The sequence below is a fragment of the Cricetulus griseus genome, chromosome 5 (genome assembly GCF_003668045.3).
Source record: "Cricetulus griseus strain 17A/GY chromosome 5, alternate assembly CriGri-PICRH-1.0, whole genome shotgun sequence".
NCBI lineage: Eukaryota > Metazoa > Chordata > Mammalia > Rodentia > Cricetidae > Cricetulus > Cricetulus griseus.
Window position 1 is genome coordinate 119,149,319 of NC_048598.1, and position 60,948 is coordinate 119,210,266.

Below are 60,948 nucleotides of genomic sequence, written 5' to 3' on the forward strand. Positions count from 1 at the left end.
GCAAGCTAATCATCTCACCCTTCACTCTGGCCTACTACACATACCAGTGCTTCCAAAGGTGCAGCCTCTCCCGCCAGGAGCCCTCCTCCCCAGCCTGGTGTTTACCCAGAGCCTCCCACACAGAGGGCAGGGCAGGGTCCAGTCCAAGGGAGGCTCCTGGTTCCCACCTGCATGCACCTCAGGGAGTCTCCCAGCTCACATGCTCATGATCCCACCCCCTCTTGGCCCTGTGATATTTCACTGTCAGGGACTCTGGCTTTAACCAGGTGTCCGATGTCACAGTGACACAGAGCTCGCACAGGGGCTACCTGAGAGGGATGCAAGGGCTACCTGAGAGGGACGTGGCAGGAAGGAGGTTCACAGAGCTCTCTGTGTGGCATCCCACATCCTCTCTCTCGCCCTCCCTTTCTTTCTCCGTTTCAGCACAGGCTGGCTTGGACCTGTGAGCATCTTTGGATATTTCCTCCTGGGAACCATGGTGAACAAAACTTTGATGGGGCCCATCGTGACGAAGCTGGTGCAGCAGGAGAAGCTGGAGGGGGATTTTAGGTGTGTCTTCTTGGTTGAGGTTAAGGGACAGGGCAACTGCTGTGCCAGCTACCAGCCTTATGTAACCTCATGGGGGAAACGGGTGTTCCATGCCTCTTGAGATTTCTGTTCTCTCATCTTTGAAGTGAACCATGTACTTGCCAACCGAGAGAACTGAGACCTAAGGAGATCAAGCATGTGAAGCAGTGAGAAAGTGGGTTGGCAATCACCAGCATCTTCTGGGGACCTTTTCACAAGCTCATGGTCCAGTCGCCCTGTCGGTTGGGCCAGCATCTGGTCTACATCCCGCCCCTGCCCTGTGCTTCTTGCCTTGGTTAAGCTAGGCGAGAGGGAGGAGGTCCTGTAGACAAGAATACACCTGTCCCCTCCCAGAAAGCTGAAGTCAGCACAAAGCTGACAGCCCCTGCTGCCCCACCCAAGCCCTGGGGTTTTCACTCTTGTGACAGTCCAGGGAAAGGCAGTCACAGTGTTGAGGTGGAGCTGGACTCTGTTGTGTGGGAATGGGCTTCCTCTCCATCCAGGGCTCCAGCATCAGCAGTTCCCTTCTGTCTGCCCAGGTTTAAGCACATGCAGATTCGAGTGAACGCTGAGCCCGCCGCTTTCTACAGGTGAGTCTAGTGAAGAAGGTTCCCCAGTGTTAGCAAAGGAAAGATAAGGTCCTTAACCCTCTTGGCACTGTGGAGCTTGTCACACTTAGCTGTGACCCTCTCCCCAGCCTTCTCGCTGTCCTCAAGTACAGGGAGTGCTCCTGAAGCTGGTGGCTTCCTTAGTCTTAGTGGCCTAACATGGGTTCTAAAATGACCAAGGAATAAAATGAGCGGGTGGCTTCATCTTGATTGAGGTACTGCCTTTGTCTCTTTTCTTGTCTGTGGAATGTCCTTTTGTCTCTGCAGCAAGAGGGTGGGGATAGGCTCCTCACACTACTGGAGCTAAGGGCCTGGTGTCTTTCTGGGTGTTGTGAAGTTGCTTCCCTCCTAGACCAGGGCAGGTTCTGGTGTCGGTGTCTGGACTTGTGGCATAGGCTGTATTTAAGGAATCCAGTTATTCCCTGGATCATGCAGGGTGAATTTAATAGATCATGGGGGTGAATCATGGGGGTGAATTTAATAGATCCTTTGCTCTCTATCAGTCTCCACTGCAGTTAACAGTCATCTCCACTTGGGGACACCAGGAACACTAAGAATCTGAGATGAGCCAGGAGGGCATGGTGGTGCACACCTTTAATCCCAGTACTCAGGAGGCAGAAGCAAGCAGACCTCCAAGAGATGAGGGCCAGCCAGGGCTACATAGTGAGACTCTATTGATGATGATGATGATGGCAGCACAATTATAATAAAAGCTGGATTATGGTGGTGGGATGAGTCCATCGATGCATCTCCTTTGGAATCTACAGCTTCTGCTGGTGAGAATCTGGCAGGTTAGCGCTTACAACTGCAGCAGGTTCTTCTGCCAGCTCTGCAAAATTTAAAATATCCCCTTCTTCCCTCCAACTTTTTTTTTTTTTTTTTTTTTTTTTTTGGAGAATTTCTGCTTATGTTTGAAGCATTAAGTTGTTACCTCCCCTGGGGAGCTGTCCTACATTCCCTTAGTGGACATGCCTGTTGTTGCCATAGTCCTGAGGACATACTTGATATTCCATATTCCTAGTGATTAGTGAAGAATGTAGCAAGGCCACCTGCCTTCTACTACGAGTTTCTTTTTTTTTTAAAGATTTGTTTATCATGTATCATGTATACAGTGCAGGCCAGAAGAGGGCACCAGTTCCCATTACAGATGGCTGTGAGCCACCATGTGGCTGCTGGGAATTGAACTCAGGTCCTCTGTAAGAACAGTCAGTGCTCCTAACCCTGAGCCATCTCTCCAGCCCCTCTTTTTTTTTTTTTAAGATTTTATTTATTTATTATGTATACAGTCTTCTGCCTGCATGCCAGCAGAGGGCACCAGATCTCATTCAAGAGAGCCACCATGTGGTTGCTGGGAGTTTCTTAAAGATAGGAACCATTTGTCTTCTTCATTGCACTGGATGATTGCCAACACAGAGTCTGGTGCATGACTGCTCCATTTCATTTGCTTAATAGTAATAGCTCTTGGCCAGGTGTGGTGGTGCAGGCCTCTAATTCCAGCATGGGAGGCAGAAGCAGGCAGATCTCTGTGAGTTCAAGGCCAGCCTGGTCTTGAACTAGTTCCAGGACAGCTAGAGCTGTTACACAGAGAAACCCTGTCTCAATAAACTAAAAATAAGTAAGTGGATAAATAAATAAATGTAGCTCTTGAGGTTTGGGGTGCAGCTCAGTGGTAGAACACTTAGCAAGCATGCACACTCTCCTGAGCTCTAGCCCCAGCACTATAATAGTAACAACAACAATAATAACTTATTTATTCAGGGTCTCTCGTGTGCATGGTACTTTATATTCAGAAACTCTAGGGCTAGAGATGTAGTTCAGCTTGCCTAGCGTGCCTGAGTACCTGGGTTCGGCCCCCAGCACTTCATAGACCAGGTATGGTAGCACATGCCTGTAGTCCTACCACTTAGGACGTAGAGGCAGGCAGTGATTCAAGATTATTCTGGCCACGTATCAAATTAAGGGCTGGCCTGGATGTATATGAGACTCGAAAAAAAGAAAAAACAGAACTCCTCTTTTAAAAATTCAATTGCTTTTAATTTTTTTTAATTTTATTTATTTTTTAATTTTTATTTAGTGTGTGTGTGTGTGTGTGTGTGTGTGTGTGTGTGCGCGTGCACGCGCGCTGGTGTCTTCAGTGAGCATTGGATCCGCTGAAGCTGGAGTTACAGGCAGTTATGGGGCTGCCTGGTGTGGGTGCTGGAATTAGGACACCACCTCTGGAAAAGCAAGAGTTCTCTTAACCACTGAGCAAAGACCATGTGTGTGCCTGATGCCTGCTGAGGTCAGAAGAGGCAGTCAGATCTCCTGGAACTGGAGTTACAGGCTGTTGTGAGCTGCCATGTACATGCTGGGAATTGAACCTGGGTCCTCTATAAGAGCAACAAGCACTGAGCCTTCTCTTCAGCACCCCTCAACAGAACTCTGTTTGTTTGTTTTTGTTTTTCGAGACAAGGTTTCTCTATGTAGCAGTCCTGGCTGTCCTGAAACTCACTCTGTAGACCAGGCAGGCCTCAAACTCACAGAGATCCATCTGCCTCTGTCTTCTGATTGCTGGGATTAAAGGTGTGAGCTACCACTGCCCTGGCAAACAGAACTCTTTTTTTTTTTTTTTTAATTATTTACTTATTTTTATTTTATGTGCATTGGTATTTTGACTGCTTGTCTGTCTGTGTGAAGGTGATAGATCCTAGGGTTACAGACAGTTTGAGCTGCCATGTGGGTGCTGGGAATTGAACCTGGATCCTCTGGGAGAGCAGTCAGTGCTCTTAACAACTGAGCCATCTCTCCAGCCCCGCGAACAGAACTCTTAAATCACAAACTAAGTTACTATATAGTTGTCGCCAGTTCAGTTTTAAAGTAAGGAAAGGTGTTAGAAGCTTAAGTAACAGTTATCGTAGTAGAAACCAACCAGAGTTTTGGACCTGAACCAGGTCTGGCCAACTTCAGAGTTCATGACCACAGACTGGGTCATGGGCTCAAGCCTTGGATGGGTGTTCATGGAATAAGCTAAGGAAGAAGCTTAGCCTCATGTCTGAGGCTAAGATCATTTGCATGGAGGCTGTGGTGGGTGTGGGTGCCCCAGCCTTGCTGAGCCCCCGCAGGTCCTATAGACACCTCATCCTATTCCATCAGAGCTGGGCTCGTAGAGCACATGAGGACGGACCGCAGGCTGCAGAGACTCCTTCAAACCCAGAGAGAGCTGATGTCCAGAGAGCTCTGGCTCTACAGTAGGCAGAGGGGCCCTGGGAGTGGGACAGGATGGGGATGGTCCAATTAACACTTCACTTTCACACTGTATCATCACACACCCTACTGTCTGCCTGCCCCGTCAGGGTTCTGTTTACTAAAAGGATTAACCAGGGGCAGCCATTGCCCTTGCTGTGGGTATCCTAGGGGAATGAAGATCTGGAGGAAGTGTGACCTTCCTTGGCTTCCTGCTCCCCATCCTGAGGGTTATGTCCCCTGCAGATCACATGAGTGTCTCCTGGGTCTCACAATATCTGTTTTCTACAGTTGGCATCAACACCTTTGACTATCTGGGCGGCATTCTGAGTTATGTTGTCATCGCAATCCCCATTTTCAGTGGGATCCATGGAGACCTGAGCCCCACAGAGCTTAGCACCCTGGTCAGCAAGGTGAGGTCCCTTCTGATGAACGCTTATGCTGTGGCCCAGAGTCTGGGGCCTGCACTAACTGCTCTCTGTCCTGACCAGAATGCCTTTGTGTGTATCTACCTCATCAACTGCTTCACCCAGCTCATTGACCTGTCTACCACATTCTCAGATGTCGCTGGTTACACGCACAGGTGAGCGGAGTGTGTGTATCGCTCAAAAATGCTGAGTGGGAAAAGCACAGAATCCCACTGAGTGTTAATGGGTGTGAGACAGGAAGGAGTTCCCCTTCACCTGGCATCTAGACCCTGCCTTAGTTCTTACTTCTCGCCCAGGATTGGAGAGCTTCAGGAGGCCCTGCTGGACATGTCCCGAAAATCACAAGACTGTGAGAGCCTAGGCGAGAGTGAGTGGGATTTGAGCAAGTGAGTACCAAGCTATACTGTGGTTGGAAGAGTACAATAATCACCAGCTGGTTTTAACTTGGAGCCCCCTCCCAGCTAGGTAGCAGAGTAATAAGGAGTGGGTGGAAGCAAGCTCCATGTTCTAACAAGTATGCACTGTTGGCTGGCACCTTTGTTCTGGCACCCATTGGATAGTTTTACACCATTCTCCAGCCAGGGCAAGCAGATGCACACACCTTCTGCCTGGCACCACAACAAAACAAAAAGCCAAGCGTGGTGGCTTACACTATTAATCCCAGTACTTAGGAGGCCAAGGCAGAAGGATTGTTTTGAGTTTAAGGCTACCCTGAACTACATGATGAGATCCTCCCTAAATGAAATAAATATTTTAATTTACAATAAAAAATTTTTTGGCGGGGTGGGGTGGGGGGGGAGGGTTCAAGGCAGGGTTTCTCTGTGGCTTTCCAGCTTCTCTGGAAGCTGTTCTGGAACTAGCTCTTGTAGACCAGGCTGGTCTCAAACTCAGAGATCCACCTGCCTCTGCCTCCTGAGTGCCAGGATTAAAGCTGTGCACCACCACCACCCGGCCTATCAGTAAAAATTATATTAAATAAAACAGAAAGAAAAGAAGAGGGGTTGAGGAGATGGCTCAGTGGGTAAAGTGCTTGAGGATCTAAGTTCAAGTCCCTAGCAACCACACAGAAGCCAGGTGTGGCAGTGTGTGCCTATAATAAATACTAGTGCAGGATGGTAGGCACAGGCAGATATCAAGGGTTTGATACCTGGTCAGCCTTGGCAAACAGTGAGCTCCAGGTTTAGTGAGAGACCCTTTCTCAATGAAGGAACACATATGACATGGCCTCTGATATCGCGTGTGTATCCACACATGTGCACGCTTGCATGCACCACACAGGACAAAAATAATGTTTTGGTTTTTTTTTAAAGAATAAAAGTCTGAATGATCCCCTCTTTATGTCTTCTTCCTGCTGAGCCCACCACTGTCCCTTTCCTAGGGTGTCCCTTGTTTCCATGTGTCCCTCAGACCCTGAGATGTCTTTATTCATATGTCTCTGGGGCCTGAAATGTTTCTGGCTTCCCTGTTTCATCTTGTGGAAAATCACTTACCCCTTTTGAGCATCATCTCCTTCATCTCTAAAAAGGATAGGAAGGAAATCTTCCTCAGAAGTAAAGATTAGATAGCATCCTTGGAAAGTGCTTGGACAATGGCCACCTAGTAAGCTTTCAAAAATAGAAATATGGTGTGACCCATGCCTTTAGTCCTAGAACTCAGGAAACAGAGAATCTCTGAGTTAGAGGCCATCTTGATCCACATAGCAAGTGCCAGGATGGCCTAGGCTACACAAACAACAACAAAAAAGACGAACAAAAACCCCACTAATATCAGAATGAAGCTGTGTAGCCCTGGGCAAGTGACTTAGCCACCTGATCTGGTTTATCTGCCAAGCAGGGCAACATTTACCTCCCATGGGTGCCAAGACTAATTAAGATCAGTCATGGAGGGTGGGGCAGGTCACAATGGGTCACATGTGAGTGCTCCAGCTCCATATCCATGCTAATTTGTAGGCTGCTGTGACATTATACCACAGACTGGCTTAGACGACAACATTTCCCACAGTTCTGCCAACTAGAAATTCAAGGTCTAGATTAGAGTGGCTGCATTTGGTTTCTCCCAAGGCATCTTCCCTGGGCTTACAGATGGTCACTTTTACATTTGTCATCACTTGGCCTCTTCGAATGTCCTATTCCCAGGGTCACACTCTTTAACAGTCTCGTTTTAATATCACCCATCCTCAAATGCTTTTACACCCTGAGGCATGGGGATTGAAAGTCAGAGTAACAAAGGTAATGCCTCTAGGCCAAGCACCTCCATTGTACCATTCACATGGCCTGTATTTCCATGTCCCTTCTCTGCCCTAGGGCCTCAGGGTGGCCAATCGCAGAGCCATCAGACACAGCTTTTCTGCTGGATCGGGTTTCCATCGTTGCCCCCTCCTCTGATAAGCCACTGATCAAGGACCTGAGCCTGAAGGTCTGTGAAGGGCAGAGTCTGCTCATCACAGGCAACACAGGCACTGGCAAGACCTCCCTGCTGCGGGTGCTGGGAGGCCTGTGGGAGAGCATGAAAGGTGAGCCGGTCCTCCCAGCCTCCCATGCAGCCTTGACCCCTGGTGGGCAGTGGGGTGGAAAGTGGGTGAGATGAGAGAAAAGGTTACCTTCTCTGCGAGGTCTCCCAATGGAGGCTTCTGTGGGCTCTGCAGGCTCAGTGCAGATGCTGGCTGATTTTGGGCCCCACGGGGTGCTGTTCCTGCCACAGAAGCCATTCTTCACTGATGGGACACTTCGGGAGCAGGTCAGCAGGGCAAGCATCCCCTCCTCCAACCTCATGCCACCCACATATCTCTAGGACTTCTAAGAGTGTGACAGGCCTCAGGCCCCAGGAGTTTAGGGAGCTCTCGGTTTCTGAGAACATGCTATGCAGTATTTGTGGACTGAGCCCAGTCACTTCCTGTGGTATCTCACTAGCTACCCCTTTGTTTGTTGGGCTTTTGCCTTCAGGGGGCTCCAAGACTCTTGCCTCCAAACACACTTCTGAAGGCTTTTGTGTCCTCACTGGTTGCAAACATCTCTCCTGCTGAGCCCTCAGGCTGGTGTCCCATCTCCACTTAGGTGGGTGGGGTGTGAGGAGGCTGGCTTCTGTGGGTGGTTCCTAGGAATGCTAAGGTGTGAGTTAGCTGCAGCTGTTTCTCATCACCTGTCCTAGCCAGAGACATTCTTGTTTTCAGGTGATATATCCCCTGAAGGAGATCTACCCTGATTCAGGTGAGCTGTCCCTCCTCAGCTTTTATCTTCTCATCACAGTTGTCCCTGCTCTGCCTGACTGGCCTCCACTGTGCCTGGAGTGTGGAGCCAGGCTGTTGGTTTCAGGTTGGGTCTTGTCCTTTATCTGCTCACTATTTTGGGGTCCTCCTCTTGCCCTGTCTTCCTTTCCTGAGTGGAGACCCCCCTCTGGAAAAAGGAAGCGAGTATTCCTTTCATAGGCTCTTCTGCTATGAGGTTTGTCCTAGGGAGTCTTCCCCTGCTGGGATGTGTGCCCTCCACTCCAGCCAGCATGAGACCCAGTGTGCTGAGGAAGCCTCTGTTTCACAGGTTCTGCTGATGATGAGAGGATCATGAGGTTCTTGGAATTGGCAGGCCTGGTGAGTGGGACAGAGACCCTGGGGACTCTGCCCAACTGAGAGCAGTAGGCACAGGTAGTTGCTGGCCAGCAGAGCCATGGCCATTTCTGGGCCCAAGACTGGGGCAAACAGTGGGATTTCAAGTTAGCAGTGGGAACTGTGGGCAAGGTACAGACAGTAAGGAGCTGTGCTCTTGTTCTCCATAGAGATAGTGTTCTCATTGTGTGTGTGTGTGTGTGTGTGTGTGTGTGTGTGTGTGTGTGTGTGTGTGATACTGTGTTAAATGTGTGTGGGTATGCTTGCCACATTGTACACGTGGAGGTCAGAGGACAGCTTTGCCAGGGATAGGTTCAGGTTGCCAGGCAGGCTGGTGTGGCAAGCACTCAACCCACTGAGCTATTTCACCTCTGTGGAAAATTTTAAAACAATAAGAAAGCTGATGGGATCCGTCTGTTTTTTCTTGTCCCCATACTCCAGCCAGCCTAGAGTACAGGTGCCAACACCCACCTTGGTTTGCCAGTGCAGAGTCCATCTCACAGACACTTGTGGTGGGAAGCTAGGATTGCAGAAAACAGGGCTGGCTTTGTGTGGACTTTATGTCCTCTCTCTGTTACAGTCCAGCTTGGTGGCAAGGACAGGCGGTCTGGACCAGCAGGTGGATTGGAACTGGTAAGGATGAGCTCTTTCAGGCAGCTCCTCCATGAAGACAGTGGGTCCCAGGAGCCCTGTAAAAAGATAGACTGCTCTTGACCCCAACAACCAGGTGATGGGCTGGCCCACCAGTTTTGGATCTGTACCTCTGGTGTAGTTTGGGCCTCACCTATCTTGTGGCTAAGTAGGAAAGCCTCTGTCCTAGAGGCAACCTCTGCAGGAAACTTCCTTCTTTCAAGGCCTTTCCTTGGCAAAAGTGACCCTGTCACTTCCTGTAAGGATAAGGACTCACTGTCATTGCTTTTCCCAGGTATGATGTCCTGTCCCCAGGGGAGATGCAAAGACTGTCCTTCGCTCGCCTCTTCTACCTGCAGCCAAAGTATGCAGGTGAGGTGCACACCGTGGGGTCCTCACAGCATGTGTTCACTTCCACCTGTGCACACCTGTACATGGCTAGGCAGCCCTGTGTCCCCTCTCTGTGATGAGCAGTGCTTGGCACTTTGGCATAGCCTGAAAATGCAAATACCCATTATAAAGCTTCCTGCCATGGCAGCCTCAGTTAGAGGGGTTGTGATTATAGCTCTTTGGGTTCTGCCATAGATGAGTGGGCATCGCCCAAGCTGGCCTGGCAGGGGTGTGTGTGTGTGACAGGTGTGGACGTCCTGGATTGTATAGTCTTAGGGAACAGTGTTATTTATCTGTAGGCAGCTGAGAGACCTGGGTGACATTCATAGGTGTGTCCTCCATCCTGGTGTGGCTCTCTTGGACAGTCATCTCCCTGAGGCAGGGACCCTCTAAGCCAGGGTAGCTGTCAGTCCTCCACACCCCAGGGTGAATATGGATGGGCTGGAGGACTGACAGAGAGGGCAAGGACACCTCTGTGACCCCTTGCCACCACATGTTGCCTTCAGTGCTTGATGAAGCCACCAGTGCCCTGACAGAGGAAGTGGAGAGTGAACTCTACCGCATTGGCCAGCAACTGGGGATGACATTTATCAGCGTGGGACATCGGCCCAGCCTTGAGAAGGTACCGTGTTACAGGGATGGCCTGAGGAAGAGGAAGAACACAAGTTGGGCCTGGCCAAGACCAGAGGCCCCTCAAATGAGGCACTGGGTGGCAGAGAGTGGGATGACCACTGTGACAGCCGTCTGACCTCAGTGGCATAATGGTCTCTTGCAGTTTCACTCCTGGGTTCTGAAACTCTGTGGAGGAGGAAGGTGGGAACTGACTAGAATCAAAATGGAATGAAGCCAAACACGGATACACCAGGATGGCCAAGCTCTGGGTGGGCCTGCAGTGCCCAAGGCAGACAACGCAGACTGATGAGGCAGCAAGGAGCCTTGGGTCCTATGTGAGAACCCCAGCAGCCTTAGACCCAAGGGTGGCATACAGGAAACACCGAGGTCTCCATAGCACTGCTTTTATGATTCTTTACCAATTACTTGAGATGACGTTTGCTGAAGAAAACCTGAGCTAAGAAGTGAAGGGTCTCAGTGAGACAGCTATGGTTAAATTTCAGTGATAAGGTTTTTTAACTTTAATTAACCACTTAAATTTTATAAGTTTTTTAAAAAAGAATAAACATTAAAAATGTGAGTTTTACTGTAGCGTGGTCTTTTTGATTGAGCCTCCAAACTTGTCCTTCATGCTTGAAGGTACACTCTCCTGCCCTACACCTGCTGGGCGTTTCCAGTCAATCTGAGTCCCTCCCCTACCACCCAAAGAAAATTGCTTTTATTTGTGTGTGAGTGCATGTATGTATGTATGTATGTATGTATGTATGTATATATTGCATGTGCACTCGTGTGTGAACATGCTGTCCTCGTCAGTTGACAACGGGAGTCCATTCTCTCCTCGTGGAAGTCCCTAGGATTGAGCCTAGATAGTCAGGTGTGCCTTCACCCACCATCCATCTCACTGGCCCAGAGTTGGACCTAGAGGTGATTAGGTCCAGAGTGCATTGCCCTCCTGAATGCTCTGAGGCCGCACAGTATAACAATATAGAGGGGCTGATTGTAAATTGCGGGTGGGGAGGTGGGGGGCAACTCCCTTTCCCTCTCTGCCTCTTTCCCTCTCTCTGCTTCTGTGTCCTTTCTCTCTCATCTCTCCTTATGTCTGTCCTCTGCCTTGTTACTTGTTACCTCAAATACTGTGACCCAACAAGAAGCCCCTCTCCAGATGTACCTCTTCTGTTTTAGTTTGCCAGTCCCTGTGTGTCTGTGTGTGTGTGTATGTGTTGTGTGTGTGTGTGTGTCTCTCTGTGTGTGTATGTGTGTGTGACTGCCTATCTCTCTCTCGCTCTCTCTCTCTCTCTCTCTCTCTCTCTCTGCCTCCTCTTGTGGATCAGGTGTATACTCTCAGCTGCAAGGTAGGATTGGTGGGATATGGGGGAAAGAGACCCTTTGAAGAATGTGGGCCTTTGAACATACTCTGTCTATGGCTGCTCAGCTCAGCACCCGTCCTAACAATTTGTTTTGTCCATCTAATTCCTGTGGCCTTGCAGCTTCTATTAGCTGAACCACTTTTTTTTTGTTTGTTTGTTTTGTTTTGTTTTTTATTTTTCAAGACAGGCTTTCTCTGTATTGCTTTAGAGACTGTCCAGGAACTCGCTCTGTAGACCAGGCTGGCCTGGAACTCACAGATATCCACCTGCCTCTGACTCCTGAGTGCTGGGATTAAAGGCATGCGCCACCAACACCCAGCGCTGAGCCACTTTTTTAAAAGTGTGTGTGTGTGTGTGTTGATAAGTGTGCCATGTATATGTGATTCCCTTGGAGGCCAGATCCCCTGGAGCTGGAGTTACAGTGGTGTGCTAGGATTTAAACTCTGGTCCCCTGAAGGAACAACCAGTTCTCTTGATCACTGAGCCATCTCTCCAGGCCACTTTTCCTGAACCACTTCTGCTTCTGAGCAGGTTCCAGCCCTGAATTTGATCCCTAGCACTGCATACAAATCTGCTCTGCTTCACCCATCACAAGTGAGGGTAAGCTTCCCTTTAACCTTAGAGGCCACCAATACTACCTTGCTCAACCACCCCTTCCCAGGCTTCAAGAAGTCCTGAGCCATAGTGGAAGGGTATTTTAGTTTCCTTTCTGTTGCTGTGAAAGGACACCTTAACCAAAGCAACTTATAAAAGAAAGGATTTAGTTGGAGGTTTGTCTACAGTTGCAGAGGCTTATGGGGAGTTTCATGGTGAGGAGCACGGTAGCAGGCAGACATGGTGCTGGAACAGCAGCTGAGAGTTTACATCTGATCCACAAGCAGGAGACAGATAGACAGACAGACAGACAGACAGACACACACACACCTCATAGCCCACACCACCTAATGTTACGATAAATCTTTCCGCCAAAAGCCGCCAAGCCCCACCGCCATGTGTACCGTCTATGCCAGCCACCCACCTGAGTTAGGTCCCAAATTAATACACAGAGAAACTTTGTATTAGGTACAATGTTGCTTGACTAGTATTCTCATCTGCTAGCTCAGTCTTAATTATCATAAATCTATATATTTTATAAGACTTATCTTATTGGCGTCCCTCCTTGCCGGTAGATCACATTGCGCTGCTGGAGGAAGAGCTGAGGGGAAAAAGGGGACACTTCCTATTTCTCCTTGCTCAAATATGAGTCTCCTTGCTATGTCACTTCCTGCCTGGATCATCACTTATCTACTACAATTCCCAGAATCCTCTTTGACTCCTATTCCTGTCTAACTTGCTGTTTCATTGGCCAAACAGAACTTTATTAAACAATCAATAAGATAAGCATACACAGAAGTACTTCCCCATCAACCTAATCCAAAAAAAACCTCAAAAAAATGGCTTGACCAACTAGGGACCAAACATCCAAAATATGTGAGCCTATGGGGATCATTTTCACTCGAAATAACACAAAGGGTAATGTCCACCTGATGTGCTACAGGACAGCTTAGCACAAGGCCACCTACCTCACCATTCCTGACCCCTTTCCTGTGACAGAGACTCCCTGAGGTCCACACACAGCCTAGCTCAACCACACTGGAAGCAAAGCCATGGAGATTAATAGGAGGGGTCCTAGGCACAGCAGAGAGGAGTAGGGGGGTGGTGAGGCTGCCAATCCACAAGACCATTAGCACTGGAGGGACTGATCAGTACTGGGAAATTAATGGAGGGAGGCACTGCTGGTTCTGCTCAGCTGGGACTAAACAGTCTGTCCTGATGCCTAGGATGAGGAACAGCACAGGAGGGGACCACAGGGAGGCTCTCAGACAAAAGAGGCCATGGGCCTTTGACCAGAGGGTGCCAGGTGCCTAACTTGGCAGTCAGAGACCTAGGAATTAGGGACAGGGCAAGGGGCAGGTCTGGCACTTGTTCTATCCCAGTGATACCACCAGCTAAGTAAGGGCTGTGTTACAGGGGCTCTCCACACCTGGCTCTACAGAATTGAGAATTGAGGTCCAGCCTTCCCACCACCTCTCCCCCAGTTTCCCATTAACATCTGGCATTTTTATGCCTCCTTGGTAATAACTGATGGGCCAGATGCAGCAGCCAGGGATGTCTGGGAAGGCAGAGCCTTGCACCTCTCGTGGAGCATGAGAAAGACCCCAAGACCACAGTGGGCTGGGGGTGCAGGCTGGAGAGGCCAGCATGGAGTGGAGACCAGGTCCCAGTGGTTACACAGACCAAGTCTTTCCTGTTAGCCTTTTCTTCAAGCCACCGGCCCTGGCCTCAGGAACTCCCACTCACCCCCTCTCTACACACCACTCTCCCGCCCCAGCTGCTCTTCTCCTCATCTATCCCTGCCAGGCCAGTGGAGCAGCTCCTGGACAGCCCTCATCAATCAGTCCCTCCTGCCCTTTTTATCACTTTCTTGCACTTTCTATGGGCAGCCAGTGGGGCTGTGGCTCCAGTGCCTTAGCCCTTGCAAGGGTGGAGTTACAGGGTCTGCACCTGAGCAATGGTGCTCTGTGATTTGCACAGATTGGGCCTGGCCATCCGCCCTTCCTGCCCAGCTTTTCTGCCATTGATTGATTATCTGGAGAGCAGTAGCCAGCCCTGCCTCCTGTTGCTTGTTGGTAGCCAGCCCCCTGCTGTAGGGGACACTGTAATCACGCCTCCTAAAGGCTGACTACAGGTGTGCCTAACCACGCCCATCAGGGTGTGGTCAAGGTGATGTCAGGGTGACGCGGTAAAGGTTTAAACGGATACCCAAGGCACATGGTAGCTCTCTTTTGTCTGCTGCTTCTGCTCGCTGTGGTTTCCCTGTCGGTTGGCATTTACTTATTAAAGATATCCTGACCATTACTGGCTGCGTATTAGTTATTCATAGTAATAACTGGTATCAGGAGTGTGGTAAAAGCCCGCGGCCCGTTCTGCACTCACCGCAAGTCCCGCTGGTGAAAGGAAAGGCCGCCCAGCTCCGGGTCCCCGCGCAACCGATTGCACGACTTCTACCCGCTCGTGCACGGAGATCCTACACGCTTGCGCCTTGACCCGCCGCTACCAAAGTTCCAGCGAACACAGTGAGTTCAATTTTCTCGGCTTTCGGCCTCCCCTGCCACCTGTTGCGCTCGGTCCCGCCCCTCCACCCAGCCTAGAGAGTTTGTTTTTAATTAATTTATTTATTTATTTAGTTTCTCCAGACAGGGTTTCTCTGTGTAGCTTTGGAGCCTACCCTGGCACTCGTTCTGGAGAACGGGCTGGCCTCGAACTCACAGAGATCCGCCTGCCTCTGCCTCCCGAGTGCTGGGTTTAAAGGCGTGCGCCACCAACGCCTGGCCAGCCGGGAGTTTTAAATTTCCCGCAGGCTTCCCCGCGGTTTTTACTGCTGCAGGCAGGAAATAGCACCGCCTTTTGTAGCTGCGCGCTCTCATCCAGTCCAGAAGCTGCGTGTGCGCGCCAGGTGGTTAGTCTCATTTTGTCCTGCCTCGCCAAACCGAGAAAGTTTCCCTCTCTGTGCGGGCCTCCAAAGCCAAAAAAAGCGCTACCGCGGCAGCAGCGGCTGGCAGAAAACCCTCGGGTCCTCCGCCCCCGCTAACATTCCCTGCTCTGGGTCCCCGAAGCTGCGCCCCCCCACCCCCTACCGCGGAGGCCGCCCTCTCAGCCGCCAGCCGGTGTCCAGCTCCATCTGCCAAGCTAGGTTTCCGCCCGGTACTATTTACAGGTTTTTCGCAAATCCAGCACTCTACCCACCACCCCCCAATCGTTCTTAACTCCCTCTGCTAGGTTTTTCAGATCCAATTCAAACACCTGCTGAACACCTGCGCCACCTGCTGGTCCACAACAGTTACTGCGCCTGGAGTTTAAAACAACAGCTACCGGTAAAATGGCAGAGAACTTGTCTTTGCACACTATTGGTAATATTCTTTATTCTTATGTAAATTCGATGCTTGGAGAGAGTCCCGATTGGCCAAATTCATGTCTGTATGCCGTATTAGCAGTCAGCGTTATGGCACAAGTCATTTTTCTAGCTAGAGGCCTCAGGAACAGAGACAGAGACAACTTTGCAGACTGTTTGCAGGAAATAAGAGCTTTGCGTAAGGAGGTAGGGGATAATCAATGTAGCCATACCACTTTGTCTAAGCAGGCGGAACAGATCCATGGCAAAATAGAAACAAAGCTTTGTTCCATGTCTGATACAGTAGATACAAAGTTGTCTGTTACCCAGGACGATGTGGAGCAGATTTATGGTAAAATAAACACAAACATCTGCTCCGTGTCCCAGACGTTGGACGCTAGGCTGTCTGAGGACCATAACAAAGTGAAGCATATCTGTAGCCAACTAGAAACAAGAATCTGTTCTGTGTCTGAGACTTTAGATGCAAAGATAGCTTATAACCAGAACAAGATTGGCGACTTGGCTCAGACCATTTGCTCCATGTCTGACATATCTATTGCCACAGGTCAAAAGCTTGAGTCTAGGATTGGATATCTGGAAAGCAATTTACAGGCCATTCAGATACTATCTAAGGATGAGAATATTAAATGTTTAGAAACATACATAAATGAACAAAACAAAAAAATTACCGAGTCTATGAAAGCCTTAGAAACTCAAATGATCCAGGAAGTTCAGACAATCAGAGTAACAGTGGTAAACAGGTTACAGGCCTTAGATAACCTTCAATCTGATACTTCAGAATCCGATGCTTCTCAAATAAATAAAACAGGCCATCAAAGAGGGTTAGAATCACCTAGACCATTTAGGCATCAGGAAGACCTTCCTGAGGTTGTTAGGCCCTCTCCAGTGGTTTTCCCTGATCTACATACTCAGGCTGCATATGATGAGCACATATTGTCCTTGTGCAGGACAGCAGGCTTGAATGCCTGGGATAAAGTTCATGAACCAGGAGAGAGAGTGGAATTACTCTTTACCAAAGTAGAACAGGGACCGACAGAACAGTTCCAGGACTTTTTACAAAGGTTAACTACGGCAGTAGAATTACAGATAACAGATCTGGAAACAAGTAAATCAATCATATATAAAATAGCTTATGAAAATGCAAATCCAACATGCAAAAGAATACTTTTGCCTTTAAAGATCAGATCAGCTCCGCTGGAAGAATGGGTTTTGCATACAGCCAACCTCCACTATAACGTACAAGATACAGGAGCTTGGGTAAGAGAGGCGATCTCGAAAGGTTTAAAATGGCAACAGGAGATCAAAAGTTCCAGAGGTGATGCAGGGGCTTGGGAAAGAGAATCACCTTACAGAGGTCAACATAGGTACCAAGAGGCCAGAGTTTATCACTACTATGAACCAGAACCTTGGGTAGGAAGAGCCTTCCACAGGAGACCAAGAAGGCACCAGGAACCTAGATGTTTCAGCTGTGGCAGAATGGGACATATCAAGAGAAACTGTAGACATGGGAATTCTAACAATGCCTCATACAAAAGGCCACCGCCTTCTGGATTATGTAGGAGATGTGGTAAGGGCAGACACTGGACCAATGAATGTAGATCTACCAGAGACATACATGGAAACCCTTTATAATTGGCATCTAGAAGCCTCAGAATTTCATTAAAAAAAAAAAAAAAACACCATGTAAATAGCAAAGGTTCAAAAAAGGATTTTTCCATCACATGGCAACAAGTCAAGGAGATAGTAAGAAACTGCCCTACCTGTTCATTCTATAATCAAGTTCCATTACCAGCAGGCAGTAATCCCAAGGGTATACATAGAAATGAAATTTGGCAAATGGATGTGTTCACTTTCCAGAATTTGGAAATTTAAAATATGTACACCATACTATAGACACATTTTCAGGGTTTCAGTGGGACACTGCTCTTAGCTCTGAAAAGGCCGATTCTGTTATCATACGCCTATTAGAGGTAATGGCAATTATGGGTATACCTGCACAAATAGACTTGACAGTGCTCCAGCAAATTGGAACAGTTTTTCAAATATTGTAACATAAAGCATGTGACCAGTATATCACACAATCCTACAGGACAGGCAGTGATTGAGAGATCTAATAGAACACTAAAGGAGATGCTCCATAAACAGGCTGGGGGATATTAACACTAAACTTTCTTAATGAGAAAGGACACAAACAGCTGCGGAAAGACACTGGACTACAGAAAAAAACTGAACTGAATCAGCCGGTATACTTCATAGATGTACTGACCTCTTTATGGAAACCAGGACATGTGTTACGCTGGGGAAGGGGTTTTGCATTTGTTTCCACAGGAGAAGAAAACTTTGGATACCATCAAAGTTGTTCAAGATTCGAGTTGCAAAGGAAAAACCTCGACGAGGAGAAATGACAGGTACTCTACCAAGGTATATCTCATAAACTGGATAGAAATCTCACAAAGGAAAGGGAAGTGTTTTGTTTTTATCTTCACAGGAAAACTCATCTCCAGAAGTCAAAGGACACTGCATGGGTAGATACTTAAGAAGAGAAGGTAGCTATAACCATCAAACAAAAGGAATGTGCCATATGGTAAAATATGTATTAAATCTATTTCTCTTTACTTCCTAGTTCCCATTCAATTAAATCAATGCTGGATTTAGAGTTGGATTTGGCTTTCCTTCTCCAAAATCCAAGCACGTTGTTTAGCTAAACTTGAGAGTTTCTATATTATATCAAGAAGCCAATTGATGTAATACAGAATAAGAGAAGAATTTGGGGACTGTCTTTTGTTTTTTCTTGGCTCTTTCTCTCAAGGTGTACACCCTCTCATAATTGTTATTTTCCCATGGTTGCCTTTCCCAGAATGCATACATATACAAGCAAACATTTCTCTGCTAACACTTAATGTTTGAGTCCCACACAGCAAATGAAGACCCCCCTGACAGCAATCCCTGGATGCTCCGGAAAAGAAATTGGGCCACACCCCCTCGACAGCACTGGATCCAACTTGGAATACTGACTTCAATCAAGTTGAGGATTTCAACCTAGATCTTCAATCAAGCAAATCCCATCTAACATGGACTGGATATAATCCATTTGAGACTTTCACTATACTAATATTTTCTTCCTACAGGACCACGCGAGGCAATCATCGTCCCATTTCAGCAGGAAGTAACTTGGAGAATGCTACGCCCCCTTTCCCCCATCCTTGTCACTAAGGATAATGTACACCTAGTTAAGGATACTTTCCTGTTGTTTGGGTTGGGATTGGAAGGAGGTGTTCAGTCTTGGACACCTTTCTGATGACTTTAGGGTTTAGCTGAAATAGACATGGTTAGGATGTGACATAGCAGATTATTGTATCTTCTTGTATTTCACCTTTATGATTGTTAATTTTGGATACTTTACACTGTTAAGTTTTAATCCTTTTATACTAAAAGGAAAATTGTAGGGAGACACCATAACCACGCCTCTTTAAGGGCAGGGTCCAGGTGTTTCCGGCCACGCCCATCAGGGGGTGGTCCAGGTGACATGGTAAAGGTTTAAAGGGATAGCCAAGGCTCTCTTTTGTCTGCTGCTTCGGATCGCTCTGGTTTCCTGTCCGTTAGCATTTACTTATTAAAGATATCCTGACCACTACTTGCTACGTATTAGTTATTCATCATAATACCTGAGTCTGAAGATCTGTGAAGAGCAGAGTCTGCTCATCACAGGCACTGGCAAGTCCTCCCTGCCTCCCATGCAGCCTTGACCCCTGGTGGGCAGTGAGGTGGGAAGTGGGTGAGATGAGAGAAAAGGTTACCTTCTCTGCGAGGTCTCCCAATGGGCTTCTGTGGGCTCTGCAGGCTCAGTGCAGATGCTGGCTGATTTTGGGCCCCATGGGGTGCTGTTCCTGCCACAGAAGCCATTCTTCACTGAGGTCAGCATCCCCTCCTCCAACCTCATGCCACCCACATATCTCTAGGACTTCTAAGAGTGTGACAGGCCTCAGGCCCCAGGAGTTTAGGGAGCTCTCAGTTTCTGAGAACATGCTATGCAGTATTTGTGGACTGAGCCCAGTCACTTCCTGTGGTATCTCACTAGCTACCCCTTTGTTTGTTGGGCATTAGCTTTTGCCTTCAGGGGGCTCCAAGACTCTTGCCTCCAAACACACTTCTGAAGGCTTTTGTGTCCTCACTGGTTGCAAACATCTCTCCTGCTGAGCCCTCAGGCTGGTGTCCCACCTCCACTTAGGTGGGTGGGGTGTGAGGAGGCTGGCTTCTGTGGGTGGTTCCTAGGAATGCTCAGGTGTGAGTTAGCTGCAGCTGTTTCTCATCACCTGTCCTAGCCAGAGACATTCTTGTTTTCAGGTGATATATCCCCTGAAGGAGATCTACCCTGACTCGGGTGAGCTGTCCCTCCTCAGCTTTTATCTTCTCATCACAGTTGTCCCTGCTCTGCCTGACTGGCCTCCACTGTGCCTGGAGTGTGGAGCCAGGCTGTTGGTTTCAGGTTGGGTCTTGTCCTTTATCTGCTCGCTATTTTGGGGTCCTCCTCTTGCCCTGTCTTCCTTTCCTGAGTGGAGACCCTCTCTGGAAAAAGGAAGCGAGTATTCCTTTCATAGGCTCTTCTGCTATGAGGTTTGTCCTAGGGAGTCTTCCCCTGCTGGGATGTGTGCCCTTCATCCAGCCAGCATGAGACCCCAGTGTGCTGAGGAAGCCTCTGTTTCACAGGTCCTGCTGATGATGAGAGGATCATGAGGTTCTTGGAATTGGCAGGCCTGGTGAGTGGGACAGGGACCCTGGGGACTCTGCCCAACTGAGAGCAGTAGGCACAGGTAGTTGCTGGCCAGCAGAGCCATGGCCATTTCTGGGCCCAAGACTGGGGCAAACAGTGGGATTTCAAGTTAGCAGTGGGAACTGTGGGCAAGGTACAGACAGTAAGGAGCTGTGCTCTTGTTCTCCATAGAGATAGTGTTCTCATTGTGTGTGTGTGTGTGTGTGTGTGTGTGTGTGTGTGTGTGTGTGTGTGACTGTCTCTCCCTCTCTCTCCATCTCTCTCTCTCTCTGCCTCCTGCTTGTGAATCAGGTGTAAACTCTCAGCTGCAAGGTAGGATTGGTGGGATATGGGGGAAAGAGACCCTTTGAAGAATGTGGGCCTTTGAACATACTCTGTCTATGGCTGCTCAGCTCAGCACCCGTCCTAACAATTTCTTGTTTTGTCCATCTAATTCCTGTGGCCTTGCAGCTTCTATTAGCTGAGCCACTTTTTTTTTTGGAGGGGGGAGTTTTCAAGACAGGGTTTCTCTGTATTGGTTTGGAGGCTGTCCTAGAACTAGCTCTGAGGACCAGACTGGCCTGGAACTCACAGATATCCACCTGCCTCTGCCTCCTAAGTGCTGGGATTAACCACCAACACCCAGAGCAGAGCCACCTTTTTAAAAGTGTGTGTGTGTGTGTGTTGATAAGTGTGTGCCATTTGTATGTGATGACCTTGGAAGCCAGAAGAGGAGGCCAGATCCACTGGAGCTGGAGTTATGGTGTGCTAGGATTTAAACTCTGGTCCACTGAAAGAACAACCAGTTCTCTTGATCACTGAGCCATCTCTCCAGGCCACTTTTCCTGAACCACTTCTGCTTCTGAGCAGGTTCCAGCCCTGAATTTGATCCCACTGTATACAAACCTGTTCTTCTTCACCCATCACAAGTGAGGGTAAGCTTCCCTTTAACCTTAGAGGCCACCAATACTACCTTGCTCAACCACCCCTTCCCAGGCTTCAAGAAGTCCTGAGCCATAGTGGAAGGGTATTTTAGTTTCCTTTCTGTTGCTGTGAAAGGACACCTTAACCAAAGCAACCTATAAAAGAAAGGATTTAGTTGGAGGTTTGTCTACAGTTGCAGAGGCTTATGGGGAGTTTCATGGTGAGGAGCACGGTAGCAGGCAGACATGGTGCTGGAACAGCAGCTGAGAGTTTACATCTGATCCACAAGCAGGAGACAGATAGACAGACAGACAGACAGACAGACAGACACACACACACACACACACACACACACACACCTCATAGCCCACACCACCTAATCCAAAACAAAACAAAACAAAACAAAAAAACAAAGAAACAAAAAAAACCCTCAAAAAATGGCTTGACCAACTAGGGACCAAGCATCCAAAATATGTGAGCCTATGGGGATCATTCTCATTCCAAATACCACGAAGGGTAATGTCCACCTGATGTGCTACAGGACAGCTTAGCACAAGGCCACCTATCTCACCATTCCTGACCCCTTTCCTGTGACAGAGACTCCCTGAGGTCCACACACAGCCTAGCTCAACCACACTGGAAGCAAAGCCATGGAGATTAATAGGAGGGGTCCTAGGCACAGCAGAGAGGAGTAGGGGGGTGGTGAGGCTGCCAATCCACAAGACCATTAGCACTGGAGGGACTGATCAGTACTGGGAAATTAATGGAGGGAGGCACTGCTGGTTCTGCTCAGCTGGGACTAAACAGTCTGTCCTGATGCCTAGGATGAGGAACAGCACAGGAGGGGACCACAGGGAGGCTCTCAGACAAAAGAGGCCACGGGCCTTTGACCAGAGGGTGTCAGGTGCCTAACTTGCAGTCAGAGACCTAGGGATTAGGGACAGGGCAAGGGGCAGGTCTGGCACTTGTTCTATCCCAATGATACCACCTGCTAAGTAAGGGCTATGTTACAGAGGCTCTCCACACCTGGCTCTACAGAATTGAGAATTGAGGTCCAGCCTTCCCACCACCTCTCCCCCAGTTTCCCATTAACATCTGGCATTTTTATGCCTCCTTGGTAATAACTGATGGGCCAGATGCAGCAGCCAGGGATGTCTGGGAAGGCAGAGCCTTGCACCTCTCGTGGAGCATGAGAAAGACCCCAAGACCACAGTCGGCTGGGGGTGCAGGTGACATAGGAGGCTGGAGAGGCCAGCATGGAGTGGAGACCAGGTCCCAGTGGTTACACAGACCAAGTCTTTCCTGTTAGCCTTTTCTTCAAGCCACCAGCCCTGGCCTCAGGAGCTCCCACTCACCCCTTCCCTACACGTCACTCTCCTGCCCCAGCTGCTTTTCTCCTCATCTATCCTTGCCAGGCCAGTGGAGCAGCTCCTGGACAGCCCTCATCAATCAGTCTCTCCAGTCCTTTTTATCACTTACTTGCACTTTCTATGGGCAGCCAGTGGGGCTGTGGCTCCAGTGCCTTAGCCCTTGCAGGGGTGGAGTTACAGGGTCTGCACCTGAGTAGTGGTGCTCTGTGATTTGCACAGATTGGGCCTGGCCATCTGCTCTTCCTGCCCAGCTTTTCTGCCATTGATTATCTGGAGAGCAGTAGCCAGCCCTGCGTCCTGTTGCTTGTTGGTAGCCAACATCTGTCTCTTTCCAGGTCCAGGGTGATTTTCCAAGAGGAGCGCTAGCATCCCCCAAGCATCTTGATTGTCCCAGTTGTCTGTCCCCAGGTCTACCTAGGGGTGGCGCTGCCACTAAGGGATCTGACCTTGGCATGGTGGTTTTGAGGGACTTTTCCCAGTGTCCTCCATTCTTCCTTCCAGAGCTATGAGAGCAGATGTTAGAAGGCAAAGAGTCACAGGTGAAGCTCCTTGGCCCCAGGTGGCCATGTCACTGTAGTTTTTGTTTTTGTGGTCCCCTATGCTTCTTAGACCTTAGGACCTTTGCTATTTTACATGTGGTTCCTGGAAACAGTAGCTCTCCCCTGACTGTAACCTGCATGAGAACAGACACTCAGGACTGCTGTGCCTACCACTGTTGCCCAGTGCCTTCCCGATGGTACACACCAGAGACTGATGTGTATTAGAGCTCATACACATTAGATACTCAGTAAATCTTGGTAAGTTATTGATAAGTAAGTTATAGATGGAGCATCCATCCATCCATGCATCCATCCATTTAACAATGGTTGGGTAGCAGGCCCTTTGATGGGTGCTGGGATCAAAGGATCAATTAGATGTAGACTCTACCCTTAAGGGAATTAAATTAAAAATTACACCGTGACAGGGAAAATGCCAGAATGGTGCAATGTACTAGGTGCCGTGACAGAGTGGACGCCATAAGCCCTGACTGCAGGGACAGGACTGGGGAGTGGCAGTGTGCTTTCCCGGAGGGTTGGTGTGGTAGGAAGAGGAAGGGCCTCCCTAGACTAAGGGGTGTGAATGCAGAAGGGGCCTCCTTTGTACAGGGAGCCCAGTCAGGCTGGACAAGTTTTGTCCCTTCACCACATAGGAGCCAGCTGGTTTCCATTCGTACCCTTGGCTCCAGGATGAGGAGGGTCACATCCGGGTCTGATCAGGATGAAGACTTCCTCCTCCTGTCATTCAACTTGATGGGCTGCCAGCAATCTCTTCTGCCTGGGAGTTCCACGACTTGAGCCAATTTGAAACCATCTTATGAGATTTCTTGAGCCCAAATACCACCCATCTAGTGGGCTGGCCACACTGTCTCATCTTATAATTCCACCCAAGACATCAAGTTGCGGGTCACAGCTGTCTGCAGGTAATTCCATGTACCTTCTAGGAGCTGTTTCTTCTTTGCCCCCCTCCTCCTTTTTTAAAGTGTGTGTGTGTGTCTGTTGTGTGTCTCTGTGTATGATGTATGTCTGTGTCTGTGCGTAGTGCTTGTACCTTTGGGCGCAGAGGCCAGAAAAGAGCAGGAGTTACAGGCACTTTACAAGGCACCTGGCTTGTTATGCTGGCGTTGGCATCTGAACTCTGGTCCTTAGAATTGAGCAGCAAGCACTTTTAATGGCTGAATCATCTCTCTGGTCCCCCTTCCTCTTTGGCAGGGATTTAAGATTACCTGACACATGTGCCTTTCCTATTGGCTGCTGTGTAGGTGGAAGGTCAGACACTCAAGCACACAGGTGCGTATTAAATGAAGCGAGGCTGTGGGCTGTGGGTGTCTCCAGAGAGATGTAGCCTTGAGTAGAAAGAAGTACCAGAGGGGGATAAATAATGTCTCCTTTCTGTGTGGGTTCAAGCAGGAGCCTATATAACTCAGGAGATGTAAATTGGGCTTGCAATGGAAAATGGTCCCACAATTCCACAGATGTGATATGAGCTCAGCATTGAGAGACAAGCCAGTTATTCCTTGAAGGCTGGAGTAATTTGTTTTGCTTTTGTTTTTTGAAATAGAGTTTCTTTATGTAGGCCTGGCTGTCCTGGAACTCACAGAGATCCCTCTGCCTCTGCCTCCCAAGTGCTGGGATTAAAGGCATGTGCCACCATTCCTGGCTGAAGTCTGGAATAATTTTAAAAGAGGAAACCTAGTTTGGGCCTAAAAACATCTCTGTGGATTTACTCTTTTATGCCACCTATGAACACATGAAAGCAACTGCCCCCACCTAGAGAGGGCTCCTGGATCCATTTCCAACAGTGTTTGCATGAATTTTATTCTTGCTTGTGTCTTTACAGAAAACCGAACAGAAATAATGCTTTGAATCCCTAAAAGTTATCACAGTTCAGCGTTTCAAACACCTCAATATCCAGTCTCTTCCTTCTCACGCTATGTACATTATTTACACACCAGGGCTAGAGTCTGAAATCTCAGCCCGGGAGAAGACAAGAACTTGGGAAGGGGAGCGTTCTATGAACAGAGTGAAGAAGAAACCAACTGTTAAAACAGATATAAAATCACAACTCACTGTCTCAGGCCTTTCTTGTGAAGCAGTTCCTGCAAAGGTGGGTGGGATGCCTAACTTCACAGGGTGAAGGGGCCTTGTGGTTGGCCTGGGAATCCAGGAGAAGAGGACACCATAGGCTGTGTGCACCTGTTACCAATATAAAGATGAGGGAGGGATGTCTGCAGAGAGGCCACCAGTATGGACAGCTCCACTTACCCTCAGTCCAACGTGGCTCCTTCTCTATGGACATGCTCCTGGACATACGGCTGGCATGAAGCTGAGTGCCTGCAGCTTTTACACTGGCCACCTGCCTTGTTTTCCTATGAACTTTCCCCTGAACCTTCCTTGTCACACATGTGTGATACATAGCATAGCCCAGGCTTGCTTTAGGTCTGGCCTTTTAGGAATGCCTAGGTCAAGGTGAGGCCAGGTCTGTGGCTTTCAAGCTGTACCATGTTTCTCCAAAGCAGGCATGTGTGAACCAATAGGCTATAAGAGAGGTTCTCAACTTGTGGGTTGTGACCTCCCACAGGGGTCGTTTATCAGATATTCTGCATGTCAGATATTCATATTACAATTCATAACAGTAGCAAAATTACAATTATGAAGTAGCAACGAAATAATTTTATGGTTGGGGGGGTCACCACCACATGAGGAACTGTATAAAAGGGTGGTAGCATTAGGAAGGTTGAGAACCACTGGGCTGCAAGACACTCTAGCAAAAAGGAAACCTTAAACAGCAGATCAAAGTCATGGGCAGAAGAGTCAGGATGCTTCAGAAACACAGGCCCTGGGGCGCAAGAGCTCTGGGTAAGGGTTTGAGCCACAGCAATGGGGAGAAGCGCTCCCTCCTGCAGGACCCAGGGCCTATACATTGATGCCTATTGGAGTTGCCCACCTCTGCGAAGGAGGAATCTGTAGGGCAGGCAGGACGATCCGATCCGTAGCATGGTGTGAGACAGGGTGGGGGAGGACCCCAGTCTGAGACTTGCCCTGTTTAAGTCTTGAATCTGGCCATCAGAGTAGTAGGGCAGAAGATGCAGAGGTTACAAACGCACCAGCAGAGCAATATATTCACACAGCAGGACCCAAGGTCCAGGCCTGATAGAAGGACCAGATGGAGCGGGAAGGGACCTTCTGAGTTCTGGGATGCTTGGGACACCAGAGCTGGTGTGCAGGTCCAAGTCACAGCAGTGCCAGGCTGTGGGCATACAGCAACAGGCTTTAGGCATGGGCTGGTGGAGTCCACAAGGGGGTGAGCTGCAAAGGAAGACTAGAGAGCAGAGAGCAAGGGGTAGGCTTGGACGTCACCAAGGGATGGAGTGGCAGGACCTTGATGTTGGGAGTGGCAAGAAGGCTCCAGAGGCAGGCTGTTAGGATGAGGAAGAGGACAACCCAGGAGTAAGATGTCTCAGCAGGGTCCAACGCTATGGCCAGAACCGGCCCGTGCCTGGAGGTGATGGGGTAACGGAGGGCCTGTGGTGTAGGGAAGAGCGACAGAGGCCAGGCCTGGCCTTGCCTTGGAGAGAATTCCCTGCACCACAGGCCCTGGGAGAAGCAGAGTCTCGGGCTCCAGAGGCAGCTCCTCTTGACCTAGGCGATGTCCTCCAGCTGTGGCGGACTGAGCTGCTCTGCTGGCCTGTCTTCGTCCATGGCTTCCTCCTCGTCCGGCTTCTCAGCGTTCCTGGCCAGGCTGTCCGGTCCCGACACAGTCCCCAGAACCTTGGTGCTGTGCTCCTGAGCTTTGGCTCGGAGGGCGGCAATGCTGTTCTCCCTCAGTTCCTCCTGGGAGATGGCTGCTTGGGCATCCGGGGCCCGTTCCTCCTGCTCCATCTTGTCGAGCTTGGGCAGGGTAGGCCGTTCCACCTCAGGCTTCCTCCCGGACTCAGCTGCCGCCTCCAGCGACTTTTTGTGCATCCCTAAAAAGAATTGTTGGTATTCGGGTTTAGAAAAGCGCCTGGGAAAGCCATCTTGAACTGAAAACAGCAAAGATAGAGAGAGGCCAGAATTAAGGAGGAGCAGAAAGCCTTTCTTCACACACCACAGTCAAGTCCCACAACTGGACCAAGGTCAGGGGCTGAGATGGTGGCTGGTGGGGGTAGAATTTCATGCCACCAGCTGGGAACCAGGCCTTCAGCAGAGTTCTCTACACCAAACCCTTAGGCTTGAACACCCCTCCCAGCAACCTGTCCTGTCCCTTCAGGGCATTTCCCTTTTCCTTTTGTCATAGGACCCCAGGATAAGCTGATGCCCGGATGACAGATGATGGGAGATGGCAGATGGGGAAGTTTGGGGCAAAGTTCTTGGGCTAAACGAGAGAGTTGGCCAAAGGAACATAGGAGTCCCCTTAATCCACAAAGGGAGATACATCATTCACTATAAGCCCATTTCCAGGCAGGGAGAAAGGAATACAAACTCTAGGGCAAAGGTAACGTCCTTCTCACAGGACAAAAGAAGCCAATGACCCCAGAATGGAGTCACTGTTTGGAAGACCTCTCTCCCATTGGGTCACTGTGGCCCAGGTCTCCCTACCCAGCGCTCAGTCCCTCCCCCCCCCCAGGGTGCCTGCTCTCCTCATCACAGGGGCAGGGTCCCAAGGAGGGCAGGGGCTCTTACCCAGTAGCCATGGGGCACAGGAGTCCATAATGCCATCCTTGGCAGACTTGAGGATGGACTCGGGCAGGGGGATGGAGTGCCTCACCATGGCCCCATAGAGCCCATACTCTGCCATGACGCTGCTCCTGCCCCAGCATTTTTCTCTCTTCCTCCACTTGGCTCTGCGGTTCTGGAACCACACCTGGCAGTGCAGAGAAATGGTCAGAGCTGTGCTCTGAGAAACTCTAGGCCTGAGGCCCTTACTCCTGTCTGCCTCAGAGGGGGTTCTTAATCTAGTTCCCCTGACCCACGGAGTCCCGGAGGTATCTGACTCAGGAAGGATGGCATCAAGACCATGGGCAAAATGGGTCTATTTGTTGTTTTAAATCAAAGTCATTCTGGGGAGGTTAGCTAAGGACACTTCCAGACAAGCCTCTTGCAGGTGGGCAGCGTCTCGTATGGTCCTCAGTTTGCAGCTAGGATGCCTACACAAGTGCGAAGAGTCTTGCAGATAGATGCTCACACCTTCAGTGTACAGTGTACTGCCTCCTGACATTGCAACAGGACATTATTATCTATGAGTTCTGGCTTGAGTACCACACAATCAAATTTAAATAAAAATATAAAAGCCAGATAGGTGGTGGTGATGCATGCCTTTAATCCCAGCACTCAGAAGATAGAGACAAGTGGATCTCTGTGAGTTCAAGACCAACCAGGTCTACAGAATGAGTTCCAGGACAGCTAAGGCTATACAGACAAATCCCGTCTCAATGCCCCCTCCCCCCAAAGCCTAAACCTTATCATGTTTTTGTTTTTTTAAAGATTTATTTATTATGTATACAGTGATTTGCCTGCGTGTCAGCCTACAAGCCAGAAGAGGGCACCAGATCTCATTATAGATGGTTGTGAGCCACCATATGGTTGCTGGGAATTGAACTCAGGACCTCTGGAAGAGCAGCCAGTGCTCGTAACTTCTGAGCCATCTTTCCAGCCCACCTTATCATGTTTTGATTAAGCTTACAGTTTCGAGTTGGGTCACATTCATAGCTGTCCAACCCACAGGCTGTCCCTGTAACAGACCCCTCTGGTTTGCAAAAGGACAAATTCCAGGGCTGGAGAGATAGCTCAGTGGTTAGGAACATTATCTGTTCTTTCAGAGGACCCACGTTTGACTCCCAGCACCCACATGTGTTCACAACCTTTGGAAACTGAAATTCCAGGGGTCTGACATCTCTTCTGGTGCACAGAGATACACACAGGCAAAACACCCATACACAGTAAATGAAATAAGATTTTTTTTTTTGAGGCACAATTTCTGTGTATAACAGTTCTGGCAGGGGCTAGAGAGATGGCTCAGAGGTTAAGAGCACGGACTGCTCTTCCAAAGGTCCTGAGTTCAATTCCCAGCAATCACATGGTGGCTCACAACCATCTGTTATGAGATCTGGTGCCCTTTTCTGGTGTGCAGATAAAGCAGAATGTTGTATACATAATAAAATAAAATCTTTAAAAAATATTTAAAAAATTAAAAAAACAGTTCTGGCAGATTATTATTATTATTATTATTATTATTATTATTATTATTATTTAAGAACAAATTCCCTGGCCCTGTTATCTGCCACAGTCCAGGAAGAGTACAAGGGTGTGAGTCTGTGGAGTCCAGAGGAGTGGGTACACTTGGAGGTATCACCATCCAGTTGTCTGGGGGTCTGGCAGCAGGTAGCAGACTTCTTGAACACTGATCCTGCCACGTTTTCCTGACCTCTCCCAACAGAGCCACCATAGCCACCCACATGCTTTGCTGTCCTCCAATTCAGGCCTAACTTTGAATGGAATTTTGAAAAAGTGGGTGACATTCCCGGGTCAGGTAAGGAATGTGATATGCTCCAGAGCATTGGGGCAAAGAAGAGGAAGGACCTAGCAGAGGGCTTGGTAGGTGACATCCTAGAGACGGAATATTTGGCCTCAGATTGATATGGGCTGAATATGAATGACACTGGGGTCCCCTGGGGGTGCCTGCAGCCGCAGCCTCATCATCCTCCTCCTCATCATCGTCATCACTATCATCCGTACCGCTGGGGATGGAACTCAGGGCTTGCCCCATGCTAGGCAAGCACGCTATCACTGAGCTATAAACCCAATCCCACTACAGTTTCCAAGAGGAAATCCAAGCATCCAGCTCTATTCAGGGGCTCAGGGCGTGTCCGTCTCCCCCAAGCAGCCTTCCTGATTCCAGCTGCTGGGAGAACCCAGTTTCCCTAGACTTATCTATCCTCAAAGCTCTCTCGGGGAAACTGGCGAGCCTGGAAGGCCCCGGGCACTTCTGGTCCCATCTTGACCGCAGGATCAGAAACTAGGAACAGAAAAGCAGTTTCCTGGGCTCCTTCCATCCGCTCGCCTCTGGCGCCCCCGCCCTTCCCTGCGGGCCCCTCCCCCGCCTTGGGCGGCCAAGGTATCAGCTTTTGATGAAAAATTGCTCCTGCTCTATTCTTCAGGAGGCGGCAAAAGAAGAGTCACCCCCAGGGGCAGCCCTAGGCTGATTGAAAAATAAGTTAATTTCAGTTTGAATCGATGGGCCTCAGGCACTGAAATATCACGGGAAATTAAAGCGGCTTCTCTCCCGGGAGCCGCAGCATTGACCCGCACTAATTAATGCTGGGGAGGCAGTGATCGCCTCACCGTGAGCTGCTCCCCCTCCCCGGGGGACCCCAAACACTTCTCATTTAACTAATTAGACGAGGAAAATTGGGTGTTAATTTGTTTAGGATTTTTCCCCCCACTTCCCCCCCGGCAGCTCCCTCCCCGGCCCCCGCCCGGTGCGGGGGCGCAGAAATGAATGCGGGGCTCGCCGGCAGATGGCTGCCCCGGTCACTCTGCAATCTTCTCCGACTTGATTGCTTGATTAGGTCGTTAGCACATTAAAAAAAAAAAAAAATTGCTTGCCGTCTGGCGCTGGCGTGATGAGTGGGACGCGCGGCAGCGCCTGGGTAATTTATCTTTTTATACGGCAAAGAATTTGATTTCAATCTGCAGATATATGGGGCGCCTTTGACACCTGTTTAACTTCGCGCGGCTGACAGCTTAACCCTTTGCTGCCTGGGCCGCGGGGAGCCAAGGCTCGGACGCGGGGCTCCGGAGGCCGGGCACACTGGCGCTTCCCGCCATCGCCGCCAGGTGGCGCAATAAGCGCTTATCATCCCTTAATAGCATAGTCTGGAGTAGAGCCGGCCATACCCAGCAGGGGGCGCTCCTGACGCTACTTATCCAGTTAGGTGCTCCGCAGGGAAGTTCTCTCCCCGCTGGGAAAGACCTCACCTTTGACACTACCTTTAAGTTAACCCATATGGCCATGTTTGGGGACCTCTTTGCAAATAACCAGGAGCCTTTAAAAATAGGAAAGGGTGGGATGCAGTGGTACACACCTTTAATCTCAGCACTGGGAAGGAAGAGGCAGGTGGATCTTGGTGAGTTTGAGGCCAGCTTGGTCTACAGAGTGAGTTCTAGGCCAGCCATGGCTACATAGTGAGACTGTCTCAAAAACAAACAAAAGAAATAAAATCAAAATGGGAACATCACTGCTTCAGAAGCTCCCGACCTTCACAGTGACCAAAAACTTTAGAAAGCCATTGCTGGACCCTTCTTGGGTGGTGGCACTTGTGGAAGAGCCACACTTTTGCCACACCCCACCTATTGGAATCTATAGTTTCTGTTTAGATCCGGGGAGCAAAGATAACAAGACCTCCTCCTGTTACCCCACCGCTTTGGGGAACTTAGGGGGAAAGAGTTCATAGAAAGTGATGTCCACTAGGGGCTGGAAGGATGGCTCAGAAGTTACGAGCACTGGCTGTTCTTCCAGTGGTCCTGAGTTCAATCCCCAGCAACTACATGGTGGCTCACAACCATCCATAATGAGATCTGGTGCCCTCTTCCAGAACACTGTATGCATAACAAATAAATAAATCTTTAAAAAAGGTGTTGGTCACTAGATGTCTGTCCTCTGTGCATCAGTGTTATGAGCCATCTACTTGTCCTGCCTGGTCTCACTCTGTGTTTAGCTCCGCCCCACGGCTGACTGCCTGTTCTTTAGGGTGTCTGCCCACTGTCTGCTCTATCTGGGTATGAGGTTTGTCTGGGACTCATTTGTTCTATTGCCCATCTGGTCACACTTGGTCCCCATCTACAAAGTACCTACTTGTCCCAAACTTCTTTCTCCCAACAGAGGCAAAATCTAAAAGGACTAACCTGATTATAAGTGACTTCCAGTGTCCTCAACTCCTCAGACAAGACAGTGCAGAATAGCCAGTGACAGTTTCCACCCACCAAAAATATGAATGACCAGGAGACAGACAGTCCAGCAGGAGCACAGTGCTCTGGAAGTCATCGAGGTCAGGTGCGGCCAGAGGATATCTGGGATTTTAGAGACTGTCTGTAGGCCGGATTGGAGAGATGGCTACTCCTTCAGAGGACCTGAGTTCAGTTCCCAGCACCCACATTAGACGACTCATACCCCCCTGTAACTATAACAGCAGGGGCAGGCTTTTACGGCCTACCCAGGCACAGACAATAAAAATGAATCTTTGAAGAAAATATATGTAGCCAGTCATGGAGGCACAGACCTATAATCCCAGCACTTGGGAGGTAGAGGCATATGGATAAGAAGTTCAAGGCCAGCCTCAGCTACATAGGAAGTTTAAGACCAGCAGGTCAAATAAAACTTTGTCCCAAAAATCAAGAAGGAAGGAAGGATGCGTGTACCTCATGTTAATGTCACTCTGCCCCTGGAGCACCACATAATCGTATCTACCAGTCTCAGTTTCTGCAGCCAAACACACTCACATCCACACCAGGAGACATGCATGAACTGCATAAAGTCTAGTCTGCTTTTGCCACCAAGTGAGTTCTTTTTTTTTTTTTTTTTTCCCGAGACAGGGTTTCTCTGTGTAGCTTTGGAGCCTATCCTGGCCCTCACTCTGTAGACCACGCTGGCCTCAAACTCACAGAGATCTGCCTGCCTCTGCCTCCCGAGTGCTGGGATTAAAGGCGAGCGCCACCAATGCCTGGCTCACCAAGTGAGTTTTGATGCTAAAAATCAATTAAGAGCTTTCCCTTGTCAGCAGAGTTTGGACCGAGGAATTCTGGAGAAGGCATTGTTAACTGTGCAGATAACAAAACACTCCTGGCTGCCCTCCATGAATGGTGTGTCCCCTGGATGGTCCAGGAAGTGCTGGAGGTGGGGTAGGACTGTCAGGTGGGAAGAATATTTTAAGAACTAAAGAAGGGGTACAAGCTCACAGATCCATCCTGGGATCATGAACAGAATCCCCTTTCCTGGTTCTCCTCTGGCAAATGAATCACTACTGTGGAGATCAGCTTTTGCCCAGGACACTCTCCCAGGGGAACATGCAGCCAGCTGCCAGCTGATGGCTCAAACCCGGACCCTCAATTATGAGTTCCTGGAATGCCTGGCTCTCTGTGAAGACCAGATGTGGCTCCAATTTATGGAGGAAACCTGGATGGCCAAAACGATTTTGTTTTAGGGCAGCTGGCATCAAAATGATAACTGCCTTGGAGGGAAGCGGATAAAGAATTAGTGAGCCATTCCGTCTCTTGTCTTGATGGAAGCAACCAGCGTGTATGTAGTAGAGCTTGAAAGTCACTACACTTGTAGTGAGCAAAAACCTCACTACACTTGGGCTGGAGAGATGGCTCTGCTATTAAGAGCACTTCGGGCTCTTCCAGAGAACCCAGGTTCTATTCTCAGCAGCCACATGGCAACTCATAACTGTCTGTAACTTCAGAAGATCTAGAACTCTCTTCTGGGCTCTGTGGACACCAGGCCCACATGGTGCACAGAAGTACATGGAGGCAAAAACACATCCACAAAGATTAAATTAATTTAAAATCTCTAAAAATTCACTACGCTTGATCTCAGCCAAAAGCAGAACTGAAAGGTGCTGTGTGATTTTAAGTTTTTCTTTTTCTTTCCTTTTTTTTTTTTTAAAGATTTTATTTATTATGTGTTTAGAATTCTATCTGCAAGTTTGCCTACACACCAGAAGAGGGCACCAGATCTCATTACAGATGGTTGTGAGCCACCATGTGGTTTCTGGGAATTGAACTTAGGACCTCTGGAAGAGCAGTCAGTTCTCTTAACCTCTGAGCCATCTCTCCAGCCCCCTCCCCCTTTTTTTAAGATTTATTTATTATGTGTATAGAATTCTATCTGCAAGTTTGCCTACACACCAGAAGAGGGCACCAGATCTCATTACAGACGTTTGTGAGCCATCACGTGGTGTCTGGGAATTGAACCCAGGACCTCTGGAAGAACAGCCACTGACTGCTCTTAACTGCTGAGCCATCTCTCCAGCAACGCTGTTATGGTTTTCAAACAAAAAATGCAATTGACCTTTTGTGTCCATGTCAGTGGGCTCAACAACCGTGGACAAATCTGTTTGAAAAAAACAAAAACATGTACAGGTGTGTGTGTGTGTGTGTGTGTGTGTGTGTGTGTGTGTGTGTGTGTGTATGTGTGTGTGTGTGAGTGTGTGTTATGTGAATGTGTGTGAGTGTGTGTGTTATGTGAATGTATGTGTGTTATATGGATGTGTGTGTGATATGAGTGTGTGTGTGTGTGAGTGTGTGTTATGTGAATGTGTGTGTGTTATGTGGATGTGTGTGTGATGTGTGTGTGATGTGTGTGTGTGATGTGAGTGTGTGTGTGATGTGAGTGTGTGTGTGATGTGAGTGTGTGTGTGTGTGTGTGTGTGTGTGTGTGTGTGTGTGTGTGTTATGTGAATGTGTGTGCATGGAGGTCAAGAAGTTGATGTCAGCTGCCTTCTTTGATTGCTCTCTACCTTCTTTTTTGAAGCAGGGTCTGTCACTGAACCTGGACCTCACTGATTGGCTAGCCTGGCTGGCTAAAGAACTCTATACAACCCAATCTCCACTGCTCAAATCTAGGATCACAGGTGCATGCCCCACGCCAGGCTTTTCAAACAGATCTGGGGATCAGAACTCAGACTTGCTTGCACAACAAACATTTACCCACTGAGCCATCACCCTGGTCCTAGAGATGCTTTGTGTGTGTGCCATTTTCCCAAAACTACATAGTGTAATTATTATAATTAACAGATAATTTAAGGCATACATGAAGATGTACATGCATTATGTACAAATCCTATGCTTTCTTTTTTGCCATGGTAATAAGAGAATTCACTAACATACCAGTCAGGGGCATTGAATTACATCACCATCTCTGTCACTCTATATAAGGGACTTAAGCATTCCTGAGGCAAAGGGCTAGAACTAACCCCCCTTGGACAACAAACAAAGGACACATGTGCCTACATTTCAGGGTTATTTGAAGATTAAATGAAATAAGTGAAAGTGCCTAAATTCAGTGCTTGTCATACAGATGGTGCTCAATAATTGCTGGCTATTATTACTTTAAAGGAGACACAGAAAATCAATGGGAGTCTGCCTAAAGGGTGTGTTAATCAATACTGTTACCTGTCCCTCTGGCCTCCAACACTTGTCCTTTAGCAAAGCTGGACTTACAGATGACAGTGAGTGCAATCGAAGGCAGAAAGGGAGGGCTAACCAACTTCCAGGCTACAATCTCCCTACCCACGTCAGGATGGAACCTGGGCCTTACACACGTTCCATCATCAAGCCAAACCTAAGGCTTTTCTTTTTCTTTTTTTCCTTTTTGGTTTTTCAAGACAGGGTTTCTCTGTGGCTTTGGAGGCTGTCCTAGAACTTGCTCTTTGTAGACCAGGCTGGCCTCAAACTCACAAAGATCCACCTGCCTCTGCCTCCCGAGGGCTGGGATTAAAGGTGTGCGCCACCACCACCTGGGTTTTCCTTTCTTTTTTAATTTGGGCACACACACACACACACACACGCTTGTCAGCATGTGTCCTATGTACATGCTGGTGGCCATGGAGACCAGCAGACATCGGATTCCCTGGACCTGGCGTTACAGGGGGTTGAGAGCCGTCTGATGTCGGTGTTGGAACCGAACCCAGACTGCCCTGCCAAAGCAAAGGCTCCTAACTGCGGAGCCATCTCCAGGCTGGGCTTTCATGCCCAGCCTGGAGACAGCCTCCAGTTTCCCTGGTGGCATCTGAAGATCCAAACAGATCATGCTGAAACTCTACATTTCCAATATAGTCCAGGCTCAAACGGCAGCAAGCCTGCAGGGCCTGGCCTGCCCAGAGCCGGTTCAGCTGTGTCTATATCTCAGTGTATCTACATTGGTGATTGATGCTCTGTCCGTGGCTGCTGCTGAGGTCAGTGCATACCCACTCGCCTCCACCTCTGAGAGCTTCCTGCTTCACCTACTGGCAGGCTTGGGGTGGGGGGTTAAATAAGTAGCCTGTGAGGATCGCCTGGAATGTAGCAAGAACTAGAAGGAACCAGCCTGACACTATGGATTCTCTGGACCACAGTGCTATGTGACAAAGCCTCTTTCCACCCCAGCTTTAGGGTCCCAGAAGGGGGTCCTCCTCCTACCTCCCACCCTGCAGAGTTCATAGCAGCCCCCCTTCTATTTGACTCTGTTCTGAGAAGCCCCCAAGAATCACTGGAGTTTGCCAATGTTCTACTATCTAAAAAATATAGCCTCCTCTATTGTGGAAATCTGGTCCCAGTGAGGACCAGAGCCCCACCTTACAGAGTGCCTGACAAGGGTCCCAAAGTGACCCAAATAGCCACCCAAAAAGTGACCCAAATGGCCACCAAGTTTGGAGTTTCCAGCAAAGGCTCGCTGGGAGGCTTTGGGGCTTTGGGAAAGAGCCTGGGTTTTCAAGCGCACATCCTTTCAGACGAGGGGCCCTGCAGCTCTCAGCATTCAGGTGGCCCTAGCTAGCTGTCAGCAGCTAGTGGAGCTGTCTCTCCAGCCAGCAGAGGGTACCTGCAACATCCAGGTGAACAGCCCAAGGAAGGACTCACCACATGACACTCTGCTGCTTCAGGGCACACAGCAAGCAGACCAGCCAGGCAGTGCTATCAGGTCTCCCTTCCACTTTGTAAGTGACCAGTAGTAGTAACTATAGCTGTGCCCCCGTGACTCTTCTTCTTCCTGCCCCCTCACTGAGGTCCCACCCTGTAGCCCCACCCTAGTATCCCCACAAGACAACATGCTTGGGGCTCCTTAGAGGATCATCTCTCTACAGGTGACATTTTGCAGGATATTTGTCAATTTGTTACCCAGACTTTGCCTTTTGTTTGTTTTGTTTTATAAGATTCTGGTAGCTCAGGTTGACCTTGAACCCCCCCCCCCAAACCCCTGGTCTTTCTGTCTCTATATACCAAATGCTCCTATTATGGGCAGGAGTTACCACACACTGCAAGTTTTGCTTTTCTTTAAACAAGTTCTTGCTATATAGCCTAGGTTAGCTTCAAACAATCCTACTTTGTTTTGTTTTGTTTTGTTTTCCAAGACAAGGCTTTCCCTGTGTAACAGTCCTGGCTGTCCTGGAACTTGCTCTGTAGACTAGTTTGGTCTCGAACCCACAGAGATCCTCCTGCCTCTGCCTCCCAAGTGCTGGGATCAAAGGCGTGCGCCACCACCACCCAGCTTTGATTCTTTTTTAATTTTTTTTTTTGTGCACCTGTGAGTGCCTGCAAGTGTGTATGTGGTATGTCCCTCAAGGTCAGAAAATGCCAGGAGGTTGGATCCCCTGAAACTAAAGTAACAGGCAGATGTGAGCCACCCTGTGGGTGCTGGGAACTGAACCCTGAGCTGTCTTTCTAGCTCCCTGGTTTATTTTCACTGTTGTTGCTTGAGACCAGGTCTCATGTCCCTGGATGTGGCCTCAAACTCATGATGTAGCTGAGGACGACCTTGAGCATCTGACCAGCCTGCCTCTCCCTACCCAGTGCTAGGATTACAGTCACAAACCCCCAGGCCTGGTTTACATGATGCTGGGACTTGAACCTGGGCCTGTGCAAATTAGGCAAGCACTCTGCCAACTGAGAGGCATTCACAACCCAAGGCTTTAAACTCTGTCTCCTGGCCTCAGCCTCCCAAGTGCCTGCCTTGTAGCCGTGGACCACACATCCAGGTGTCTGTCTTCCAGGCTTGTTACATGCCTTTATGTCTGGCTTTAGGGCTGTGTGGCATCGGTCACACTCACCCAGCCTCGTCTCTGATCCGGAGCTGATATATTTGGGATTGTTGCTAACATGGTCTAACATTCCACAGCCACTCAGCATAGTGTGTGTGTGTGTGTGTGTGTGTGACCATGTGCTTGTGTGTGTGCGTGCCTGTGAGTGTGTGCACATCCCGAGTGTGTGCATGTGTGTAGGGGGTTAAATTGTTTTGAGATAGGATCTTAGGTAACCCAGACTTTATCTCCTTTATTTTATTTGTTTGTTTGTTAACTTACTTACAGGGTTTCTCTGTGTAGCCCTGACTATCCTGGAACTCACTATGTAGACCAGGCTGGCCTTGAACTCAGAGAACTGCTGGTATTAAGGGTGTGTGCCACAATGCCCATTTTTCTTTTCTTTTCTTTGAAACAAACAGAGTCTCAGTATATAGCCGTGGCTGATCTGAAACTTCCTATGTTGACCAGGCTGGCCTGGAACTCCCAGAGACCCACCCGCCCTCCTCTGAGTTCTGGGGTTAAGGTGTGTAGTCCTACGCCTTGTTTTTTTTTTTTTTTTTTTTTAAGATATGGCATGTAGCCATGGATGGCCTATAACTCATGGTAGTCACCTTACCTTACAGAAATTTTCCTGCCTCAGTTTCCCGGGTGCACGTAACACTTCTGACACCATATTTCAGCAGACTTCTTTATCCCATCTAATTTAAACTCCAAGATCAAGTTGTCATGGTCTTTGGTGGCCACTAGGGGCAGCTCAGTACACATTTCTGGGAATCTGCGAGCAGCGTCTGTCTGTCTACCATGACAACTTCCTTCCTTCCTCACTCCACCTCTGTCACTATCTTCCACTTCTGCTAACCCACTAACAATCCCGTCCTAAGCCTGAGACTTGGTGTTTTTGCACTGACTGCACATGGAAGCAACGACACAGACACCAAGGTTCTAATCCAGACCAGTTAAATGTGGGTCGATGGGTGCCACAAGTTAATCTAAAAAGTTGTCTGTGGGGGCTGGAGAGATCGCTCAGAGGTTAAGAGCACTGGCTGCTCTTCCGGAGGTCCTGAGTTCAATTCCCAGCACCCACATGGTGGCTCACAACCATCGTTATGAGATCTGGTGCCCTCTTCTGGTGTGCAGATATACATAGAAGCAGAATGTTGTATACATAATAAATAAAATATTTTTTAAAAAAAGAGTTTTCTGTGAATGCACAAGGCCCTGGGGTCAATCCCAAGCACTGTAAAAATAATAACTAAGGAAATAGAGACATGACTTGGCACTTAAGAGCACTTGTTCTTTTTTTAATGTCTTTAAAAAAGAGATTTATTTATTATGTACAGCACCATATCTCATTCAAGGTGGTTGTGAGCCATCATGTCGTTGCTGGGAATTGAACTCAGGACCTCTGGAAGAGTAGCCAGTTTTCTTAACCACTGAGCCATCTCTCCAGCCCCTGTTGTTCTTATATAAGACTTGAGTTCCATTCCCAGTATTCACATGATGGCTTATAACCATCTGTAACTCCAGTTCCAGGGGATCCAACCCCCTACCTATGAGGGCACCAGGCACGCACATGGTGCACAGACCTACATGCAGGCAAAACATGTATATACTTAAGATAAATACTGACAAGCATACCAAGCCAGGATCCTACAAACCCTTTCCCACCAGGACAGCTTCCTTGAACTTCTGGAATAGAACTTTGTGGATGGGATGGACAGTCTCACTGTGTTTCCAAGGCTGGCCTTGGCGATGGAATATAGGTTACAGTGGAACTCTATCTCCTCCTGTCTTAGCCTCCCAAATGCTGAGATCCCAGATGGGCTACCAGTCAAGAGAACGTTAGGCTGGGCGTTGGTGGCGCACGCCTTTAATCCCAGCACTCAAGAGGCAGAGGCAGGCGGATCTCTGTGAGTTCAAGGCCAGCCTGGTCTACAGAGTGAGTGCCAGGATAGGCTCCAAAGCCACAGAGAAACCTTGTCTCAAAAAACAAAAGAGAGAGAGAGAGAGAGAGGGATGGAGGGAGGGAGAGAGAGAGAGAGAGAGAGAGAGAGAGAGAGAGAGAGAATGTTAGTAGTCTTAGGTGGTAGCTGGGTACAGAGATACATCCCAGCACTCAGGTGAGGCAAGAGGATTTCAAGTTCCAGGCCAGCTTGGGGTACATAGCAAGACCATGTCTAAAAGTTAAAAAAAATAAAATGAAAAATTAAAAGCCAAAGAGGAATACTTCTAGCCAGATAATCCATAAGCATCTTTCCCCAAACGATAAGTTGCTAAGAGCAGTGTGAGACTGTATCCATCCAGTTTGCATGCTTGCTTTTCTCTAAGAAGGGTATCTTTTGTTGAGAACAATCTTTTGTTAAGAACAATAACAGAGTAATCAATTAAAAGAATAAAGCCAGACCTGTGTAGCTCATGCCTATAATCCTAGCACTTAGGAGGCTGAGGCAGAAGGATTGCTGAGGCTGGCTGCTTGCCAGTCTAGCTCCAAATTCAGGGAAAGAGCCTGTCTGGAGGAAATAAGACAGGGAGTAATAGGGGGGACACCTGACATCTCCCTCTGGTCTCTGGGAACATGACTGAGTGCACACACTGCACTCCACATGCATCTAAACCACAAGCACATGCAAACACACACACATACACACACACACACACACACACACACACACACACACACATACACACAAATTGAAAATAAAAATCAAATTTTAAGGAAGAAAAAAGTTATATATTTTAAAAGAGGGCCAAAGGGGCTGGAGAGTTGGCTCAGTGACTAAGAACACTTGTTGCTCTTGCAGAGGACCTGGGTTTAGTCCCCAGCACCCACCCACGTGGTGGCTCATAACTGTCTGGAACTCCTGTTCCAGGGGATCCAACACCCTCTTTGGCCTCTGCAGAGTTAACCGTGTACTCAGTTAAAAACATAGAAACTCACAGGAGCAGGGATATGTGAAGCTCCGTGGCAGGGCGCTTGCCAAATGTGGCCACAGCCCTAGGTTCCATTCCTAGCACCAAAACAAAAAACCAAAATCCAAACACCGTGTATATAGCCCTCTCCCAATTCTAGGAACATGTGACCCCAGAGAAAATAAGATTAGTCTGGAAATCCATTTTCTATTCCCCAGGACTGACATCTTGAAGAGGCTCCCAGAATGTATATTCTAAACGTAACACATAAAGAGGACCATGTGGCCATGTCTATGTGGTGGCTTTAGTATCTTTTCTTTCCCCTGCATGCACCACATCCCTACATTCCCAGCCCAGAGCTGTCTGGTGAGGCCTGGCCCACAGTCACTGCCATTTGCCCTAATTACACTTGTATAGATAGTGTCATTTCATCTCATGGGATAGCAGTTAAACTGGGCTCTGAATCCTAGCCTCTTACCAATTTTACCTTTCAGGCCCTCAGTTTCTTCATCCAGAAAATGGGTATGAAGGATGAGATGCCACAAGGTACTGAATACCTAGGGCACAGTGAGTATTTAGTGAAGGCCCCAGATCCAAGGGCAAAGTAAGAATTGGGGAAAATATTATTATTGTTCTTACAAATGAGCCATATGGAGCTCAGCCTGTGACTTGCTAGCAGTGAAACAAAGATGGAAGTAGGTGTGCCTAGGGTTGTCATTAAACTGGGCAGGAGACCTCAGCTATACCATGAGTTTACTTGGCTTGTAGAAGCAAGGGCTAAACTTCCCAACTGTCTACTTAGGACTGCTAAACTCTAGTTGGCCTGCACTTCCATCCTATCAGTGGCCACTTGGAGCCTGGTGGGGGCAGGTGATCCTGATAGAGCCGCTCCTGTTCCCGTAGCTCAGGGCTAGGGTACTGGGCAGGTATACAAGAGGATGTGAGTTCTTCCGCACACACCACCACAAAACCAAACTAAAAACAACCATTGTTCCATTGTACTTGGAAACTCCTGACTCTAAAGACTCCCAGTCTCTTACACACACATCACACACAGGTACACACACACACACACACACACACACACACACACACACACACACACACACACACAGCCCACAGCTGACCCAATGTTGGAGCAGGCAAGGGATGTTGCTAAAGCGTTAGCAGGCCAGCTTCAGATACATTAGTTGCACCTATCAGCACGCCCAGACCTTACTCCTGACCTCAAATCACCTTTGTTCTTCCAGATTTGGGTTCAGCTTCTTCAAACCCAAGAACCCCAAGGCAGAGGGTGGACTTTGAGACCCATGTTCCAGGCTTACATCTTCTGCTTACTATCTATTGTGCACAGGAAGCTGTCAACCTTCGTTTCCCCAGTTCTAACGGAGGCTATTGGTCTCTACCCTGCCGCTTGTCACCAAGATTTAATGAGAACAGAGCTGATTCTGAGTGAGCAGGGACACGTGCCCCTCATTGCTCTGAACTCTGTTCACACGAAGCCTGTTGCACCTGCACAAGGGGCAATCCAATGAGTACAAGGAGGCTCTGGGAGGAGATGCCTGGCTGTGAACCCAGGACTCTGGCTCTGGAATCAGTGTCACCACCCCCTATTTCACCTTGCTTTGCCTGTATACACCCTTGGCACGTGAAAATTTCTCTGAAATACCTGGGATTGTTACCAATACACATCAAGACCTTTCCCAAGCCACTTGGTTAAATTGCTGGGGGCAAGACCACTTAATCACTCATAAACTCCTGCAGGGGCAGCACTTAGCTATGTGGTGCCCAGAAGATTGACAAGACTGGCCTTATCTATCCTATAATCACCCATCCATAGTCAGCAGACACAGTCCCAGAGCATGCTCTCTACCCCCCCCCCCAATGCTGGTTATGGCAATTTCCAACCCCTCCCTATAGACAACCCCCAAGGTAACTTAATGAAGCTAACCTTGGACCTGTTGAGAGCATTGGCAGTGCCATTACAGGGAGGTTCTGACTTCCAACAACCCTGCCCACCATGCCACAGCCAATCAGAGAGCAGACAGCATACTAGCCAAACAGAGGCTCTTCTTACTAATGAGCAGGGCAAACATGGGCCTGTCAACAGTAGCCTCAAAGCTGCTTGTAATGGCCAACTTGATGCTAATGAAGGCCAGAAGGAGATGACTAGACAAACCAGGCCTTGGTTTACAGAGCACAATACACCCCCATGGACGTGTGTGCACACACAAACAATTCACAGTCAACACTCAGGTCACCCCCTCTAGAACACAACTGGGTGAGATCAGCCCCAGGTCTCTGTAGATAAACATAAGCCGCTTATGGATAATTGAGCTTATTGTTAGTGTCAATGTCTAAAGCCTTGAACTGAAATTCTGAATTGACTTCTATTGAAAGGAAATCTCTTTTAGGAAAACAGCTTCTGGCTTCATTTCCAATCTCTGGTTCTCTAGTCTGACCAACCCATAACGTTTGCTTCCTTCTTTAGAACACCTGGGATGCTCTCCTCCACCAAACACCTGGTGACAGAAAGAACCTCCAGTTGAGACAGAGAGGAAGATGCTGGGCAGGCAACAGCATCGGAAGTCAGGACCTGATCTCTCTCTCTCTCTCTCTCTCTCTCTCTCTCTCTCTCTCCCTCCCTCCCTCCCTTGCTTTTGATTTTTCAAGACAGAGTTTCTCTGTAGCTTTGGAGTCTGTATTGTAACTCTATGGACCAGGCTGGCCTTGAACTCACAGAGATCTGCATTCCTCTGCCTCCCTAGTGCTGGGATTAAAGGCCAACATCGCCTGCCCCCAGTTCTGTAGCAGCAGGAATCCACCCTCTGTGCCTTCCTGGGGCAGCTTTCATTTAAGGTTAAGATCTGCCTGGAATCGGCTCTTCTGGAAATACTCCGCCCATCCCACTCAGTTCTCTACCTCACGATGTTCCTGTACCCTGGGGTTTCTGGGCTGGGGATGAGGTGGCTGAGAGCCCCTCCACCTCCACTCCTACCATAGGAGGACTCACCAATCCAGCACAGAGCTGCAACTGGGTGCAAGATGCAGTGACCAGGAATAGGAAGAGTAGGGGCAATGCTTCTTCATGGGGAGGAGAGAGGAGAAGCCGACTAGGGTTAGAGGCAAAAGCCAGCTTCCCCTTCTCAGCCACCCACGGCCACCTGGTCCTACCTCTGGTCTTAAAACAGCCATGTGCTATGACAGACTTGCTCAGGGTGCCCTTGCCCCCATCAACTCTATCTCTCATCACCAGGCCTCCTCATGGACTCTACCACCTACTCTCAGGAAGCCTACCATCTGCATTTTGTTCCTTTGGGTTTGGGTTTGATTTGGTTTTTTGCAGTGGCCGGGAATAGAACCTGAGACCTCACTCATGCTAGGTAAAGCATGCCTCCACTGAACTATATCCCAGCACAGGAAGCCTACTGCTTACAAGAGCGGACAGGACATACTGATCGAGTTTCTTGTCTACCTAGAGTCCACCTGCATGGTAGGTATTCCGAAAATGCCTGTCAGCTTAATAAACTTAAACTCTTTTTACTGAGGACAGGGTCATTAGCAAAAGATTCTTCCCCCAGGGAAGGGCAGATATGGTTAGAGGAGGGGAACCTGCCCCCCAGGATAGGGAGGGGGATAGAGATGCCTCCCGAGTAGCTGGAGGGGCTACCAGCTGTTACCTGTATCCTGTCTTCTGGAAGTTCCGTTTTCATGGCCAGCATCTCCCGGGCATAAACATCTGGGTAGTGGGCTTCATTGAATGCCTTCTCCAGCTCCTCTAGCTGGTAGGAGGTAAAGATCGTCCTAAGAGAGCAAGATCGGAACTCAGAACCCTGGAAACTTGGAGGAGCCCACCAGGAGAAGGCAGGATATCCTGTGCCTTGGTCACAACTGACTCCTCTCTCTCTCTCTCCCCCCAGCATGAACACACATTCACACATGTTGACCTCCATCCAGGGCAGAGGTCCCACATTATCCTGGCGGGCATTTAGCTTCAGTGACATTTCATTCAGAATCTTTCTGGAAACACTGCTGTGGGGGAAGGTGTGTTAAGAAGAAAATTCGAGAAGATTGAAAGTCAATCTTCCTCCCCGACAAGCCAAAGAGGAGGTCTCATGGAATGCATGAAAGGCTTGGCCCACTGGACCAGCGTTATGAGCCCCCCCACCCCCACCCCCGCCACTAGGCAAATGTAAAGATCCCCTCAAAGGCTAAATGCAGCTTCACTTTCAGAGTTTGTCCAGTGAGAATGGAGTCACACACCCCTCTGACCCCTCATCCCTCCGTCCTCCACACCTGCCCTTTCTCTGTACCACTCAGACCCACCACACATACTCAACTTCTCTCAGGAAAGTGTAAGGGATGTATTGATCCCCTCTCTACCCCCTAACGGTTCCCACTGACTCATTTAGAGGATAAACCTTTAATCCCAACACTCAGGAGACAGAGGCAGGAGGATATCTGTGAGTTTAAGGCCGGCCTTGTCTACATAGTGAATTTCAGGGCAGCCTATGTAGAGAGACCCTGTCTCAAAAAACAAACAAACAAACAAACAAACAAACAAAAAACCTAACAATGAAAAAGCTGGCAAAAGCTGCATTCTGTCACCCATAACAAGCCTCCAATATAAAGGGGCTAAAAACCCCCCTTCTAGAGTAAACTAGGAACCACCCACTTACAGATGGAAACTCTCTCTACAGATTTTACATTGCTGCATTTACCTGGCCTTTATCTTACACCCTCATCAACAAAACAACAGGCCCAGTTTCTACAAACAGAACTTGTAAAACGTGGCATGTCCCTTCTTGATCCTCTGAGATTTGGACCCTGGGGCCAACACAGGGTTTCTTTGTAGAGCATCTCATGTTGTGCCCTCCCCTCCCCAGTGCAGAGAAAAAGTGCACATATAACCCCCATTTCTCAAGTTAATATGGACTTCAATATCCCCAGGGATATTACAAAGGGTGTATGCGAGAGGAAGGTTGTGTTCTTTATAGAAAACGACTAGTTTTGTCTATTCTCCTGATGGCAATATGTGGAATTCTTATGTACATGAAAAGTTAATTCATAAGCTGGGTGTGGTAGTGACACCTTTATCCCAGTGCAGAGGTAGATGCAGGCAGATTTCTGTGAGTTAGAGGCCAGTCTGATGTACATCAGGCTGGCCAGGACTACACAGTGAGACCCTGTCTCAAGACAAAACAAAAAGAAAGAAAAAAGTTAATTCTTAGGGGTTTTGGAGATCTGCAGCTCTCTATTTCTCTCTATTTACCTGCTGGAGATCCCTTGAACAGATCATCAAAATAAAATCAATCGAAATATGCAAGTCCCCCTTTAAAACTAGGAAAACTTAGGAACACGATTGGTGTGGTGTGGCCTGGCCAAAGCCCAAGAAGGGAGCTGGTTGTGGAGCATTTAGAGTTATTAAGGGCCTTTCTGTACTTGGAAGAGTCTCATTCAAGAAACAAATTCGGGTGTGGTGGGGACTGCTCTATGCCACTAGCACTGGAGAATGGGGTAGGAAGAACATAGCAAGTTCAAGGCCAGCTTGATCAGCATCGTTCAAGCCAGTCAGGACTACAATGCAGGAAGAAAGACAAAAACAAACTAAAAACTAAGAAAGTAAGAAAGAAGGAAAGACAGACAGAAGGAAGGGAGGGAGGGAGAGAGGGAGGGAGGGAGGGAGTAAACTTTAAATTCCTCAAGCTTCCCCCATTTCTACTTCAGATCTGGTCTTCCTATTGATGACCACATACTCTCCAGGAGGGTCCCTTCCCCCACCCAGTGACCCCAAACTCTGTTTCTGGCTGAGGCAGAGCCCAGGATCTCTTACAAGAGGATCTGTAGTTTTCCTAAGAACAAAATCCCAGAGCCTGGTCACCACTGCCCTGCATCTCCGGTCTCCCCCCAAGTCCTGCTGAAACTGGTTTGTTTCCTGAAGCCCATCTCTTATCACGGGATTCCAGGGACTCTTCCTCAAAATCCTCATAGCTCGGGACGTGAGTCTTGACTTTTTCTAGGTTCCCCCGCTCCCACATCTGTAGCCATCTTCCTTCCAATTGTCTGCTACCTTCAAGCACCAGAAATAGACAGAAACCCAGGGTAACTAGTTCTCTGGTATCAGTGAGCTGTTCTTCCCGGCTCCCAATCCACCAAAATCCAACATGTTTCTCTATCAGAATGGGTGAGAATGAGGGGCTTTAGGTATGACCTAGAGCTAAGGCAACCTTGCTTGTTTTCATGTGGACAGCGAAGTGAGAAGTCCTTAGGCCTCCCCAGCATCTCCCAGAGCTCCCAGAGCTTGGGAAATGCTCTTTCCAGGCAGCACCATGCCACCCCCAGGACAGGAGCAGAGTTCCCCACCACCACATTTCTGTGTCCTACGAGGGACACAGGTGCATAGGTAATGCTTTAATTAATATTTTTTGGATGAATGAAAAAAAGATCAGTGACTGGACTAATCAAAAAATTTACGTTTAAAATAAACTGGGCTGGCCAGATGGCTAAACATTAAAGCAAAGGCACTTGCAGCCCAAACTTAGAGACCTAAGTAGATTCCCTGGAACCCACAAAAGGGTAGAGAGAATAACATCACGAAGTTGTTCTCAGTCACCAGATACATTTCCATGAAGTATGCGAATTCCCTCACCCTCACCCCTCCCCACCATCACATGCACACATAACACTAACAAATAGAAATCTAAAAAGAATAAAACAAACTGAACTAAAGTCAGTAGCTGCCTGCAGGGAGTGAAATGAGTTCCCCCACCCCCTCTGAGAGACCCAAGCTGAAGTTCACTTTCCCTTAAGCCAGAACCTGTTCTAGGGTCAGGACAGAGAGTCAGTAATAATCCTTGGGGGTGGGGGGAGGCTACGGAAATTCAGGACGCAGAGAAGCACGGGGGCGGGATGGGAGGGGGACCACGCACAGACTAAGAGATGAGACCATAAGCCAGAGCGCCTCATGCGGGGACCTGTCCCCGTGGCTTCCCTATTTGGGTTAGGACAGAGAGAAAAGTGAAGAAACTGGCCTTCTGGGGAGCGCAGGGACAGCACCTGGGAACCGCACTCCCAGAAACTCAGTTTTTTTGTCCCTCACCTTCCTTTGCTTAAAAAATCGTCCTAAGATTTCCACTAGGAACGAATTAGTGTTGACGCTGAAACAGTCTGACACCCCCCCCCCCCGGTCGGGGTGAAGTGGGGACGCATACTTCTTAGGACAGATCCATTGAATTTTAACGTTGGACACACAACGTCTATTTAAAGACATTTTTCACATTAAAAATACGTGTATGTGTCTGGTTATTAGTATGTGCACATGGTGCCTGCCCCAGAAGGCCAGAAGGATGCATGGATCCCCTGGAGCTGACCAACTCCCCCTCAGTCTGTACACCAATGCAGGCTACCCCACTCGGGTCCCCGCAGGTGGAACAAGACAGTCCACTGTCTTCCCCATCTTCCAGACTAGGAAACTGAGGCTCACGGAAGGGTAGCGACCGGCTCAGTAGCACAGAGGCCTAGCTGTCACTGGAGTTGGGGGGGGGGCGGGGGCGATCGCAACAGAAAACTGGAGAGTTGACAAGACCGGCAATGTAAGAGGAACGGGCACCCAGGGCCGAGGTTGCACGGATCTGGTTCCAGCGGGAGGTGGGAGTCTATCTGTTCTCCACTGGGTCTGGGGCTCTCGGCCCCGTGCAGGGATCTGGGGCCGCCGACGCCTCTCCAGCTCAGGTCTCGCCCCAGCTGGTCTCTCCTTTCTCCAGCACAAGGAGAAAACCGAAATGGTGCGGCTCTGCTCCGGCTGACACTCAATCACCCTCACCCGGTGCCAGGGCCCTGGGGCAGGCTCCAGCAAACCACACAGGTGTCTTTGCCTGGTGCAGCCGGGGCCCTCACATCTGCGATCCGCAGAGAACAAAATCTGGGTGACCCGACTCGGGAGAAGGAAGCTGGGGATGGGGGCAGGAAAGAACTGTGCGGCCCTTACCTGTGTCGCCGCTTCTTGCGTTTCTTGGTCTGGTTTAAAGCTGATTTGGACAATTTTCGGTCGCTGGAGGAGACATCTTCGGAATCTGAAAAGCGGGTGGAGAGGCAGGAGGCGGAATGGGGAGTGCGCTCCGCAGAGCGGCAGAAAACGGTGAGGACCCCACCTTTTGCAGCCTGGGCGAGCCGCACCGCCGGCCTGTGGTATCCACCAAGCCCTCCCGGGCATGGCCGACGGTCCCCATCCCTAAGCCCAAACTGGCCCTCCCCAGGTCTGCTTCTGAAACCCGAGCTTTTGAACAAATTTCGTTGCAAGAAAGGCCAAGGCCCAGGCGCGCTGGCAGGCAGGGACGAGGGAGAATGAGACAGATACTGAGGTTTCAGGGACCCGGGTTGGTGCTCTCAGCCCTGAGCTCTGCCCTGAGGCGACAGCCAAGTCCAAGTCCTAGGACGAAAAGTTGACCCAAGGAATGGAGACTTGTTGTTGGTAGAGAGCTGGGGCTCTGGAAAGGTTTGGGGACTGGGGATTCTCTGTCTTTTTCGTGGCACCCACAAAAGAGCCTGCGACGAACCACTTTTCGTTGTCCTTCTACATTTAATACGCAATAAACAATGGCACGAAAAATCGGGGAAATTACTGAGAGCCGGTGAGCTAGAACACACCGCCAGCAAAGTGGCCCTGAAAGGGCGAAAGGGAACTCATCCAGGTCCCTGATCCAGAGAAAAATCGGGATCCAATACAGGGTGCCGCTTAGGTTGGATCTGATGGATGCCCTTTAGCTGCTTTATTTTCCCGGTTCGTAGGGGGAGGAAATCGGACCTCAGCTGAGCGAAACAGGGGTTTGGGAAGGAGAAGAGGGGAGGAAAGGAAGACAACTTTGGACACAGGGCAAGAACCAGGGCCGGCCCCTCTTTCCTGTTCCTCCAGCGCTCGGAGCAGCATCAGGATTCAGGAGCGCAGGTCCTGCCCAAGGCCTGGGCATCAGTGAGCAGCAGAGCTCACTGGGAGATGATGCGACAAGGACTCAGCCACCCCGAGCCCTGCATCCAGTGGGGCCCCAACCCAGAGATGCGAACGAGCAGGGCCAGATACTAGTTCACAAGAACTGAGCAGGGGTCGGACAAGCTGAACCTGAAAACCCTCTGCGTCCCGGTTGATGGCCGGGCTCTCTGACTCCAGGCCTGGGCTGAGATTCGTTGGCCTGCATGAACTTTTCCTCCCGAGGGAGGTCGCGGCTCGCAGGCTAGAGCCGACGGCTCCAGGCTGCGGCTCTCCCAAGAAGTGTGGCAGGCGAGCAGCCTCGCCCTCACCTACCGGAGCTGGCCGTCTGGCTGGTGTCCAGCGGCCCCGACGCTCTGCCTAGTGGTTGCAAGTGGACGCTCTGCGGATCGGATAGCACTTCCAGGAAGGTGGGCTGCGCGTAGAAGCCGGGAAGCCCCCCGGGTCCCAGCAGCCCCATGCCGCCCACTCCTGCCGGGCTGAGCACCGAGCGCGCAGCCAGCAAGTGCCCGGGGGCCAGGCCGTCGAGGGCAGCCCGTGGGTGGGAGCTGGGAGGCTCCTTGTTCAAGCCTAGGATCTCCTGGATGCCGAACCCTGTGCACCTGGCCGGGGTGACCCCCGAGGTACTCTTGGCCACTGTCTCAGATTTGGGCTTGCTCAGCGTTTCCCCCGCTTTCCCCGTCATCTCCCGGTTCTTTGGAGGGGCTGAGGCCGCGGGTCTTTTGCTCCCCCAACCCCCCCGCCGAGCTCCCCGCTTTGCGAAGTTGGTCCCAGGTGCCCCCTCCGGTGTCTAATGCTCTGGAGCCCCAAAGAGATTCCCTTTTTATCCAACCAGGCGGCTGCCCAAGTGGGGTCAGAGCTGAACAGCCAATCACCGGGGCCAGGAGCGATTAGGAATTCCAAAAAGCTGGCAGCTCCCGCCGCCACCGGCACCAAGGGGCCAGGGCGCTGCAGGCCCAAGTGTTGTGGGCTCTGCAGGGTGTCCTTGGGCAGGGATCCCGGGCGGGGGGGGGGGGCGGAGGTGAAACAGCTAGGTTTGAGGTTGTTCCACTAGGGACAGTGGATAGGGGCTTTGAGTTGTATAACCTGTCTGGGACCAGTCCCGAGGTTAGCGGGAGACAGAATCCCTGGTTATGGGGTTGAGGGGCGTTGGGGTGGGCTGCAGGCAGAGACTAAAGGCTAGAAGACTTCCTCCCTCTCTTAACCCAACAGCCTCCTATAGACTCAAATATGGGACAAGGAAGGCTGGAGGCCCTGAACTGTGTGGTGGGAACGGGTTACAGGAATTGGCTTAAGCGTGGAGAGGAAGATGTGTGGGTAGGGCTTGTCTCCCCAGTTCAGAGGAGCTGCTCAGTAAATACTGGGTCACCTGAGAGGGATCAGGAACAGGATCAGGCCCTGGTGGGGAAAAGGCACAGTTAGGATTTTCTTTGACAACAAATATGGGGGCTTCCTCCTTCCCCCTTTCTCCCTCGCCCGTCCTCCTTGCTTTACTTTTCTTCCTGTTTTTTAAAGACAGAACTTCTCTATATAGACCAGGTTGTTCTCACACTCACTATTCTGAATTATCCTCCCAGTGCTGGGATTTTTTCTGGGACTAACTTGATCAACCAACTATGTATTTCTGAGGCTCTTCATAGAATAAGCACGGAGTGTGTCCAACTTCGTTCAGAGATTGTATTTATTCCATTTTCCAGTCGTTCAGTTAGCAGCTTTGAGCCAAACCAGATAGGTGCGGCAAGGGGGCTTTCTGGCCTTCGGAGTTCACTGGAGTTCACTGAGAACCTGTGATTGTCCATGTAGATGAAGAAGAGGGAGTAGGAGGTAACTAAGAGTGAGCCGCTTTCCCCAGTAGGTGTGGCCCCTTTAACCTCCTTCTTCATTGGCTATAGAAGGGCAGTCAGCGGAGCCAGCAGTGTAGGACACTGCTCCAGGCAGGCTGGGAGCTTTACCTGGAGAGGAGATATGCTGGATTCCTGAGTTGGACGCAGGGCTCTTGGTTTCTCATGTATTCTCACTTCAATTCTCAGATCAGAGCCTGGTTCAAGAGTCACTAGACAAAGTGAACATGTGTCCATACACCCTATAGACCCTCCAGTTAGTGCCTCTGGACAGAACTGGAGACTATCTTATTTTGGAACTCCCCTACCCACTCTGCAGAACATATGATTTTTTAATAAACGTTTCTTTGATTAAAAACACCCCCAGAAGAAAGGTAAAGACAGAGTCGGTTGCTTTGGGCAGAAAATGGAAAATCAGACTGACAGGGAATTTCAATCAGAATGTTTTGTTTTGTTAGCTGTGAACCTCCAAAGAACAGGGAACACTCTAGCCATCCTGTGTGGGCTGCCGTGGTGCCTGTCCTCTGTGGCCTCTCTATAGGGCCAGATTGAGAGGTCAGAGACTCTATAAAGGGTGTGGAAATCAGGCTTTGTTGAGCCGGGTATGGCAGTGCCCACTAATGTGAGTGCCAGGGTGGTGGAGTTAGGAGGAGTAGAGCTCAGGATCGTCTTTAGCTACACAGTGAGTTCCAGGCCATCCTGGACTACCCAAAACCCTGTTCTCAAAAACAAACAAACAAACAAACAAAATAGGAGCTGAGGATATATCTCAATTGGTAAAAAGCTTTCTGTGCAACTGTGAGGATTTGACTTCAATCCTCAGCACCCTGAAAAAAATAAAACAAACAAACAAACAAACAAAAAAACCCAAACTGAGCATGGTAGCCCATGGTTGTAATCCCAGTGCTGGGAAGACAGAGACAGGTAGCTCTCTGGGCCTTGCTGGTGCTAGCAAGCTGTGATGGTCATGATAATCACCCATTTTACAGAATCTATAATCACCTGGGACTTAGGTCTCTAAGAATATCTATGGAGAAATATATATATATATATATATATATATATTATATATATATATACCAATAATGGCAGTATGTTATACATCAATAGCAGCAACAGCTTTTCCAGGTTCTGCAATCATTTGAGCAAAATTGTAGAGACATCCAGCACTCTCCATTTAAAAAAAAAAAAGTAAAAAACAAAATCCCAGAAAAACAGCACATACCCTTGTGGTACCTGGAGGATTTTCTTTTAAAAATCATTATTTGTGCTGGCATTCGCCTTTAATCCCAGCACTCGGGAGGGAGAGGTAGGTGGATCTTTGTGAGTTCGAGTGCAGCCTGGTCTACAGATCGAGTTCCAGGACAGACTCCAAAGCTACAGAGAAACCCTGTCTTGAAAAAAAAAAAAACGTCATTTGTGTATATGTGTTTGTTTTTATTTAAGTGTATCTGTGTAGGGGTGTGCCATATCAGGTGCTTCTGGAAGCCAGAAGACTATCGGATTCCCTGAAGCTGGAGTTGGAGGTAGTCATGAGCTGCCTGATGTGAGTGTTGGGAGCCATAGTTAGGTTATCTGTAATCTGTAATAGCAACAAGTACTCTTTTGTGTGTGTGTTTGTTTTTTGTTGTTGTTGTTTTTTTTTTTTTTTTTTTTTTTTTGAGACAGGGTTTCTCTGTGTAACAGCTTTAACTGTCTTGGAACTTGCTCTTTAGACCAGGCTGGCCTCGAACTCACAGAGATCCGCCTGCCTCTGTCTCCTGAGTGCTGGGGTTAAAGGTGTGCGCCACCACACTAGGCTGGGAGCAAGAGTTCTTAACTGCTGAGCCATGTCTTCAAGTCCTGGAAAATCATCTTGATTGCATTAATTGAGGTGGAAAGACCCTCTTACTTTGAGAGGCGCCATGTGCTGGCTGAGGTCCTGGACTCAGTAAGGAAGGTGGAGAGATGGTGGAGCAGTTAAAAAAAAAGAAGTACTTAGCGCTCTTCCAGAGGACCTGAGTTTGATTCCCAGCACCCACATGGTGGCTCACAACTATTTGTAACTCCAGTTCTAGAGGATCCAACACCCTCTTCTGGCGCCCTGGGGTACTGACATACATGTAGGCAAAACCCACATACATATAAAATAAAGTAAAAAGGGGAGGAGCTAAGCAGCAATGCATACTCATTAATCTCCGGTCCCTGATTTTGGATTCAATATGACCAGATGCTTCAAGCTCCTCTGGTCCTGAATTCCCTGCAAAGATACACTGTATCTTTGAACCTTGAGCCAGAATAAACTCTTTCTATACTAAGTTGCTTTTGTCAAAGTATATCACAATAGGAATAGGAAAGGAAGCCAAACTTCCTGGCTAGCCTGATGAGTGATCCCCTGGGTGGCAGGGAGAGACCCTGTCTAAAAGAAACCCCCAGGGTGTCTAAAGAAAGAACATTCTAGGCTAATCCTCTATTCTCTAAGTGCATGTACGCTCACATGCATGCACATTTGCACAGACATGAAAAATGCACAAGTGAGTGCATGCACAAACAAAAAAGAAGCAGAAGGAAATACAGCTTGGCCTTGCTAACATGTTGTGATGTGTGTCTCCTTCCCACACTGTGCACCACTCTGCTGTGGTGCACAGGAGCCAGGATTAGACAGGGGTGTCTCCATGAGCAGAAGGCATCTGGGAGATGTATGTCAGTCATTCCAAGGGTATTATATTACAGCCATGATGTTGTCATGTCCGCTGGGCAGAAACATCTTCCCGGCCCCTTAGTACAGTCTTGGGTCCTTACTGCATTCCTAATTGGGAATGTGTTTTGGTTTGGATTTTGGTTTTGCAGAAGACTTTATTACTGTTTTGAGACTTTTGTGAGATAGAGCTCATGTATCCTCACAACTCCAATCCCTCTCCGTGTCCAAGGTTGGCCTTGAACTTCTGACCCTCCTGCCTCCATCTCTTAAGTTCTGGGGTCCCAAAACACCTGGCTTACCAGATGTGGAAGTTGGCTTAGCAGGGATCAGCAATTTCAAAGTATCTTCACCTTATATTTGTGGAGTTGGGTTCTAAGCAGGACCGCTCACATAACTAACAACACTGTGAACAGAGCTCCTGGGCTAGGCTAAGTTTTCTGGGCTAGCCTGGGGGGAGGAATTGCTATCTCCTTACTGTGAAGATAGAAACTTGGGTGAGTGAGCTGCACGGGCCAGACTTAGCTCCAACATCTGCAGTCAGAAACTATTCTCTCTAGACTCTAACCCAAGCACTCCTCAGGCAGAGGCAGTTGTATCTCTGAGTTCAAGGCCAGCCTGGTCTACAAAGTGAGTTCCAGGACAGCTAGAGCCGTTGCACAGAGATAACCCGTCTTGAAAAACCAATTAAAAAAAAAACAAAAAAAAAAAAACTACTCTTTCTTGACCCTGTACCTCTCTGGGTCTCCTCTCCATGCTCCATGCTCTGGGAGGGTAGATGGAAATGTTATGTTAATGACTTCTGTCACATCTCTGACTTATCATAAGACAGCCGCGCTGAGCCAGATGCCAGCCGATGGGCAAGGACATGAGTGATGAAGAGAGAGAGTGAGTGATGAAGTTGGCTCTTGCTAAGAGATAAGGATGAAAAAATCTCTTGACCAGTCCTTATTTCTGAAGCTGCAAGTTCCCAATCCTAAGGCAACAGTGGCCACTCTGCCCCAGGAGGTTACGAGCAGGGGTAGTAGCCTCTGATTGTCTGAGAAACACCTTTGCTTCAGGTGGAGGGAGGGACCAGTGTCAGCAGCCAAAGTCCAGGGTAAGGAGGGCTGCCCCATGCTGCTTTGATGGTTATGGACCCACAGCTGGGCGTGGCTGTGCAGTTCTGTAATCCCAGAATTCAGGAGGCAGAGGTAGGAAGATTACAAATTCAAGGTTATTTCTGGCTACACAGCAAGTTTGAGGCCAGTCTGTGCCATATGACACCCCGGTTCAACCCCTGCGCCTAAAAAGTAATTTGTGAGGGATCGAGGATATCTACAGAGAAAGACTGTTCCCAAAGCTTGGGTTAGGTCTTGGGAGAAGTAAACTGTGCCCTTTCAGAGACATTTAATCTGATCATAGTGGGTTCAAATCCTGGCTCTACTTGCATCAAGTCATTTAAATTTCCTCCCAGCTTTAGTTGATTTACCTGAAAGCAATCTATGTCAGAGCTGCAGTGAGGCATGGGGACAGGCCTGTAATCTCAGTACTTGAGAAGCTGATGCAAGAGGATTGATTGCCACAAATTCAAGTTCAGTTTGGGCTACAGTGTGGGAATCTGCCTCAAGACCAAAACAACCCAACAACAAAATGACAACCCAGAGATGTCTATACTCCCTGACCCTGAGTCCACACAGAGGTTAAGGGCATGGATTTCAGAGTTAGGCTGCCTGGGCTTTGACCTCTGCTCTAGAATTTGCTTAGTAACTTCAGGGAAAGGCACCCAAACCCTCTATGCCTTTAGTTTCTTCACCCACAAAACAGGGGTCATGGCAAAACCAGCCCTTCAGAATCATCATGACAACCTGCTACATAAAACAGGAAAACAAAGCTGCAGGGAATATTTGCTGTGGCTAACCACACAGTAAGAAACTGGAGACAGGCAACACAGCAGTGGTGTGACTTAGCTCCCTTCATAGAACCTGAGCTGGCGATAAGGAGGTGGAAATGTATATGAGTATTTGCCTGCATGTACGTGTGTGTACCACATACGTGCTTGGTGCCTGAAGAAGTTAGAAGAGGGTATTGAATCTCCTGGAACTGAAGTGACAGATGGTTGAGAGCTGCCATGCCAGTGCTGGGAACAAAGTGTGAGCCCTCCAGAAGGGTAGCAAGTGCTCTTAACTCTAAGCCCCAGAGTGGGCAGTCTTACAGCACTGAGCATGGTGCCTGGTTTGGGGGACTCATGCAATTATTCATGGCTGCCAGGCCTCTTAACACATTTAATCCACTGAGCTCTGCTGAGAGTTCGAGAGGTCTGTCCCACTTGGTGCACATAAAACACCAAAACTCAGAGGTTGAGATTAGGGGGGAGGGAGTTTGCTGTGTCGGTGTGGCCTCAGTGTCTGCCTTCCCAGGCTCGAGCTGAAGCCAAATCCTTTCTTCCCAGCCGTGTCCCTTAGTCACTACTCAGCACTCAGTTAGTAACACATTTTGGGGAGGGGCTGGAAACTTTGAGCAAGCGAAGGAGATGGTGTTGAGCCATTAGTACCATGATAAATCTGCCACCCAGGACTGTGCTGTACTTTGTGAAAAGCTCTTGTGTATTTAGGGCTTGATTCCCGGAGGTGAGTTTCATCTTTCCTTGTGCTGGACAGTTCTCCCCAGACAGCCTGAGGATGGGCCCATGCCCAGATGGCCTGCTCTTCTGTCCTCAGATGTTGGGCTTGGTCTTCTGCTCTTTGTTCAGTTAAAACCCAGCTCCTAGGAGAGAGATTTTTCTTTTTCTTTTTTCCACATGATGCCAGGCAAATGTTCTTCGACCTGTGAGTTAACCTTCAGTCCCTTCAAGAGGGCTTTGACTCACATTTAATGTTTGTACAATTAACATTTGTTAAGTTTTGGACTTCTTTTTTTAAAATGGTTTTTAGATGTATTTATTTTTATCTAATGTGTTTGGGTGTTTTGTCTGTGCTCCATGTACGTGAAGTGTCCACAGAAGCCAGAAGGGGGCGTTGGATCTTCAGGAACTGGAGTTACAGATGTCTGTGAGTTGCCACATGGGAAGTAAACTCAGGACCCCTGGAAGAATAGCCAGTATTCTTAACCATGGAGCCATCTTTCCAGCCTGGATTTCTTCACATCATCTCAATGAATCTACTCAACTACCTTGAAAGATTTTTAATTTTTTTTCTTCAAGACAAGGCTGTCCTGGAACCTACTCTGTAGACCAGGCTGGCCTTGAACTCAGAGATTCACCTGCCTCTGCCTCCCAAATGGTGGGATTAAAGGTGTGTGCTATCACTTCCTGGCAAGGCTTTGCTTATTTTTATTTCATATGTATGTGTACCACATGCATGCAATGCCTGTGGAAGCCTGAAGAGGGCATCAAGTCCCCAGGAGTGAAGTTACAGATAGATGGTTGTAAGCTGTCATGTGGGTGCTAGGCATTCAACTCAAGTCCTCCGGAAGAGCAGTCAGTTCTCTTAAGCACTGAGCCATCTCTTCTCCCCAAGATACTAGTTTTGTTGGCAAGAAAAATGTAGTGTAGGTAAGACACAAAAAGACGGTAATATACTACAAAAGAGAGCAAAACCCGTTGTTAATTAGCTTTCCATTACTGTAATACAATTCTTGAAGCTGGACATGGTGGCACACACCTTTGATTCCAGCATGGGAGGCAGAGGCAGGTGGATCCCTGTGAGTTCAAGGCCAGCCTGTTCAACATAGTGAGTTCCAAGAAAGCCAGGACTATATAAAGAGACACTGTTTCCAAAAAAACAAAACAAAACAAAACAAAAACCAAATAAACAAGTAAAATGAAACAAACTAAACAACAAAGAAACCCAAGATAATGAACTTAGAAGGAGAAAAGGATTGTTTTGGCTCAGGTTTTAGAGGTTGACTTTCGGATTTTGGACTTTTGATTTTGGACTTAGGATGAGGCAGTCACCCTGATGCGAATACATGATAGAATAATTTGCTAACTTTACAATGGTCAGGAAGTGAGAGAAAGAGAGAAGGGGCCAGTGTTCCACAGTTTCTTTTGATGGCTGGTCTGCCATTATTTCCTTCTGAGGGAAATGATCCAGTGGCATGATTGATTTCTATGGCTGGGGCCCATCTCTGAAAGGTCCCTGCATCCCAGCATTGCCACGCTAGGGACCAAGCTTGCAACCAAAACATGAATGCTATCTAGCACTTAGTAGTTACAGGCTTTGGGGAGAGGCCATGTGGGTTTTTCTTAGGATGAACCAGAAGACAAAGAGGCCAGAGGGGAGGGCTGAGAGCAGGCTATCCCTTGAAAGGAGCACTGCAGTGCCATTGACACTGGGGGTCTAACGGGAGACATGGTTCATCTAGGGACAGAGGGCACCCCATAGGCACCCATCACACCCGGCTCCATGGGAATGATAAAACCTTTTCAGGATTATTGTGTGGATTGCATGGAACACCATTGTAAAGTCCTATGGTGGATATTATTATTGGAGGGCCATGGCCTGAACCTCCCCATCCTTGGCCTCCTACTTTTTTGGGGAGAGTCTTTCCCTTGATGCCCAGCACCCTTTGCCCTACCAGAATATGGACATGGTTCCAATCCTGATTTACTTGTGGTGTCCTTCTGGGTAGGTGGGTCATTTAACTCCTCTGTGCCTCAGTTCCTGTATCTGTAAAATGGGGACAGTGATGCTGGCCCTGGCTTTTTTAGAGGCTCTGGGAGACAAACACCCATGAAAGAGCCCAGGAGATGGGAAGGATCATTTAGAAATCCCTTCTTGATTACGAACGATGATCCAGATGGTGTTAGCCTCTACCCACGTGTGTTAGCTATTTTTCTGCCATGTTCTTGTCCACACCCTCAGCTTCCCGACTGCCTTTCTCAGCTCCAGCCTTGTAAAGCTCCACCTGAGATTTATTCCTGTTGACTTGGTATTTTACTATCTAGCATTTACATAGCGTTTGCACTTATCTGCTGAGATTTACAGCCACTTCTCAATCCCAGTTAATATTTATTGAGTGCTTTCTAGGTGCCAGCCATTTTGTGTGGCATTAATGCATGGATTATCTTATTGAATAGCCACAGAGAAACTGAAGGGATGGATGCTTCCATTTCTTACTGTCACAGATGAGGAAACTGATCCACAGTTTGGCCACAGTTGGGCACAGCTAAGTAGCTGTGTCACCGGGTTTGAACATGATGAATTGGGTTGTGCGGCAAGAAGAGCATATATGTACAGCAACTCCACAACTCCTACAAAATACTATGTAGCAAATGATTTTTACACCTTAGGGGGTTTCTCTCTGGGTCCATCAGGTATGCATACCTGGCTGTGGTGGTTTGACTAGGAATGGCCCCCATAGACTCCCGTGTTGGAGCACTTGGTCCATAGGCACTATTAGGAGGTGTGGCCCTGGAGTAGGTGTGGCTTTGTTGGAGGAAGTCTGTTACTACTGGTGGGCTTTAGGGTTTCAGAAGCTCAAGCCAGGCCTGGAGCTCACTGTCTCTTCCTGCTGCCTGTGGATTCAGATGTAGAACTCTTAGCTACCTCTCCAGCACCATGTCTGTCTGCATGCTGGCATGCTTTCTTCCATGATGATAATGGACTAAACTTCTGAGCTGTAAGGCAGCCCTAATTAAATGTTTTCCTCTATAAGAGTTGCCATGGTTAGCTGGGCAGTAGTGGCACATGCATTTAATCCCAGCACTTGGATCTCAGTTCAAGGTCAGCCTGGTCTATGGAATGAGTTCCAGGACAGGCTCCAAAGCTACACAGAGAAACGCTGTCTCAAAAAACAAAAACAAAAACAAACAAACAAAAAAAGAGTTGCCATGGTCATGGTGTCTCTTCACAGCAATAAAACCTTAATTAAGACGCTGGCCTTGCTTAGCTATGGTTTGGTTCACGATTAACTTCACTTAGCTAATTCTGGGACTGATGACTTCCAAGGCAGGCCCTTCTACTGACAGAGGTCAAGATCACTGGAGACTGAGCCAAACCATAATGATCGCATTAGGCCCTTGGGTTGAGTTGGGTCAGCTTGTGTCTGCTGGATGAAGGCAGTTGTGTGGTCATTCCCCAAAACACCACAGGTTCCCAACCCCCACCCCAACTGGGGAAAGTGGGACACCATGTGAGTCCTTTGTCCTGTTGATACTGAGGTTGAAGGGTCTCTTCTACCTGACTGGAGATTGTTCCATGATCCAGCAGTCTCTCTCAGTTGGGTTCTGTCACCTGCAGCTAAAGGAGATCTTTGCTAAGACACTCTACATGAAGTCTATCGTAACTCCCATTGGGGAGAAGCCTTAGAGAGGCTTGTCTAAAGACACAGGGAAGTGAGTGGCAGAAGTGGCAGAGATAGGTTTTGAACTGAGTCATAGGGAACTCCGAAAGTCATGGTTTTGTGGTCTTCTTTGTTGGAGCAGTTTCTTCTGCCAGTCTGGTCACCTTAACAGCCCCACTCTGTTCCCAGGCTGTCATAAAGACGATGAAGAATGAGAAAAGACAATCACCCAAGTGCATACTTTAGGAGAATAAAAATGAAAGTTAAAAAAGATGTAGACATGGAATAAAACCGACTCAGAATAGTGGTAAGAACCCCTTGGCAATTCTGTCTACTCCTCTCTTGTGTTTATGGTGGAGATGGAGTGCAGAGACTGCAATAATAGGCAAGTGCCCACCACTAAGCCTCTGAGAGTCTCCTCTCACCATATAGCCTCTGGGGTAAATCATGATCTTGTTTGGTTTGGTTTTGGTTTTTCCAGACAGGGTTTCTCTGTGCAGTCCTGGCTGTCCTGGAACTCAATCTGTAGACCAGACTCACAGGCTTGAGACCAGGCTCGAACT

General features: G+C 48.8%; 2 protein-coding genes across 10 annotated transcripts in view; one reads left to right on the forward strand and one right to left on the reverse strand.

The window, feature by feature from the left end:
- The window catches only part of Abcd4 (ATP binding cassette subfamily D member 4), a 15,119-nt gene extending 4,484 nt beyond the window's left edge, over positions 1-10,635 (forward strand). For 2 of the 8 annotated variants that reach the window (XM_027418512.2, XM_027418517.2), the window contains 15 exons: positions 1-58; positions 424-549; positions 1,107-1,157; positions 4,308-4,402; positions 4,689-4,810; positions 4,889-4,980; positions 5,122-5,211; positions 7,129-7,337; positions 7,437-7,561; positions 7,995-8,031; positions 8,359-8,408; positions 9,004-9,056; positions 9,349-9,425; positions 9,950-10,065; positions 10,219-10,635. The exon at positions 1-58 is cut by the window's left edge and continues 59 nt beyond it. In XM_027418512.2, the coding sequence (XP_027274313.1) occupies positions 1-58; positions 424-549; positions 1,107-1,157; positions 4,308-4,402; positions 4,689-4,810; positions 4,889-4,980; positions 5,122-5,211; positions 7,129-7,337; positions 7,437-7,561; positions 7,995-8,031; positions 8,359-8,408; positions 9,004-9,056; positions 9,349-9,425; positions 9,950-10,065; positions 10,219-10,287 (1,370 nt within the window). In that variant the 3' untranslated portion in view covers positions 10,288-10,635. Of the gene's footprint in view, positions 59-423; positions 550-1,106; positions 1,158-4,307; positions 4,403-4,688; positions 4,811-4,888; positions 4,981-5,121; positions 5,212-7,128; positions 7,338-7,436; positions 7,562-7,767; positions 7,879-7,994; positions 8,032-8,276; positions 8,409-9,003; positions 9,057-9,348; positions 9,426-9,949; positions 10,066-10,218 lie in introns of those variants that run through there. The other 6 variants (XM_027418513.2, XR_003485953.2, XR_004770246.1 and 3 more) reach the window with 6 other exon arrangements.
- A 15,018-nt stretch (positions 10,636-25,653) lies between these two features.
- Positions 25,654-50,288, reverse strand: Vsx2 (visual system homeobox 2). 2 transcript variants are annotated; one of them, XM_027418658.2, is made up of 5 exons: positions 49,919-50,288; positions 48,608-48,692; positions 44,301-44,424; positions 27,620-27,800; positions 25,654-26,922 (listed from the first exon to the last, which is right to left on the reverse strand). In XM_027418658.2, exons 1-5 carry the CDS (start codon positions 50,286-50,288, stop codon positions 26,597-26,599), a joined length of 1,086 nt encoding a protein of 361 aa, XP_027274459.1. In that variant the 3' UTR covers positions 25,654-26,596. The 2 variants fall into 2 exon arrangements, with proteins under 2 accessions (XP_027274459.1, XP_027274458.1); XM_027418657.2 differs by having other exon boundaries at positions 25,654-26,979.
- Between the last annotated feature and the right edge of the window lie 10,660 nt (positions 50,289-60,948).

What these genes read in the sequence shown, in the direction of transcription:
- Vsx2 (XM_027418657.2), bottom strand. Translation starts at nt 50,288, where the DNA reads ATGACGGGGAAAGCGGGGGAAACGCTGAGCAAGCCCAAATCTGAGACA. An exon ending in CAGCCAGACGGCCAGCTCCG is followed by an intron (nt 48,693 to 49,918) that starts GTAGGTGAGGGC and finishes CCCGCTTTTCAG; the next exon opens with ATTCCGAAGATGTCTCCTCC. An exon ending in TTCCAGAAGACAGGATACAG is followed by an intron (nt 27,801 to 44,300) that starts GTAACAGCTGGT and finishes CTGCACTGCCAG; the next exon opens with GTGTGGTTCCAGAACCGCAG.